The sequence below is a fragment of the Chinchilla lanigera genome, unplaced genomic scaffold, assembly GCF_000276665.1.
Source record: "Chinchilla lanigera isolate Chin_1 unplaced genomic scaffold, ChiLan1.0 scaffold00002, whole genome shotgun sequence".
Lineage (NCBI taxonomy): Eukaryota > Metazoa > Chordata > Mammalia > Rodentia > Chinchillidae > Chinchilla > Chinchilla lanigera.
This window is the reverse complement of record NW_004955403.1, coordinates 46,336,391-46,406,317: the sequence shown is the minus strand read 5'-3', so window position 1 is coordinate 46,406,317 and position 69,927 is coordinate 46,336,391. Positions and strand designations below refer to the sequence as shown.

The window sequence follows — 69,927 nt, the reverse complement described above, 5'->3', positions numbered from 1 at the left end:
AAAAAAAAAAAAAAAAAGAAACGCTACTTGTTATTCCTACCTCTTTTTGTGTCTCACTTCAAAAGTTTATCCCCCTGACCTCTCTGCTCCCTGCTTCTGTTCCCGCCTCTTTTTGATACAGAGTCTCAATCTAGCTTGGCTTTGAACTCATATGTAGCTAGCCAAGGCTGGTCTCTAGCTCCAGATCCTCCTGCCTCAGCCTCCCCAGTGCTGGGATTATAGGCATGCTGGGTGATGCCCAGCCCCCAACTCCACTTCTGCACACAAGTTCACTGGGACTTCTCAGGTGTGGTTCTTTCTTTGTTGTGGTCAGCCCGGCCCCCAGGAACTGTATCTATCAGTCTCTGGAGCAGAAGGCACTTTCTGGTCTGCAAGCTGTTGTGCCCCTAGGACGGGCAGATTGGTTTACAGCTCTGCGCCGCGCCCTCTTCCCGGTTAACCCCAAATGTTCTCTCCTGTAGTCATCATCGTGGTCATCCTCCCTCTCACTTATTCACACAGAGTCTGGTGCAGTCAACTTCTTGAAGTCATCTTCATCCTGAGTCATACCGTGGTGACAGCGCCAGACCCCACCCATCATACCCTCCATCCTCCTCCTTACGTCTCTCCTGCTGAAGCGCAGTTCACGTACTGTGCACGCCTGTTCCCCCATCTTGGCCTTGGCCCCTGAGGTCTGGTGGGTGTGGCAGGTAGAGGAGGGGTTGTTGTTACTCTGCTCCCTGTGAGCGCAGCTACGCCACATACTGGTGAGCCATGGGTCCTGAACCTTGCTTCAGCTACTGCCTGGGCCCGCTGGGGCTGCCAGGCTGCCTGCCACTGCGATGTCCTCCCAGACCAGCCACCCCGCAGCCCTTCAAGGGGAAGGGCTGCCAGACTGTTTCATCTGGAGTTGGTTTCAGTAGTTTGTGTCTTTCTATAAATCTGTCCACTTTTACTGAAGTTGCCAGATTTGTGGCTCTGTGGAGGTTCATGGTAGTCTCTCCTGTGAAGTCAGTAGTGATAACTTTTCTCTTATTTCAGGTTCTAATCATTTGCAACCCCTCCCCGCCACGTCAAACAGCCATTGTCAGTTTGTTGCTCTGTTCAAAGAACAAGTTTTTGGTCTTTTTACTTTTCCTGGGTGTTCTACTCTTTCTTTCTTGCCTGCTTTCTCTTTAGTTTCCTCTTATTTTTCCAGGACCTTAAGTAGAATACGAGGTTACCAGGATGTACGTTGTGAGTGAAAAATGCACCCTGGATTTCAAAGATCTAGTGTTAAAAAAGCTAATAAAAGGAAGCCAGGCATGGTGGTGCAGGCCTATAGTCTCAGCCCCCTGCTGGGCAGAAGCAGTTTAACCAGACCCTGTCTCAAATAGAAAATAAAATAAAATAAAATAAAAAGGGCTGGGAACGTAGCTCAGTGTGAAGATCCTGGATCTAACCCCCAGTGTCACAAAAATTAATTAAAAGTAATAAATGAGTTAAAGATGTATAATTAATTAATTTAAAAAAAATACTTAAAGGGTTGGGGATATAGTGCAATGCTAAGACTCTGGGTTTTATTCCTGGTACATATATGTTTTATATTGATTGCATGTTGACAAAATAATATTTTAGATATTTTTGGCCCAAAAGTGCATTGTTAATCTGGCTGTAAAGCCGGGTGTGGTGGCGCACACCTGCGACCTCAGCAGTCAGGCGGCTGAGGCCCTTGGCCAGCCTGGAATACACAGCAAGACCTTGTCTCAGAGCCGGGCATGGTGGTGCATGCCTGTAATCCCAGCACTTGGGAGGCTGAGGCAGGAGGGTTGTCGTGAGTTCCAGACCAGCCTGGGCTACAAAGTGAGCTCAAGGCCAGCCTGAACTGCATAGCGAGAGCTTGCCTCAAAAAAAGACAAAAAAAAAAAAAAAAGACCTTGTCTCAGAAAAGCCAAAGATTTTATTTAGCCTTATTCTTTTCATCCTGGGTACTATGCATTTGAGTTTCAGGCATGTATTATCTTTCTATGGTGGTGGGGGGTGGGGTGGGCGCTAAGGGGCATGGAGGACGTGAGCCTATTTGTGAGCCTGTTTGTATTCCATGGATGGCCAAAAGAGCCTCCCCTTCCCCCGCCAGCGCTGGGAAGTTTGTGAAGATTTGCTCACCAGCTTTTCCCTCCCTCAGGGTCCTACTTGTCACAGAACAGTAGGAGGTGCGAAGAATGTGAAGATGGGGTAGACTACACGAGCTACCCGAATCAGCTCCCGTCATGCATCTCCTGCAGGGCCTGTGCCCAAGGTACCCGGCAAGGGGGCCCTGGGGTGGGCGTGGGGAAGATGAGGTGGGAACGTAGCTGATGGGGACTCAGGAACCTCCAACCCAGCCCAGCTTGTCTTCATCCTAACACCCTGTTCATGATTCTTTGATTCAGGCCACTTTTTAGGGAAGTCATTGAACCCATCATTCGAGAAGGGTGGGAGGCTGATCTGCCCCTGTGGTGGGGCCAATCCAGTGCTCTCAGATTTGCTCGATGGCCCATAGAGACTGGTCTTTGAGCTTGCTGATGGCTCCCCCTGGGCGGGTGGTGAGTCACTGGGGCTGGCTGCGAAGGGACACTCCCTGGAGGCTGCCTTGGGCCCAAGGTGACTGAGCAGGGGACCCCGGCTGCAGGGAGGGGAGGGGCTGTGGAGACCAGGGCACCGCGAACTGCACCTTGAAGGGTGGACACAAGCATTCAGTGGGCAGAGGGAAGAACATCTCAGCAGGGGCTCCAGGGTGAAGGAGTAAAGCGCCCTCCTCCTGCAGGAGCTGTGCCTGATTCAGCTCCGGCTGTGGCACCAGTCTCCTGCTCGCTTCTAAGGGGTGTGAACTCGCTGACAGCTTTCCTTTCACCACATGCAGCGGTCTGGTTTGCATTTGACTGAGATTCCTGTGATGGGAGAGGGAAGAGTGGAGGGGGAAGGAAGCAGCGAGGCAGATAGAGGGGGCTGGTACCAGCCTGAGGAGGACAGAACAAGCAACCCTGAGCATCCCCTATGTCTCAGCAGCAGGGGACATACGTGTCCTGACCTCACACAGACTGTTTGCTTTCCCCATGAGTCAGACCCACTCTGGCCTTAGACCTCTCCTTCCAGAACTTTCTGCAAAAAGCCCAACTCACATTCATCTCTCCCTCCAAAGCAGTGAGGGCTGCAGCATAAGAAAAAGGAGTGGCTGGGCGGAGAAGACTGGCATCTGTTCTCGGCCAGGCGCCACTCCTTCACAGGTGTGGAGCTCTCTCAGTCTTCACGTCCCCAGCCCCTCTCTCCTCTCCCACAGATCCAGGCTTTGCAGAGGTCAGTGACAGTGACAGGAAAGCTACTGGGGTAACCAGGGCAACTCATCGCCAAAAACTTTTTCTTTGTCTCCAGACGAGTATCAAAGATATCCATGCAACAGAACCAACAATGCTGTTTGCTACTGTAAGGAAGGCACTTTCCGGGAAGAAGGGTCCCCTGAATTCTGCCGGAAGTGCCGGACCAGGTAAGACACAGAAACTGAGGCTCCCAGTGGCCCAACGGAACCCACAGAAGGCCCAAGTTTCCTTGTATCCCTTTCTCTTTCTTGATCCCACAGATCTCCCACCGCCAGTGGGGTCTTTGAGCCCGTGATAGCCCTTCCTGGTCCATCTGCCCAGTCCATCTGCATGGTCCCCTTCTCTCCCGCCCTTTCATTTCCCCTTGGCCAGGGAGCTTGTTCAGTGCAGACTCCACGACATGATTTAGTTCCCTTTGAAAACAGAAAAGTGAGTGGAATATGGCCAGGTTTATGTTCACTGATATACCATGTCAGTAATAAAATGTAATTTTTTTAGTCCTTTATTGTGCTTAGACAAAAGTATCTATACCCCCACAAAACCTACAGAAGGCATAAAAACACCAGAGCTACCTCAGCTAGCCTCACCTCAGACCCCTGATCCCTCTGTACTTAGAAGACCCCAAAGATTGCGCTAAAAGACTTTTAGAGCTGATAAACAACTAGCAAATTAGCTGGATATAAAATCAACATGAAAATCAATGGCTTTTCTATGTACCATAATGTCTAGCTGAGAAAGAAATCAGAAAGCAATTCCATTCACAATAGCTTCAAAAACTAATAAAATGCCTAGGGATCATTCTAACCAAAGAGGCAAAAGACCTCTAGTAAGAAAATTTCGGAACGCTAAAAGAAATTGAAGAAGACCCTGGAGGATGGAAAGACCTCCCATGCTCATGGATTGGCAGAATTAATCCTGTTAAAGCTCCAGCCCAACGTGATCTACAGATTCAGTGTGATCACCATCAAAATAGCAATGGGGAAGTAGAACAAAAAATCCTAAAATTCCAGTGGCTTTTGTTCCTGGTGGTCAGACCTCAAGTTTGTTGGACTGTAACCACGAAAGATGCTGCAGAATCTGCTGGCTCTCCAACCTCTTGCTCAGAGAACCATCAGCACTGCTTCACGCAGGCATTCTGAAAATAAAGTTCCACAGAAACAAAAGTTCTTTCAGGAGGACAGTGGAATTCCAGTGCATCTGAAGGGTGGGGTAGCTGATGCCCTCTTGTATAGAGCCACTGTGATTGTTACAGTGGGCAGAACTGCGTATGCCGTATATCAGTTGGCTATGACATCATTTCCCAAGAAGCCGGAATGACCTTGGTCAAACCAGCAGTCACGGGGTTCGGTTCATCAGCTCTCTGGACCAGTATGATAAATAACTGAGCTCTTTGGGGATCAATATTTATTGACTTGTACTAACTGCCACCAATAAAGCAGTCTTTACCATTAAAAAAAAATTGTACAATTCACTTGGAAACACAAAAGACCCAGAGTAGCTAATAGAATCCTAAGCAATAGGAGCAAGACTGGAGATATCATAATATCAAATTATAACACAAAGCCATAGTAACAAAAACAGCATCATATTAGCACCAAAATAGACACACAGACTACCAGTCTGACCCTAGTCAAAATGGCTAGCATCAAGAATACACTAAAAATAATAAAATAATAATAAATGCTGGTAAATGTCAGGGATGTAAATTGTACAGCCACTATGGAAATCGGTATGGACACTTCTCAAAACACAGAAAATAGAGTTATGATTTGATCCAGCTGTATCACTGCTGGGTATATACCCAAAGGAATTAAAATCACATCACAGGAATGCCTGCATACCCGAAGCAACACAATTTACCGTAGGCAAGATATGAACCAAGCTAGGTGCCCTTTAGCAGATGAATGGATATATACAATGGAGTATTATTAAACCATAAAACAGAACAAAATTCTGTCATTTGCAAAAAAAAAAAAAAAACATAGATGGATCTGGAGATCATCATGTTGAGTAAAATAAGCGAGACTCAGACAAATATAGCTTGTCCTCCCTAGTATGTGGGATCTAAAAAAGATGGCAGATAAGCAGAAGGGAGATTATTATTAGACAAGAGAAAGGGGAGAAGGAGGAACAGGAGAGGATGTAAAAGTATGTGACAGGTGACATGAGTGTGATCAAAATACGTTATACCATTGACCACCCCCCCCAAAAAAGAGCTACATGACAAACTAGAAGGGAAAGTCCGGGAGGGGGTGGGGAGGGGAGGGGCGGGGGACGATTGCAGTCAGGCACATGTACACAGCTGCCGGGATGAAACTCATTAACTTGTATAGCCAATATGCACTAATAAGAAATGGGGGAAATCCTTGAAGGACACAAACTAGGGAAAAAATACGTTGTGTTGCTATTGGAGGCTTCAGGCGCCAGGCCAGTAGTTAATCTATTCCTCTCCAACTCCTGGTGTTTGCTATGATTGAGAGGAAGGCTAGACTGGGAGGATGAGAGATTAGTTGTTCTGAAGGTTGGCAGTGGCCACACAGGCTCCAGCCCTGCCCCTGAGTCCCGGGCATGGCCAGCGCGCACCTGCAGAGGAGGTGCACAGCGTGGGGAGCGGCGGGGGGCTCAGGGCCTTTCCCAGACTTAGGGTGAGTTTGGCAGACACTTGGAGGCATGAGGAGCCTGTCTTCCCCCGGCACCTTCTCAGGCCTTTGGGCGGGAGGGGTGGCTCCCTCTTGTGCCCCATGTGGCCTACCTTCCCTCATGGAAGCCCACCATTTCCTCCCTGTGTGTACCCAGCTGCCCGGATGGGAAGGTGATGGCAAGTCCCTGTACCCCCTGGAGTGACCTCAAGTGTGTGGACGAAGAGTCAGGTACCAAGGCCACTGAGAAAGCCCCAGCTCCTGGAAGGCCAGTGACCAGCAGTCCAAGGACTCCCGCCTCTCCTTGTCCTTCCATAGACTCGACTCTCCCCACAGCAGTGACCGTCACCATAGCTTTCCTGACGTTGGTTTTGGCTGTGCTTGTTTGGAAGTGTGGATGGTGGAGAAGACTTCCTGACTGTAGGAACATCCTTTCAAGTAAGGGGTGGCCCCTCCCCGTGCTGCTCTGTTCCCACACGGAAATGCCCCCAACGCCTGTGTCCTCTCACCCTGCCTTTTATTGTTTCCCTGTAAATATCCTGCCATCTTCCACCTCCCTGGCACCTCCCTGTCAGTCTCTCTCTCTCTCTTTTCGTTCTTTTAAAAATAAGTTCTCGTTGTGTAGCTCAGGTGTCCTTGAACTTACCATGTAGTCCAGGCTGGCCTAGAACTCAAGGCCATCCTCCTGCCTCAGCCTTTTTGAGTTCTGGGATTACAGGTGTGCACCACATGCTGATTTAGGCATGGTCAGAGCAGGGCCTTTCAAAGATTGGGCATCTGCTTAATTTTGTCCCTCTGTGCCTCCTCCTAAGGGTTGCCTGGCATTCAGGCTCTTGTCCGGTGTCTGAAGTCCAGGCCTCCCAGGGAAGAGTTGCTGCGTGAAGCCCCTACCTCCTCATCGGAGAGACCCTGTTCTCTTCCAGGCTCTGGACAAGACTCCGAGCACATGAGTGGAGTGAGTTGACCCTTCCCGGGCCTGGGGGATGGGGGCTCAGGAACCGCCTCCAGCCACTGCACAGCCTGGAGAGGACCGTGTCCATTTGTCCTGTGCTGCTCTCCCGGCTCTCTGTAAAGCAGCCTGAGGCTCTGGGCCAACCGGCAGGGTGGTGACCCCACCTGGGCATGACACCAGGATCGCAGTGCCAGCAGCAGATTGTGGGGGGAGCCATGCTGGCCTGGGGGAGGCACACTGGAAGGCCTTGGGGACCCTTTAGGGAGTGCTGGGCGTGGACTTCTGAGGGGCCTCTTTGCCTTCCCAAGATCCTCATCAAGCCCTCAGGGCCCCCGAGAAGGTCTGAAGCTCAGGACAATGACCACAATGAGGCGCTCAGCGAGACAGTCTCACCGCCTTCCCCGATCTCGGAGCCCGAAAGACAACAATATAAAGAAGTAGCAGGTGTCAGCGAACAGTGCCCAGGGGAGGCGGACTGTCTGTTGGTGAGTAGTGGCGGTGTTGGGTTCTAGGCAGAGGGAAGGACTGAACATCAACCCTCCTGGCGCAGGGGAAGTGGGACAGAGAGACAAGGGGCTGACTAGGGCAGCGCTGCACGGGGCTCCATGTGGTGACAGAGCCACTCTGTGGAACTGTCACTTCTGATCTCTGTCCTGCTCGTGCTGGGTCCCTCCCCCGACCCTGGAGCAGTGCAGGCACAGAGGTGTTTGCCGCTGAGTGAACAAGGGCTGAGCTTTGTCACGGGGCTTAGTGAGCTCTTCTTCCTAACATCAGGCGTTTGAAATCCACCCTAAGATGATTATCACGTTGACATGTTTGAAAATAAGCCTTTGTTCGGCTGTTTGTGTTTGGAGGAAGTAGAATTTCTAAGTCAGTGCATAGAAACGCCGTTCACTACACACACACACAAGCATACACACGCACACTCATTTTGATCTGATGTTGAACACTTTTGTTGTTGTTGTTTGCTATTTAGGAAAACACTAACTGTTTCAAAGGCGCGTTGTTTGGTTGTGGCTATTATTGCAAATATGATTGGCGCGTCTGTTGCTGAGATCTGTGTGAGAAGACAGGTTCTCCTGCCCGTGCATCTTGTCCCATACCGATAGCAGATTCCTAGTTTCTTGACTTTCATTGGCTAGAGAAGTTTTCACTGTTAGTGAAATCGGTAGACACATTTAGTTTTCATGGCTCATCAGCTTCAGAAAGATCTTTCCTCAAACTAAAATGAACTCCTCTAGGTTTTTTGCAGAATTCGTTGTTGCGTGTAACTCTGTAATCTGAGGGGAGTTTGTTTTGTGATGTGGTATGAGGTGAGGGCTCCCTGAATTATTCTAAGTCACCATCTGGTTCTTTCTAATCACATTTACACACTGAGTCTCTTATTTCCTTCTAATTTTGACCCCTCTGTAATCACAAAGCGAGGGTTCACCTAGTTTTTATTTAACACAAAGAAAATAAAAACAGAAAGGAAACATTACAAATGCCACTAACCCCTCCAGTGTGATTAAGTGATTTGACATTTTTAGGAAGAGGTTAATACATATTCAAAGTGAGAAATTTAAACAGTATAAAAAGGGGGTTCAAGTAAATAATAAGAACATCGTTTTCTGCTCACCAGCTCCAGCATAACTACAACAGATCATTTCTTGTGATTCTTTCTCTAAATCTTTTTTTTTTTTGACACTGCTAAGGATTGAACCCAGGGCTTTACGCGTGCTAGACAAACGCTCTGCTACTGAGCTATATCATCTGTCCTTTCTCTGTCTTAATGAATAAGTATATCTACATATCTACATATTTTATTTACATAAAAGACATTTTGTTATACATAATCCTTTGCTATACAATGAAACTTTCCAATCTGGTTTTAAAAAATAGAGCGAATACTGATACCTTAGTTTTTTAAAACTTATACTTTCACCCAGACAAAAACTAGAATTCATTTCTTATTTTCTCCATGTCCAAAATACTAGTTGAAATTTTTATTGAATTGACCTTAAGTATAAAAGTAATCTAAGAATTGACATCTTGTTAATAGTCAGCATTTATCACCAAAGATAGCGTTTCAAGCCAAGTATTTTATTACAACTAAATTAAGATTTCCCCACAAATGAGTGATTCTGATTTCTTGACTACTGTTTCCTTTGTACTACAGTGTTTTATTAATGCTTTATAAATTGGATCCTTTATAAATTTGATCCTCTTTTAAGTACATTTTCTAATTTATTGTTGCTACTACATTTTTATTTTATTTTATTTTATTTTATTTTTCTTTTGAGACAAGGTTTCACTGTACAGTTCAGGCTAGCCTTGAACTCACTTTGTAACCCAGCCTGGCTGCGAATTCACAGTGATCCTCTTGCCTCTGCCTCCCGAGTGCTAGGATTACAGGCATGTGCCACACACCCGGCGCTACTACATTTTAAAACATTCACCCAGAGTTTATCCACTTTTCTTATTGTTTAAACATTAGGATTAAAGTGCATAAACATAACTAAAACAATGGCTCCTTTTCCTGCCGTGTTCCAAGAATCCTGTTTCCTGTTTCTGCTGCTCCTCCAGCTGCACAGAATTCTCAGAACAGTGCTGGAACATGCTAGAGGGGCTGGGGAGGTCATCACGGTACAGCTCCTGCCTACCACGTGGGAAGCCCTGGGCTCATCCCTTGCACTGCAGAAAATAAACAAACAAGCAGCAGAAAGCAGGGATTTTGGTCTTGATCGGACCTTGTAGGGAAGGCCTTTTGTGTGTCACCGTTGTGACTGACAGCATTTTGTCCATACAGACATCCTCTTCCTTATAAGTATATCTTTATATTCTTGGCTGTCTTAAAAAATCAGATTTAGTGGTTAGTTTTACGCAAAGTCTTCTTGGCCTCCATGGTGACTGTCGATATTTTCGTTTTCTTATTTGGTTTTGTTTTTTTGTGGTTTTTTGTTGTTGTTGTTTGTTGTTGTTGTTGTTGTTTTTCCGGTACTGGGAATTGAACTCACGACCTTGCGCTTGCCAGGCAGGCGCTGTGCCGCTGAGCTAAATCCCCAGCCCCTAGTTTTCTTATTTGGACTATTGACATGAGACATTATGACTGATTAAAACACTTCACACTCTTGAAACAAACCTTCCCTTTGGATTTCGCAAAGTGACGCCTTATACAGTCTTCTGCGGAGTTTCATAAAAAGCTGATGCTGCGGCTCAGTGGTAAAGCTCATGCCTACCATGTGTGAGGCCCTAGGTTCCATCCCCAGCACCGCTGGAAAAAAAGGGAAAAAAAGCCCGCGAGGCGACTGCCCCCTGCTGGGAATAGGTGGGAATGCTCCATCTGACTGGAGCGAGATTATACAGATGAGCACTTAAGGTATTACAGCCGCTGGCAGGAAGTTTATCCCCATGGAGATTCTAGAGGAGAAGTGAGGTCCCCTGGTCTCAAGGCTGGTGAGTGTCAGGATCGGGTGCCCTGACTCTGACCAGGACATCTTTACTGTTTGTAGCAGCGACCTGCAGAAGCAGGGAGGTCACCGGTGAGAAGGAAGCGGCTAGTCCCAGTGAAGGATGTTGAGCCCATCACGGGTAAGTGTTTTGTGTGAGGCTATAAAACAGGAGTCTGGGGAATGGGAACAACATCCTAGCTGCTGTCCCCAGAGCAGATAGGGCTCCACGAGGGCAGTCCCTGCTGGATGCAGCGGATCCTGAGTTCTCATCACTAGACTTTCGTAAGTCCCCTTCTCCCCGCTTTTTTGCCCCCACTGGGGTGCACCCCAGCTCCTCGCACCGTACCTTTCTGCCCTCCCCCTCTCCCACCCTCTCCCTGTCCTCTTGCAGTGCAGCCTCCTCCAGGGTCTCGCAGGGGCTACACCATCGGATCACCACCCACTGTCCCCAGGAGGCTGCCCAGCACCTGACCCTTGGCCAGGCCCAGTTCCATGAGCTGTAGTGTACATCACAAAGCAGACTTCAAAGACTTAATGCAAAAAAGGGCAGAAACCTTCTCATGGATAAGTTTTTGAATGTTGATTACATGCTGCAATGATAAAATTTCATACAGGCTAGAATGAAGTAAAATGCCTTGCCAAGATGAATATCACTTGTTTCCTATTATATTGAGTGAGGCTCACTGAGCTGGGCATGGTGGTACACACTTGTAATCCCAGGATTTAGGAGGCTGAGCCAGGAGGACTGGAAGTTCAAGGAAAAAAAAAAAAAAATGGAAGGGACAGAGAGGGAAAAAAAAAGAACATCAGCTCGTGTTTCCATCCCGGCAGTGTGCCAAGCCTTCTCACATGTATCGTTTGCTCCACCGTGGCTTGTGATTCAAGTGCGGTTGCTCCTACAGGTTCGGTTGGCACTCTGAGTTCATTTGCTCCATCCAGTTCTGCCCCGGCGGTGGTGAATAGTTCAGTGCAAGCTGGGTGGCAACTAGAGATCCTCCACTTCTAGGTGCTGTGCTCTGCACAGACGTGCCCCCTCTGGGCTCTACTCCTAATGTGCACAGCCTATGTAACTTTCAAGCTCTGAGATCCCCTTGTGCCCATTGCCTGTGCCCCTTTGTGCCCATACCCCCCATTGCCTTCCTTCTCATAATGTTAGTGCACCCTCACCAGGTGGGTCATCAGCCTCACCCAGGGCAGGATCCTTTGTGGACTCTGCCTTCCCCAGTGTGCTGGGCCCAGGTGAGGGCCGGGCATTGCGATGAAAGCAGGTTGTGATGTTGAAGCAGCAGTTTTATGGACATAGGAGGGAGCTTGTTAGTTTCTACTCTTGGGTTCTGGACCTGATTTAGGATCCTCTGTCCTGTGTGAAGTGCTCTGAGCTCAACCATCCCCGTGTTTCTCTCTCCTAGCACTAAGGAAGATCCTCAATTACGCTACAGAAGTTGTGCATTTTAACACCTGGGACCCATTCATGAGGGAGCTGGGCCTCACACCCAATGAGATACACGTAGCAAGAAGTTGCAACCCAAAGGAGCCACTGTATGAAATGCTCCAGAAATGGCTCAGTAAAACAGGACACAGTGCGTCCATCAACACACTGCTGGATGCCTTGGAAAAAGTGGGAGACAAACTTGCCAGAGAAAAGATTGAAAACCATGCAGTGAAGTCCGGGAATTTCATCTATCAAGAGCATGAAGCAGACTCTGTTGAGTCATTGGAGTAAAGGGACATTTTTAGATTATACAGTTTGTGACTATGAATGCTACTTGAATAGGTTCAAAATGTACAGTAGTTTACTAAAGCACAGATATAGATGTGTCTGTGGATGACCGACATGTAAGCCAGTAAACTGAGGATATCTGGGAAAATCCAATCCAAATGTGGGTGCACCAACCAATAGGCTGGTAGCCCAAGTAAAATAGAAAATGAAAAAAGAAGGAAGTGTGAAGCTCCCGTCTTAATCATTGCTTTCATACATCAGTTGTGAGTGTCTTCACCTTTCCAGCACAGACTTGCACTGATGACTCTACAGTGAGCTTCCAGCCTTCGACCTTGGACTGGTGCTGCTTCTTGAGCCTGTGTGGTCAGAGGCTTCCATCTTCTTGGGCTGGTTCTGCCCACTGCTTGCAGCTTACCTCAGCAGATGTCCTGTGTTCCTGGCATTACTACTGCACCTTTGGTTTCACTCTCTCACAGCTTTATGCATTGCCTCATATAAGTTCCTGTCAGGGACAATAACTCTGTCACATATGTGAGCTTGGTCTCCTAGGACTTCTTCCTCAATATGAGTGGAAGCCTGCATGACCCCATAACTTTGCATTCTGCATGCCCGAGAAACCAGCACCATGTGGATGATGCAATGGTCAACTGCCAGCTTGAGTAGTAGTTGAGTCCCACTGGACCATGACCTCAGTGTCATGACAGCTAAACAATTTTAAATTTTTGTTTTGTTTTGTAGTTCAGGCTGACCTTGAATACAGGCTGGCGTCAGACTTCTGGCAGTCCTCTTGCCTCAGCCTCTCAAGTGCTGGGATTACAGGCATGCAGCCCCACATTTTGGTTTTGCCTTCTTTTTATTGCAAATATTTTCAGCAACTATCTCTTCCTTGCCCTAGCTTCACAGGAGCTTCTTTCTGGCAAAACTGAAAACTTTTCAAATCACTTAGGCCTATGTTTTTCTCCTAATTCTCACTCTAGATCTGACTAAAAGCAGCTAACAGTAACAATGCCACAACCTCCACATGGGGCTGCCTTGAAATTTCCTCCACCAGGTTAATTAGTCCACTACCCTAATCTCAGTCTCCTGCAGAGGGACATGGGCAAAATGTAGATAAATTTTATGCCAGAGTATAACACACATGACCTGTAGTCTTAACTGCTGATGGGGTCCTTATTCCCAACTGAAATCTCCTGAGCTTGGCCTTTGCTGTTCACATTCCTATCAGCATTCTGGTCTTCTGAACTCCAGCTAGAATCACATCAATCTCTGTTTACAGCATTCTAAGGCTTCTCTAGCTAGCATCTCCAAACCTTTCAAAATTCCTCCCACAAACCAGTTCTGAAGGCTCCTGAACCACATGACCCTACTCTTGGTACCAGCAGTGACCCTACTCTTGGTACTAATTTTCTGTATTAGTTGTTTTCTCATCACTGAGACAAAATTCCTGGCACCTGGAATTTAAAGGAGAAGTTTATTTGGGCTTATAGTATCTGTGAGGTCAGTCCATGGTCAGCTGGCTCCAAGGCACAAACCACATGGCAGAATGGCATGGCAGAAGAAAGCTGCTTACTGCATGGAAACAAAGAAGCAGACAGAGAAGGGATGAAAATATACCCTTCCAAGTTTTGCTTGCGGTGACCCACCTTGTATCAGTTAAAGTTCACTAGAGGAACAGATTCAATATAAAAATATGTATGTGATAAAGAATTTATCACAGGCCCACACAGCCACCTGTGGAGTCAGGGATGGAAGAATGCAAAAGGGCATTCCATTGTGTGTTAAAGAGCAGGAAGATCTGGTGGAAAGGTGAAGTCCTGGAGCTGACACAGAGTCTGGTCTGAGTCCATGTAAAAAAGCCCCAGGGTCTGTGCTGGAAGGCTGGAAGCCTGAAGGAACTAGAAACGAACATCCAAAGGTGATGGTGAAGACAGTAAGTCCTCTGGAGGAACAAAAATGAGCCTTTTTTCCCTTTCCCTGTCCCTTTCCCAGGGCGGGTCTTCCCTTTTACTTTGCAGCTTACAGGTCAGTGGTTCATACACATCCACAACTGTGCTCCACTAACTCCTGGGTGTTTTTTAATCTATTCAAGTTGACATTGCAAGTGTCTGCCATACGCCACTTCTGATGAGATCACTTCTAAAAACATGAGAGTTTGTGGGGGTGGGTGGGGTTTGTAACGTTTAAACTTTGTGTATTTATTATGCGTATACTGTTTCTATGTAATCTTTGTATGTGTGTGTGTGTGTGTGTGTGTGTGTATGTGTGTCTTTTTGAGAGAGGGTCTCGCTAAGAAGTTCAGGCTGGCCTTGAGCCAGCCTTTGTAGCCCAGGCTGGTCTCAAACTCACAATGATCCTTCTGCCTCAGCCTCTGAGTGCTGGGATTACAGGTGAGCAGTACCACGCCTGGCTACAATCTTACGACTTTTGTATTTTGGTTTTATTTTTTTGACAACCATAATTATTACAATACACTTGGTAATATGATTCCTAAATTGTTTACATTTATTACTGAGGTGGACATATCATTCATAGAATGAGAAATCCGTAAGAGAGGAAGAGCAAAAATGTCCCTTCTGTTTAGGCTCCAGTTCTCACTCATATCTCCGTCCCTGACACCTACCATGGTCTTGGAGAAGGAATAAATGGTGTCTATGAATGTGACACATTGGCCTACTTAAGACAAGATGGTACCTCTCACTTCTGGTGAATCTAAGCCTCCAGAGGTGTGTTCAGGGGTGCAGACTCTCTATATGAGGACCATAGCCCTCAGTAAGCATCTGACTACTTTATATAGGACTCTTAATTGTTAAATGCTGTGACAATGAGATAGGATGGCTGACTCATTTGGGTTTTATCCTGTGCAGCTTCTGTTCAGTTTTTATTTATTATTATTTTGGGAAATTGGACTGTGCTACATCCCAAGCCTTTAAAAAAATGTTATACATTGAGACAGGGGCTTACTAAGTCACTAAGTGGCCAAGGCTAGGTTCAAACTTGTGATCCTCCAGTCTCAGCCTCCCAGAGTGCTCGGATTACAGATGTGTGCTTTTATTTTTGAGACAGGGACTATGTAACCCCAGGTTAAGCTTGAGTTTACTGTGATCCTCCTGCCTCAGCCTCCCAAGTGTTGGGGTTACAGATGTGCGAAATCATGGGTAGCTCTATTCTCATACTCATTATTCAGCCATCTTTCCATCAAAACTTTCTCCACAGTACCCCAGTCAAGGAAGGACAATTTCATGGAGGTGGCAGTTCCCAGGCTCTGTAGTCTATTTCCTCGCCCACCTCCGGGCATTCTACGTTGTCTTGTTCCAGAGCTGGCTAACTGGACCAAAGCTACATACACACTCTGGATGAACTGCCCATGGGGCATGCCCGTCCTCCTCCCGCTGCTGCCTGGGGTTCCCCCATGTTCCTGGCAGCTGCAGGGTGTTCCTGCTGGCAGGCCATTGTCTGCTGCTCCTTGGGGTGTTGGTCCCTACTCTTAGAGGGAGCTCTGCGGCTCTCTCATCCCTTTTCCAGAGGTCTAACCAAGTGCTACCCTTGTCAGTGTTGGACAGAAGTGTCCTTTCAGTGGCAGCACGTGCACACAGGCTCCTTTGGGTTCTGTATGAGGCTCGGCGATGGACGTGTGCGGTAGTTTCACTCCTGCCGTGTATCTATCAGAACTGTATTGGCAGTATCAAATAAATAACGCAACAAAATTTTGGTTTGGTACAAAATACATGTGTATTTATGAATTTATGACCAAATTAAATATGAAACCTTATATAAAAAGAGGTGTGGGTTTTTGTTTTTTGGCCCCGTCCTCCGGTTCTCCTCTGAAACAGCGGAGTGCCAGGAGTCTGGGGAGTGTTTCTTGCTGTGTCATCCACCCCTCCCTCCCTCCCTCCCTGGTGCCTGGGGCGTGTCCTGCACCAGGTGTTTCCTGTTTCTGCCTCCTGCACGCCAGAGCACCAGTCCCTAGGGACCGGAACTCACACCTCCTCCCTACCCCGCGCTGGCCTGCCTCCCCCACAGCCCCTGGGGTACAGACTGGTTCTAGCAGAGCTGTGGGGCAGGGCGGTGGGTCCCTGAGGAGTGTGTGGGCCTGCCTCGTGGGGATACTGTGGCGCTCTCCTCTGGGCCTCAGCTCTCACCACCAGCCTGTCCACCCTCATCAGTAGCCCTGGGTGCCGAGCCCTGCAGGCTCCTGGGAGACCAATTCCTCCTCCTTGGCTCTTTAGGACCTACAGTTCCTGGGAGGCCCCGTGTGCCCTCAGCTTCGTCCCCTTCTTGGAGGGAAGGGGCTGCCCTGGTCTGCATGCTTCCTTCTCAAAGGCAATGAATGGGGCACAGCCTTGCCTTGGAAGCCAGGGCAGAGCTCAGCTGCAGGAAATTTGATCTCCAGCAGAGGGCAGCATGTAACTGCCTTCCCAGCCAAAGGTCCCAGCCCAGAGAACAGGGGTTCACCCAGAGCTCCAGGTCTGGATACCACCCATTCATTGCAGAGTCAGCTGTTTCTGGGCCGCCTGTCCCAGAGTTAATCAGCCATCCCTGGTGCCTAGCCAGTCCTTTTTCCTAAAGCATCTCTCAGGGCTCTGAACCGGCACTGTCTCCTGACCGTGCCTCGCTTCTGCAGGACTCCATCCCAGAGATCTAAGAAGGGTGAGGGGTGGTGAAGAGTGGGTCAGGATTAGGAAACGGGGAAAAGGTCAGCTGAGGCACAGCTTTTACCCCATGGGCAAAGCTACTATTTAATCCTGCAATCTCATCCTTCTCTGTGGACTAAACTGCTGCATTCTCTTTCTCCTTCCCTTTATGGTAAACCAGGTCTAGACGGGCTGTCTTTGATCCTTCATTACAGGAGACTCCTGTTCTCCAGCTCTGTCCAGGCACCTTCAAGATGGACAGCGCTGCTCGAGCCCTTAGACCAAAGCCCTCCCTCCAACCCCACAGCTTGTCCCCAGCAAGCTGCAGGCCAGGAGCTGGGCTTCCCTGAGGGGCAGCCAGCAAGGCCAGGGCATCCTCAGCCACAGAGGCGTCAGGTCCTTCCCTGCAAGGGCTCAGAGTAGACAATGCAGCCTAACCTCTTGTCTCCTCATCCCGGAGCCTTCGGTTTGGCTTTATAAAAATGTAGGCTCTACAGGGTCTTTTTCTGATCTTCATTCTTTGGGGAGATCGCGTGTTTCTGTTGGTGACCTTCTTTTGAGTTTGGTTTTCATCCCTCTGTTGTTTTTTCACTAATTTTGCCCCGCCCCATAAAAAGCAGTGCTACCCAGGGGCAGAGCAAGCCCCTCCCACCGCAGAGGAGCGAGGCATTGCTTTGCACAAACCGCACCCTTCCTCCTTCTCCCCCGCCCCAGCTGCTGCCTCTGGCTCCCACCTCCAAATGTGAGGCATGCAGGAGCGGGAGAGCAGTTTCTCACTGCCACGAGAGGCCCCACCTCCAGGCCTGGAGCTCAGAACCACCTCTGCCACCTGCCCTCAGGCCTGCATTGGCTGCAGCCCTGGAGGGACACTGGCAGGACAAAAACCTTTACACGAGTGGCCTTTTGCAGCTGTGCCCCAGGACACAGACATCTTGAGTTGGGCTCTGAAAGCTTAATTTCTACCCTGACTTCTCCCGTGAGGATCTGAGTGTGTTCCACGTAGCAACGCCCACGAAACGTTTGCCACCCTGAAGCCCACGGATGGAAAGGCGTGGCTGACAGGCAGGGCCCTCGCTGTCTGGGACAGGGGCTGCCTCCCTGGCCAGAGCAGGGATAGACACACAAACACACCCTCCTGCAGGGAGCTGTTTCCCTCGAACGCTCGTGTCCTCAAGCCCAGAGAGAAGACGCAGGAGCCCTTTCTCTTCCTGCCCCCAGCCGGGACCCTGCCCTGCCCGGAACCAGGGGCCCTGCGGCTGACCCTGTTCTGAGGAAGGCCAGCTCCTAAGCCGTGCTGGCTGGTGACATCAGCTCTGCCCTTAGGGTCCTGGTTAGGTGGGTCCCCTTGTCCCTGTTGGGTGGAGGGGGTGATGCTGAAGAGTGCAGGGACAAGGGCAAACGGGGACGACAGCAGCAGGGTTGGGAGAGGGTGGCAGCATCTCAGACCACGGCCGAGGAGGAGGACGGGGACGCCGAGCTGGCTGCGGAGGAGGACGGGGAGGAGGGGCTGTTCCAGAACAGCCAGCGCCGCTTGGGCTGCCGCTTCAGGTGCAGGTAGTCCTCCTTCTCGCGCTCCTTGCGCGCGCGCTGGTAGTGGTCCTCCTCCTTCAGGTACCAGACGGGCGGCCAGCGGTGCTTCTCGAAGTACTCCTGGTTTTCTGAAGCAGAAGGCATGGAGATCGGTTAGGAGGAGGGCGAAGGGACAGAAGACTACGGGTAGGGGAGACGCCTAAGCACACAGTCCCAGCCCGAGGCAGGTTCTGGGCCAGCACCAAGCACACTGACACCAGGGTCCAGGACAGGAGGGCCCAGTAGGGGAGAGGCGCTTCCAGGAGATATGGAGAAGACAGCACACGTGTTGCTGCTCCCAACCTACGCCCTCCGTTAGCGCATCCTAAATGGAAGTATCACCAGGAGAAAATGCATTGACTCTACCCAGCCCGCCCAGCACTCTCTTGGAGCAGCACAGCACACTGCACTGTCCTCCCGGCTGCAGGCTGAGTTGCTGCCACGGCCCAGTGTCATCACCTAGAAGGGACAGGACCGCAGGGTAGCCCAGGAAACTACGCTCTGAAGGTGTTTCTCAAACCCTCACTGGAGAAGTCGGTCAGAGTTTGATCCTATTCAAAAATCCAAGTAGACTTTCTACAGAATACATAACTGCACCACAGTCATGCAAACGATGTAAATCAAGTGGAGCCTGGGGGCGCATGCCTGTAATCCCAGCACTTGGGAAGCTGAGGCAGGAGGATCACAGCAGGTTCGGGGCCAGCCTGGACTATACAGTGAATTCGAGACCAGCCTAAGTTTCATAACAAGGCCTTGTCTCAAACAAAACAAAAAGTAAGTCAGGGACCTGATGCTGGGAATACAACAGGCTGGGGCCAAGAAAGAGGGAGAAGGAACAACACAAGGCTAGGGATGAGCGTGAAGCTCCTGCTGGCCAGAGCCCAGGTGCTGAGGGAATCGAGAGGCAGCGCCGCTGCCACAGGACCCTGGTCAGAGATGGCGGGTGGAACCAGGGAGCGATGTCATTGGGCCTGGGCTTTAGGAAGAACGCGCTAGAAGGGCCGTAACACGCAGAGAGGAGAGCACCGGGCTGGGAGAGCTGGAAAGGTGCAGCAGCCACCCTGAGCTGGGAGGGATCGCAGCAGAGGAGGGAACCCCGTGAGGACACCGAGTGGCAGAGCCTTTGGGGGAGCCAGCGACACCTCTCCCTGCAGCCAGTGCAGCTCATGTTGGGCTCCAGGACCTGAGAAATTAATTCAGCAGAGACGGAATTGCAGGTGACTGTACAGGGTACCTACCCAGACCTGAGTGGTCTCTGCTGTGGGAAACCAAGTTTCTGGGTCATGAACAGCATGTTAAAGACTCATATGCTTTTCTATATGTGTACTGGATTGCAGTACCAAGGGTCTTTCTCATTGTGATGCCCTGTCCCGGAGGGTCTGAAAACTACCAACTCTCATCAATGCCCTGAGAAACAAGCCTAGAGGCAGAGTGAACTGCCCAAGGTCCCCAGCTTCCCAGCCCTACAGACAGCACTTTTCCTGGGGTTCCCCCCCCAATATGGGCCCCCACCCAAGGCCAAGTGAGGCCCAAGGATCATTGGTCCCTGGGTTAAAAGTCCCAGCTGTAGACTCAAGCTGAGGCCCCTTGAGCCCAAGGCAGGAGCCGCAGGTGCTGCTGGGGCTGGCATCAGGGGACGTGGCCTCACCTGGGGACATGGCCTTCATGTCTCGGGGGAACTTGCGGCACACGTTGTTGTAGTTGGTACAGATGTGGTGGAGACACCAGTCGGCCAACTGGTACGCACAGTGGAACTGGGGACAGAACAGAAGCGCGTCTGTCCTGAGACCCCTGGGCTCAAAGAGACTGTGCAGACGCAGTCCCCTTCGGAGCTGTGGGAGCACCCCACAGTCACACGGCCCAGCCCCAAAGGTGAGCCCACCCAGGACTGAGGAGGACCATGCTTAACTTGGGCTCCTGGGCACTGCCACTAGGCCCTGTGTCACCTTGCTTCAGCCTTGCTGAGGCGGTGACACAAAAGATATCCACGGCCTGAAGGGTGGCCTCCTGCTGCACCCGCCCTCTTAGCTTTTATCCTACATGACTTCCTTCTCCTCCCCAGCAGGAAGATGCAGGCGTCTCAGCTTAGGGAGCTGGCCCTCCTAGGAGTGTCCCCAGCTGTGCTCCGATGTCAAATACCAACCTTCAGGGGCTCGATTCTGCACTGAGACGGGCTCTCCAAGTTAGGGAGTCTGACACTGTAGGAGGCCTTCCTGCCTACAACCTCCCAGCCTCCCTACACACGGCCAGTGGGCGGGAAGATGAGCCTGCAGGCAGGCAGAGTGCTGTAGATTCCTTCCCTGCCCTGATACCTGAGCCAGCTCCAGGAACACGAGGACATCTCCGTCGATGTCCACCATCATCTGGGTTGCTTCCATCAGCCCGGTCACCGTGTACTGTTCTGTGACACACAGAGCCAGCCATCAATGCAAGAACCGCGGGCACCTGTACTAGTTACACCCACAGCAGGGGCCCCCTGCAGGGTGGAGAGAGACGAGGACAGGGGCAAGTCCCAACAGGCCAGGAGAGGCCACAGGTGACTCGGGGAAGCTCCAGTGTGAGGGATGGGGGCGGGGGGGGGATGAGGCAGGACCTTAGTGAGTTGGGGACGCGGGGTGGGATGTGAAGGAGGATGCTAACTTCACTAAGAGGATATTCTAACCACATCTGTCCCACCACAGTCCGATATATACAGGGTCAAAAGTCCCCAAGAGAATTAGCCATGGACACAGACGGGAGAGGTACGAAGCCTCATGTTCCCTGAAGACAACACAGAAGGCTGAGGACTGTGAGTTAGAGCTGTCGAGTTAAACCCAGCTGCATTCATTTAAACTTTGCAACGAACTTGCATTTTATATTAAAACTTTCATGCTGAGGAAGAAAACACCCTCGGTCATGAATCTTAATGAGAAGTGTCAGTACTATAAACTCATGAGGGATTTTATCTTTAGAGACAAACATATTTCCCAACTCCGTCCACAGAAAAGATCCAGAAACAATAATCACCCCGTGAGCAATGAGCATTCCCAGTACACAGAAATCCCGTGTCCATTTCCAACTAGGGTAAGCCCGGGGCTCTCAGAGAAATGGCCAATGCCAAGTGGTGGAGCAGGTGTGTCCAACCTTTGGAAACCGCAGGCCAAGCGTGTCCCTGAACAACTAGCAGTGCAGCCCTGCGCAATCATAAACGTTAATGTTATTAGGCGATTTTCTTGCAATGCTTTCATGACTGAGTGCATGAGGCTCCTGCACGGGTTGTGTAGGCAACAAGAGAAGGCTGGATAGGGAAGGGCATGACTGGTGCCAACTCTGCCACCTGTGCCCCCACGGTGGCATTGAAACCCGGCATGTCAGATCTTACTGGTGCTTGTGCAGCTTGGCGACTAAAATGCAGGGACTTGGGGCTGGGGATTTAGCTCAGTGGCACAGCGCCTGCCTGGCAAGTGCAAGGTCGTGAGTTCAATTCCTGGTACCAGAAAAAAAATAAAAATAAAAAAAAAATAAAAAAAATAAAGTAAAATGCAGGGACTATATTTTTTTAAAACATAGTTTAAAACACAGAAAATAAGGGAAGTTTGTTGCTTACATACATTAATTGTATCATATATTTTATATGTGGCCAAAGATAATTCCTGTTTGGCCCACACAAGCCACAAGCCAAAAGGTTAGACACACATGTCTTAAAGCATGAAATATACAAGAGGAACCAAGACCATCCCATCCCTCCAGATAGCAAGGGAGCCCTGAGACTCCGGAGCCAGTGCAGAGGCTCCTATCACGTAAACGTACAATGTTTGAACTTCAAAAAAGATAACTGTACTTCACTGAAACCAATCAAGTATGTCCAAATCTAAGAGTTCATAATAATATTATTAAAATGCAAACACAAGCTGGGCATGGTGGTGTACACCTGTGCTCCAGCACTCAGGAGGCTAAGGCAGGAGGATCACTGTGAGTTCAAGGCCAGCCTGAATTACACAGTGAGATCTTGTCTCAAAAACAAAAACAAAAGATATTTGGTCACTTCTGAAACAATAGTTTCAGAAATAAAAGTATATTAAATACTGGTAAATAAAAGGAGAGAATCAAGTATTCACCTGCCTTTCCTACATGACCTGTATCATTATGTAACAAATAGCAGGTGAGGGTAAGTTTCTCTCTTTTGAGAAGTCTTCCAACAGATTAATGAAGAAGGACTGGCTGAACTGGAATATTACCATTTTGTAACACCTTAGTAAGTTGATGGATCCAGACAATGACACTCAATGTCCACTAAAATCACAAAAAGAGAGAAGAAAACAGACAGTCTTTGCCCCTTAATGAAGTGAGAAATAACCTGTGACGCAGTCTTACAAAAAAACTGATAAAGCATGGTGACACATGCCTATAACCCCAGCACTCAGGAGGCTGAGGCAGGGGGATTACTGCAAGCTCAAGGCCAATCTGGACTACATAGCAAGATGCTGTCTAAAAAAAAAAAAAAAATTGTGCATCTGATATAGCCTCTAGAGCCAAATTTCCAGTTTACTACATTCAACTACACTATGAAACTGCAATCTGCAAAAATCTAGATCATGAAAAACTCTACTGGAGGAAAAGACCAGTGTTTTGTTTTTGTTTCACCAAATACATTTCAGGGAGAAAACTTTTTATTGGACAAGGTAGCCATAGATTCAAGAAATCTAAAAGATATATAAAAAGCCAATCCATTCTGTGAGTGTTTAAGGTTGCACAGTTGGATGATAAAGCAAGAAGGGAGGGTGAGACAGTGAGCTGGCAGGAAGTGCTCTAAGAAAAAAGGGCTGAGCAGTGTGGGTCCTTCCAGCTGGGAAAGAGGGCTCTGATGTGGGACGAGTGGTAGTGACTTCTGGTGTGGCCAGCTAGCTTCCTGCTCCTGACACACATCAGGCTTGGAAAAATGTTTTGTTTTATACTAATCCACTAAGCTGAACATGTTTCCTGTAGTTTTATGTATTTCTATTTATATTTAACAACAAACAACGAAGTTTTAAATATGAATGAATAACTTCACGGGAAGTAGATCTCACAAAGCTCAAAATTTCACCAGAGTTGAGAAATACGCATCACTCCTGAAGAATCCTTTACAAGGTACATGTACACATTTTTGTATACACTGGCTAGTGTGAATGCACCATTTCCAGAGAAAACTTATGCAACATGTGTGCAACATTATTTTTCTTTTTAAATTAAATGAATGAATGAATGAATGAATGCATGCATGAATGAATTTTTCAGAATACCTGGGATGGAACCCAGGGCCTCACAGATGCTAGGCAGGCACCCTACCACTAAGCTGCACCTCCAGCCTCCAGCATTATTAAAATGGCTACCATGTGAAATTACATAGGAGAGCTTAAACAAAGGATTTGACTCACTTCCAATTGCCTGCCCTGATGAAATGAATGTTTAGAGAAATTCCTCTGCATATTTTATTTTTCCTTGGGATCATTTCTTGATAGTCTTTTAAAAGTAAAATTACTCCATCTTAGGATTTGAAATTTTACGTGATCTGGGGAGACCACACCAGTTTTCCTAGGCGAAACTGTTACAGCCATAATCTTGAGATGCTTCTCTTACTCCCTGCCTTAAAGTCCCTTTTGACCCCAGCTGGGATCCCTGGACTCCCACAGAAGGCTCATCTCTTCATATTTTGGTTCTGAACAATGATTTCTGCCTTCTTCCTGTGACCATGCTCTGCCTTACAATTCCTTTATCAACCTGAGATTGCTGTCTTCCCTCATGTCTTCATGCCAGTCTTGGTCCTCTGTCCAGGGACCCAGCAATTCTGATACTTGGTCCTTGTCTAAACCCCAACTCCTTATCTGAGGATTTTCTCTCTGCCTCTCCCAAGCCTGGCCAGAAATGCTAACCTTGACCTCACCATCAGCACCAGTAGCAATACCAACAACACAAACATCAATTCCAACATCAGCAGAAGCCATCTGGCTGCCTGGGTCTCCAGCCTGATTCCCTTCACCCGAAGAACACTATTTCTCTCCCTCAGACCCTTGGACCTGAATTGCCCTGCTGACCACCCTTCTTTCCCCACCCCTGAGACATCCCAGAGCTTCCAGCTATCACAGCCCTTTCACAGAGTCAGGAGTGGAGGGTCAATGTTTGTTTTCTGTTTCTGCAAGAAGAGAAGGTGGTGACAAAGGTAGAGAAGAAAGAAAGGGAAGTGTGAAGCAGACAAGAAGACTCACAGGGTAGAAATGTGGAATGGTGATCTAGTCTGTGTTGACGTCGAGGGCCTGCCTGAGTGAAGCCAAGCCAAGACGCAATGTGCCATTGCCTGCCGGGGACCACTTTGTGGGCTGAGGTGACCTGTGCAGAGCCTCTCCGCGGCACGGACCAAACACCCTCCTCACCTACATCCTCACCCAGAAAACTACGTGTCAGTGGACTTCATTCTAGGAGCACTTCATCCCTTGGGGTGCTGTCTGTTCCCAGGAGAGAGGGGACAGGTGACACATAATCACTGCCCCGGCAGGCTCTCCCTGACTGCGCCCGGGGAGCGCCCTGAGCACTCCAGTTAGTTACCTGTGAGGGCAACCAAGTGCGGCAGGCAGAGGCGGTTGGCCAGGATGATGAGCTTCATGTCGTCCAGGTCGGGGCTGGAGGTGAACATGCCCGTGTAGAGGTACTCCAGCACCGCCCTCATGCAGCTCTTGCTCGTGTAGGGAAGCACCACCTGGGTGGGGAGAAGCAGGCCGGGCGCCATGAGGCTCAGCTTAGGGAAAGAGTACCTCAGGTCCAGGATCTGTGCTGGGCTTGTATCTGCTCAGGGACCCCCAAAGGCCCAGCCCCCAAAGTGACGCCTGGTGCTGAGCCTCACTTTGTGGACAGCACCCAGAAACAAGGCACAAGACTCTTTTAAAGGGACCTGGATTCTTTGCGGCATCTTGAAGCTGCTCTGGCTTCCAGGTGCTCTAAAGAGCCATTTACATCACTTACCAACACCCCCTCTCCAACCCCGCCACCACTACCCCCACCTCAAGCCTGCAGGGAGCAGTTGCAGTGGGACACAGAAGGAGCAAAGGGAACGCCAGCTGGCTTCTCTCTGGCTGCTCAAAGCTGCTGCTCTGGGCCTCTGGGATCTCTCTGAAGCAGTGCTGCAACCAAAACTGCTTTCTCATCAGATGTGAGTTTCTCTGGGCGTGCGGGGAGTTGGCCAGAGCTTTAAAGCTGGTGTCGCTGGTACTGAGAAGTGCCCGGGGCTGGCAGGCCCCTGGGGCTGCAGAGAATCCCAGTCCACCCTTTGTAAATCCAAATCCTACTCCCACGTCAGAGACCACTCCACACCTCAAGCCTTCCACTTGGCCTTCCCTAAGGACTTGCTTCCCAGAAATCTCAGGAAGGTCATCTTCCGGATAGCGGGAAATGACACTGTATTGCTCTTGGCTCAGCTTTTCATTCAAGTACTGGGTGATCCTTCACTAACAGACAGGTACTTGGCAGAAGCCAAAGACCTAGTCCCTGCTCTCAAAAGCAATGACAGACCAGTGGGAGAAACTTCAAGGGGACACCCAGAACTTTCCTCATCTGAGCAAAGTAGAACTGTAACTACAAGGCATAGTGGTGGGCAATTAATGTTCCAAGATTCAGAGATGAAGGTGAACGCCAAGGGCTGCAGCCTGGGCTACTGTGCATGGCTGGGAGGATGGGAAAGAAAGAACATTTCTAAGCAAACAGTGATGAGCCCTTCGAGCTCTGAGCTTCTGGTCTAGCGTTCTGAGGAAGTGGCAGCACAGGGAAGCGGAGGTGAGCTGGCCGGGTACTACTTAGAGGGCAAGGTGACTGCACTCAGTATGCCCTTTTCTATTCCGAGTTTTGATGCTTTGACTCTAGAGCCTTCATGGCCCATTGAAATGGTCCAGGCTGGCCAATCCCAGGCCTGCTTGCTGGGCCTGCTCTTCCCCTTCCCACAGACACTCTCCAGCTCCTGGCCGACCCTGGCACTTCCCGGTGTGGCACCCATGATGCACACGCTCCCTTCCTCGGGATCTGTAACAGCACAGCTTTTCAGTGGTGAGCGTCTCCAGATGCTGGCCTCACCAGAGCTCAGTAATAATAAAACCTGTCTTTGAAAACAGTGGTGGATTCAACTTGGGACACAATTGTTTTTTTCCAGTTGTGTCACAAGTCTCAGGGAGGCAACAAGGTGTTACGTAAAGAGCCAAGGAATCAGCAATCCTGAGACCCAGTCCTAATCTCTCCTTTCTGCTCACAGGTCACCATCTGTCAGGGCTTCCCTTCCCTATGTACGAAGTGGGAATGCCACACTGTGAGAGTCACATACGAAAGTCCTTCCCAAACTACCAAGTTCAGCAGTAACTGTAATTCCCCCTCCTGGAATATGGTCAATTCCCTGGCTCTAGGAACCATCTTATACATTTCTATCAGGCCCGTCACTCTGTCCCTTTCCCGTGACCCCTTCCCATGCTCCGCCTCACCTCCCTGGTGGAACTTTCCACAAACGGCCCCCCAAACATGGCAGCCATCCAGTCACAACTGGAAATCAACAGGGGCTTGTGGGCGCTGATGGTACCATCATCCAGGATGAAGGTCACGTCTGTGTGGGAGGAGAAGAGGCACCGCATGAGCTTCTGTGAGCATGAGGAGGATCAACCCCAAGGGCGACATGGAGCCCTGACTACCCAGCTTTCTTCTGAGGCCACAGCTGCGTAGCATGACCAAGCTCTCTTCTCAAGGAGCAGGCGGTCCTAGCTCCAGGATGTCAAAGCTAAAACCTGCTTGGAATGCTAATGGGACCAGCCCACGTCCTTAAGAAAGCTATCTGGAGACAATCCCTGACCTTCTAAGCATGCCCCATACCTGAGAAGGTGCCCTTCGCCAAGCACTCCTTAACCCGGTTGGTGCGGCGGACGTGGAAGGCCTTGGTGATCTCCTGGTTCATGAAGGCCTCGTTGTTGAGAATGTTGGCCACCATCATGCGCAGATCGAAGACTTCCAGCAGCTCGGCAATGTGGGCGATGTGCATGAGGTCCCGCTCATTCTCACCCAGTTCGCCTGTGTACAGGTACTTGAGAACAGCCCGGAAGGGCCCTGGCTGGATGGAGTTATCCATCTTCACCACCACCATCAGCCGGGATTTGTAGGTCAGAGGATCCTCTGCCATCTCTTCCTGGATGCTGACAAAAGCTCGGCTCCAGGAAGACAGCACACGACCCCTGCCTGGCAGGTACCCTGTTCCACTGCCCCGCAAGATCCCGTCACTGGTTGAGGCTCGGAGACCAGCAGGACCGGAGCCTCCCACCTCATCCACGCTCTCACATACATCGAAGCTGGCTGCCCGTAGCAGGAAGTCCCGCCCGTGGTGGTGGTGGTGATGGTGGTGGTGTTGATCGGGGTGGCCCCGGTGGTCCTCTGGGCGGGGTCCCCCTGGCCCCGAGGGGCCTCCCAGCTCCCCCTCACTCAGGTCCATGAGGAACAGGTCGTAGAACTTGGAGGAGGAGGTGGAGAGGTAGATTTTGTGGGCAAAGATACGCACCCGCTCCTGCAGCACCAGGATGACGTCCGCACAGAGCGGGTCCTCCAGGAGGTGGGCGGGGCATTCCTCACTGCTGGAGGGGGGGTCGGGCACCACGATGATGGGGGGCGGGGGCTTGGGGGGCAAGAAGGGTGCCTGGAGCAGAGGCCGCTGCACATTGCGGAGGTGAGACTTCCAGAACTGTAGGTGGCGCCGGGAGATGAGCGCAGCCCGGATGGCATTGTCAAAGACGTCCTTGATGCCAAACTGGGCCACCACGCTGGTCTCATAGTAGGGGATGCCCAGTTCCTTGGCCACCTCCCGACCTTTTTCCGGGGGAAGGATCTCATTGGGCTTGATGGGCCTGGAGAGTTCAAGGAAGGAAACCAAACTTGTGTTGGTGGTGGAGGGAGCGTGCGCATCCTTCCCCAGGCTGGGGGCCTCTGCTCATGATCATCAGTGCTGGCCCCTCTCCTGCCCTGCTCTCTCTCCTCTGTGTGGCCAAGTTCCTATAAGGTCCCTCAGGTCCTCCTCCAAACCTTCATCTTCCAGGAAGCCTTCCCTACTTCACTACCCATGCCAGACCTCAGTGCTCCTCATGCCCCAGTTCAAAACCGTGATAGCGCCACCTCCCTTTCTGCAATTAGCATGGAAGGGCTCACATTGGTATTAACCTGCTCATATACGGCTAACCCTCAGTGTTCCCGGGGGACTGGTTCCAGGACCTCACCCGGATACCAAAACCCATGGAATCTCAAGTCTCTGACTTACAATGTTATAGTATATATGTAACCTGTACACATCCTCCCCTAGACTTGAAATCATCTCTGGATTGCTTATAATACTTAATACGATGTAAATGCTATGTAAAGGGTTTTATGATGCCTTGTCTAGGACATAACAACAAGGAAAAAAGTCTACACATGTTCAGTACAGATTCAGTATATGTGCTGCCGAAGCGAGCATAATCAGTACAGGTTCAGTTTTTAAAAAATATTTTCCATTCACAGCCAAACCTCTGGATACAGAAGGTCAACTGTATTAGCTCCAAAAAAATTGTAAGACCTTTTGATGTAAATCCCACCTGCCCCTCCGTCTTTCTGCACAGTGCCTAGGCACAGCACTGTTTGCCCCGTAGGTGTGCGACAGACACGTATGTGAATGGATGGGTGAACAAGCATGCCTGTTGGCTCGGATGTAAGCTCACTCTAAGTGGAGGGAAAGATGTAAGCCTCAGTGGGGTTCCCTCAGGGCTGAGCAGGGAGCTATGGTGACCTGCCCTCCTTGGTGCCCACCCCTCTCCCCAGCCCCCAGTACCCCTACCTGGCCAAGGGCCGCCTTGCTCTGTTGACGGCCTCCAGGTCAGCATAGCGCAGGTCCAGCTGGCAGCCCACCAGGATGACAGGCGCTCGGGGGCAGAAGTGCTTGATTTCTGGGTACCACATGGTCTTGACATGGTGGAGGGAATTGGGGTTGGCAATGGAGAAGCACAGAACCACCACATCCGATCTGGGGGTGGGAGAGAGAAGTCGTGGGCAGAGAAAGCTGGGGGGAAGTGACCTGTCCCTGCAACGAGGGCACATGCATGCGCACCCCTACCCCTGCACTGCAGGCCCAAACCTAGCTTATGAACCTGTTCCCCCACCTCCTACACATTACATAACAATAGTACCTCTATAATTTATGTAGCATTTTAGCACTTAAAGACTCGTGGGGCCGCATGACTATCTTGCTAATTCAAAATTACCATTTCTACCATCTCATCGTGAGAAAAGTCAGCTCAGGGTTTGGACGTGGCAGAGTTGGGACTCAAACCAGGCCTCTGGACCCTACGCCCAGGCTCCCCCATCCTTCCCTGCCCCAAAGGCATCTGCTGTGCTGTTTTCCTCCACACTTTCCTCTAGGTCTGAAGGGTACAGAGTTGCTTGGTCCCTGGAGGGAATAGAAAAACCCGCCCACATGCCTCCTTACAGGCAGCCCAGGCTTCCCCTACCTCCCATAAGCAAAGCGGCGATCTTTGTGGTGGTCTCCAAAGGTGTCCCAGAGGCGCAGGGAGACACTGACATCATCTACCACGTCTCGGGAGCGTTCCAGCACCTGGGTGGGGGTGGCAACAAGGGTGGCAGCCCTTGGGTTAGGTGCCAGCTCACCCCCAAGGTCTCACAGCAACACAGGGGAGGGGGGTGAAGGGACAAAGTGGCATCTCCTACTATGTACCTTGCACAACACACTCATCCGCATGAAATCTCTGCAGAATCAGTAACAGTGTGGCCTCAAAGCCCAGCAGAATCAGGAGAGACACAAAGAAGGTACAGCCGGGATCCTATCCTTGTTTCCAGCTTTCCTTGCAATCACATATTGACATGATCTTTCGCCATTGGATCTTTTCCTGTCTCTGCTTTCACCTTTCCTAAGCTGCAGCTCAGAGGACTCCCCAAGACTTAGGGATGTGACTGCACAAGACGCAGTACCCAGCCTAATCGGGGTCTGCCAGGCGCCAGTCCAACTATTCGAAACACAAACGGTCGAAGACAATGCCTCAGTCGTGGGCTCCCCTCAACCTGTCTCCATGGGCTCCTTACGCTTCAGCTGCCCCCTCTTGGGCGCCTGGGGGAGGCAGCGAGCTCTGGGGCCCCGTGAGCTCTAGAGACACTAAGCCACGGCTAGGAAGAAGCCTCAGAGGCATGGCGTGGTCCCCTGCCGAGTGGTCTTGCGGCCTTACCTCTTGGCACACACGATACTGGTCGATGGCCCACACTGTGGGCACATGGGTGGCGAGCAGCTGGTACTGGGTGAGGGTGGCATTGCAGGCCCGGGCACAGATGAGCCTGGTCTTGCCCACAGCGTTGTCCCCCACCACCACGCACTTGATGGTCTCTACGTTTGGTCTTTCATAATCCATGTCAGAATCCATTAATTGGGACCTGTGGGGCAGGAGGGCAGTGGTCAGGACAGCTTGGCATGCCAGCTCCCCGAGACCAGGGTCAGGGCAGGCAGCTCCGGTCAGCTGCGGCTGGCCCCTCGTCGAGCATTGGCACTAAAGGAGAGAAGCGCGGGCGACTTTCGGGACAGGGGCTCTGCAGGGTCCTGAGGAAACATCCCATTCAGGCTGAGAGTGGCAACGCCACCAGATGGACCACTTGTTTCCCTCTGGTCCGGCCTGTCCTCCTGCTGGGCTTCCGGATGGAGGAGGCCTGCGAGCGATCCCAAGGCAGAGCCTGCCCTGCGCCTGTCCTGTCCCAGCCGCCCCAGAAAGAGGAGCATGTGCTTGGGAGCTCACTCATCCTCTGCTCTCCTCCTCCTCCTCCTCCCAGGGCTGTGACAGCAGCAGAACAAACAGCTGAGAGAAGCAGAGTTGGGGCCAGGTCCCCACCCCTTCCCAGCATGCCCCAGGGCAGGCCCACTTTAAAATTTAATGGACTTGTCAGGGCTGAGTGGCAGCTCTCCTGGCCTCCCCCTTTGCCCTGGCCCTCTCTGGTGGTGCATTTCCATGCCCCAGGCTCTTATCCATCCTCCAAGCCTAGCCCTCTTTGTGGAGATGGGAGAGGTTTTCTGCCAGCCTGTATGGGCTGGAGAGGCTTCTGGATGCACCTGCCCAGCCTGCAGGCCTCCCTCCTCTACGCTGGGCCTGTCACGTTGCCCATGTGTCTTGTTCAGCTAAAGGCCTGCCTGAGACGGGGGTAGGGTAACCATGGCTTACGCCTGTCTCCTACCTGGGCTGCTCCTCCTCAGCTTCCTCCTGCATGCAGCCCCTGAGAAAGCGAGATTTTCCCTCATCTGTACTTCCCATTCCTGGTAAGACCCAGCACTAGGCACTCTCAGGAGAAGCTCACTCTGCTGTCTCCATGGAGTGCAGGCTTCAGGAGAAGCAGTGTCAAAACTTGCAGTGTCAAATGCTTGCCTCAGTTTCCTCCAGTGTTGGGCAGAGAGGAAGCAGCTTGTTCACCCCCAGTGAGGGATGGCTCAAATGAACAAACAGAAGGCCCTTCTGCCGTCAAAATGTCAAGTCAGAGTCTAAAAAGCTGTTACCAGGAGGCTCAAGGGGGCTTAGGCTGGCAGCCTCTCAGCTGGAATCCACCCTCCTCGAAGGGTTGAGGGGACGCTGAAGGGAACTGGTTTCTGCAGGGTCATCGGTCGGCCACTGCTCACATTCCCCATGTGCAGAGAAGGGGCTAGAACGACCCAGAGGAATCCTTCCTCAGCCAAGGCTCAGAGGTGCCCAGGCACCTCATAGCTGAGCCATCCAGCCCCAGAGCCAGGCCAGCAGCAGCAGCAGAGACGCTCCACTCCTGCGGGCTGTAACTGGATGCCAACATGCAGGAATGCAGAACCGAAATACCCAAGTAACAATGGCAACTGGGATTTGCCCGAGTGGATGCAGCTCAGCAACCTAAGCGAAAAGGGCAGCAAGGACTTTTCAGTGAGGCAGCTCCTCCTCCTCCTCCTCCTCCTCCTCCTCCTCGGAACTGCACAGTATCTGGATCCTTAAACAACAAAGGTCTCCATGCAGCTCCCTCCTGTCTACATCCTACTTCTCTTCCCATTAGGCCACCGTTCTTCCCCCGACTGGCGTCCTCCTCCTTCTTCTCTCTCCTGAGCTAAGGACCAGGAAGCCCACTTTGACAGTTCCTGGGGGATGTTTGAGAATCACTGTGAGGAGGCGTGTGGGTGTGGTTTCTGTTTCATGGATAAATAACAAAACACAGATAGAATCCCAAGTGCAAAGTACACACAGCTGCAAGATAGAAATGCAAACCCCCTGGCCACAGAACTTCTTTCTGGAGTTTAGGTTCTAGCAGCATGTAGCTCTGGAGGTAGTGCGGGTGGGTAGGGGGAGAAAAGAAGGGGTCAGGGCCTCAGTTCTTCAATCCAGGAGCATCCTGGTAGCGGGGATGATACCAGGACACCAGCAGAGTAGGGCTGGTCCGAGTTCAGCCACTTTGTGATTAACACACTCCAGCACACCTTACGTTGTGTCACCTCTAGGGTTAAGTAGAGGACAGCCAACCAACAAGTAGAACAGTGACAAATACTGGGCCATGAGTTTAGACACCAGACTTGCTGCATGTTCACCAAGCTGAACACCCCTTCCCCATGTGCTCCACGGCTGCCCCTCTGACTTTCCCCAGTGTGTCCGTCAACCATCTCCCTGTACTTAATATCTTCACCCATTCCACCCCTGTCCCAACTGCCTGACTGGCAAATGTCATCCGCCTACCATGGAAAAGGCAAATCACTACACTTTGGTGGGCATCAGTCTTCCCCTCTGGAAAATGGGTATGAGAGCACTGGAAGACAGTCTCATGGCTCGCCATTAACTTGTGCCAAGAGAGCCAGGGTGAAAGGAGGTACTTGTCTTCTTATGTAATGTGATATTATATAATGCCAGATTGTATATCTATATGTGTAATGATATCTCCCTTTAAGATACAGACTGGCCCAATTAAGCCAGCAGATCTCTTAGTCTAATCAGGCCTGTCTTAAATGAGATTCTTGTCCTGGAGCTAGTGTGCCAAGAGTAATGCAATTTCTGCTTTGGATAGTTCTACTTTTCTGGACCATTGCTGGTGCAAATGGTACAGCCCACTCAGTGAGCATCTCAACTTCCCTTTCCCTCTGGCGTCCTCTCCTTCAGTGACTCTAGACTTTTCCTCCCCATTGCCTCATCCTTACTCCTGCAAAGCCTCCCAGCTACCTTCCAGAAACTAATATTCCCTTGTACACTCCCCTGGGATTCACAACTCTCAACCCACTCCTCTCCCACATAATCCCAAAGTCCCAGCATGTGCTCCCCTCAACCCTTGCAGCGTGACCACTGGGGCCATCTCCCAAAACAGCTTCCTGCCCAACTGCTCTCCCTGCTCTTCCTCCGCTGCAGGCGGGACTTGAAGGTGTGCTCAGATTAGCTACAAACCTCCTGGGCTCCCATTCCCCCCCACACACACCCCTACACACACTCTCTGCAGAGCTCAGAAGAGGCCCCCTTTCCCTCCCACAGCTGATAGGAGGCTTGTTCATCAGTGGCTGCCCTAGTCTGGTTGTCAAGGAAACAACAGAATCTCCCTGGGAGCCGGGCTTGTCTCCTAGCAACCAAATCCCACATCCTGCATCTTACAAAACGTGAAAGGGAGGAAAATCCTGAAAATGAAAGTAAAAATCTAGAAGATGGATAGGGAGAATCGGAGGAGACGAGCAGAGGGTGGATTTGGAATTAAAGGAGCTCGCACTGGGGTCGCTGACATTTGTAATACCTGCGAAGGCGTAAAGATGGATCCTCAATTCGACCCAATGGGCAGTAAGGCCCAAAGAGATCTTGAATGGTCATATTAGCAAAACTGCAAGCCTAAACACAGGATGAACCTTCTCAAGCCTAAGATGTCGAAATTTTTACAAGCAACACTAGCGGTTTTCACCAGTACTTTACCAGAACTCAGTTGCACAGACTGCAATGGAGTTGAACTCTGAGACACCTTTACAACAGCAAGCAAAACGCCCAAATTCCACCAGCATTTAAAAAAAAAAAAAAATTTGCACCCCAACCTCTTTTTTAGCCCCCGCCACACTGTTCTGCACACACAAAAGGGAAAGGAAAAAAAAAGAGAGAAGACGAGAGAGAAAAAGAAAAAAGGAAAGGGGGAGGGGCACAACACGCTACGGCATTCAAGTCATCTCCCTTTCCCTGGAAATACAGCAGCGGAGGTTAGCCCCTCGCCCCCTCAGACGCCAGCAGCGAAGCCAGAGCCCTGCTGGAGGACAAGGGGCGCGGGCAGGGCCGGGAGGGCGCGCGCAGGAGGCAGACGGAGGGCGAGGCGGCGCGTTTGCACAGGTTGCTTGCAACCAGGGCAAAACAGAAAACAGTCATTTACTTACACCACTACATGTGACGGGGTAATTGCTAGTGTACGGAACACATCTCTTCCTGCTAAGCACGTTCATTTTAGTGAGATGTCTGGGGTCACTCCACGCGGGCAAGTTAGGACGACGCCGGCCTCCCTCGCCGGCCGCTGTGGGCTCCAGGTCCGGCCCTGTTCGCGATGATCAGAAACTCTGGCAGATCAGCCCAGGCCGGACGGCGCTGCACTGCAGACACTGCCTCTTCCGGATCAGCATCTCCCCGCGCCCGGGGCGCCCAATGTCATGGAGGCGGGGGCGCGGGCTGGGCTGCGCGCGGCCGCCCCGACCTCCGGCTGCGGGGCCGGGCCAGGCCGGGCTCCGGCTGAGGCTGCGGGCGCGCGGGAGTGCAAGGAGCCGGGCGAGGCCCGCGGCGCCGGCACTGTCTGAAGACGTCTGCCTAGCGCTGCAGAGCCGGGCGCCGCTAGCGACCTCCTTTTTTCATTCACAAAAAGGGAAAGGAAAAAAAAAAGAGAGAAGACGAGAGAGAAAAAAGGGGGGAGGAAAAAAAATCGCACCCAGGAACCGCTGCCGTAACAGGGACCGCCCACCGCGGCGCACTGTTGGTGGAAAGGGGCGGGGGCGGGGAAAGAAGGTGATTGGGCTGCGGAAGCCCCGCCCCTTTCCCCGCCCTCCTGCCCCGCCCCTGACGCCAATGCCCTCCCCCGGGAGTCGCCCGAGGGTTTCGGCTCTTCCCTGGTGCGGGCTTTTCGGCTCTCCACCTGGCCATGCGCCTCGCTGGACTCTTGCGGGGTTATCTTTTTCTCCAGGAGTTGGAGAAGGAACTCACAGGCATCCTAGCGCGCCAAGGAAGGCTTGCGAGTTGGAAAGAAAGGGAGCTTTTTTCTGTCTTTCCCCTTAAAACCCAGGCCTCCACCACTTGCCCAGCAGAAGACAACAGCGCTTCACGCAAATCCTCTGCGACCCAGGGACTTTTCCCTGCACTTGAGCGCCTTCCTCCATCACCCCTGTAGCTTCTGCCTGTGCCTCTGACTGCCCTGACCCTTAGGGACTTCGGGGTGGGTACCTGTCACACCTGTCTCCCACCAGGAGCTTCTTTAGCGGTTCTCGCCCCACCTGATCAACTACAAGGAATTCATGGACAACTTCTGGCCCCCGATAGGAATGCACCAAACTAGCCACAGAAGCGGACCCGAGTCCCCTTTGGGCACTGTCTCCATCTACCCCTCTGTAAAATAGAGTGTTTCTAATCGCATCTGTCAAATGAATGAGTGATCTCAGAATGAAGCTTCAGGATGAGGCTGGTTTTGTTATGATATCTGGATGACCAGCAGTGGTGCTAGTTAGCTCCTAGTTTTATCCGTCTTAGTGATTGCCAGGGCCTGCATGTCTCCCACCTCGATCCCCTCCGTGAAACTTCCGGCTGTGCTGAGAGTGCAAATCCACTTTAACAGCAGTTTATGCAAAATATGAGTAGGGAGACAAACTTACTACCAAAAAAGCCAACTAAAAATCGCTCTATTGTCTGAAAGATGCCTCTCTTCTGTTAAATCATATGATTGGAGGTTGCCCAGCAAGACGCTTGTGATACACGTGCATTCTGGCCTACTCGGAGGGCAGCAGGAACTTGACTGTTGCAGGGTGCTTGCAACCTTCCGAATCTACTCAAAGCTGCAAAAGAGACTGGCAGTGACTGCAGGTGCCACTTCACACTTCTGGGTAGGACTCACCCTCCATAAAACAGAAAGTACTAGTTCACATACATATTTAGGAAGGAAATTTTGGCATAGAAGAGTCCCACGCACTTCTCTGTGTCCAAGAGTGATTGAACTAATAAAAACCTTGTACGTGATCACTCGAAGTTTCCTGGCATGCTGGGCCAAAGCACTCGTATCCTGCTCCCTCCACCCGGCTCCAGAGAGCCACCGGAGCCTTGGGTGCCTGTTGGTGCTGCCTTTCACATGTCCTGGTAGCATCTCTAGCCCCAGTGCATTGCAAGGTAGGAAAGCAGAACTCCTCTCTGCCCCAAGTCATGTGACATAGGGAGGGGCGGGGTTTGCTACCCAGCCTGTAAACATGGAGCCCATGCCCTTTCTCCCTTAGGAAAAAGGGCTCAACCAGGAAGCTCAACCAGACTGTCAGAATCCCAAGGTATGGATCTGGGGATAGGTCTTGGACTACTGTGTGTGTCAAATGAGGTTGCACACCTACTCACTCTACTCACACTCAGCGCACTGGCCTGGCGGAGCAGGTGCCTTGCTGAGGAGATGGCCTCGATTCCCAGCTCCGCCCTGCACAATCTCCTCTTTCAGCTGTTCTTCAGCGTCCTCTGCCACCTCACCTCTCAGGCATTCCCAGTACAATCCTTACTCAGTCCTCCCGTCACGGTTCTGGCCTCCACAGAAACCAACACCCCTGTCCTCCTCAGGCTCCCAATCCTTGCCAAGGTCCCCACTCAGAGTTTGACCCTGGCTGTCTGCAGCCTCTGCACACCTTTTCCTTGGGCAGCACCCAGGGTTCCCTCACTCCCAGCACCAGCTCCCAGCTTTTGGTGGAGGATTCTAGACACCATCAAGCCCGAGCCCTGGCTGATACCAGGCCCTTCTCCCCAAACCTCGATTCCATCCTCCAGCTGTTCTAAACAGCCTCACACCAGCTGCAGGCCAAGGACCTGCTATTACACTGCTTCATCCTGGCTCAACCCTCCGATGCTGTATCTTGGGAAACACAGCCTTACCCAGGCCGGGCTCCCTCAGCAGCAGGCAAGGAGTTGTCGGTGGTCCCCCCACCCCCCTTCTTCAGCGCTCAGCAGCAGCAGCAGCAGCAGCAGCACTGTCACAACCCCCGCTCCCTCACCTGAGCCTGCCCACCCCTGGCTGGAAGTCTGCTTTTCTGGCTCAGGTTACTTCTCAAGGCCAGCAGTGCTGGGAAGGTTTCCCAGAAAGCCTCCTGAACTCTCTCTGCCTCCTCTTTTCTCCGGTCACACAAGCACACCAACCCTCTCTGCCCATCTGCGGCAGCTGGGAGCCACTGGTGTGCTTCTGAGATAGTTTCAGAACAGCCACTAACTGCCATGTCTCTGGCTAGCTGAGCTTCCGCGCCGCCTTTCCTACTTCCCACGGGCTGGGCAATGCCCTGTGCATGGCCTGGCTTTCTTGGCTGTCACTGGAGGGGTTCCTGGCAGTGCTGAGGCAGATTGGGTTCCAGAGTCTCCTGCTCCCACTCCAGCATCACCACAGCCTGTGACTCCCCCTTCCCCAGTGACGTAAGCCTTTGAACCTGTCCCCCAAAGTCACCTTCTCTGTCCCTCCGCACAGCCACCCTCCTCCAGGCCAGCATGTGGCTGTCACTTTTCTGACACTGGGCAGATGCCCGCCTGTGAGTGGGAGGCTTAGTATGGGGAGAAACGCCTCCACCCTGTTCTGAGGAGGTGCATGGCGCAGGCTCCTGACCAGTCCCACCACTGTCCTGCCCTCTTCCTGTGGCGCTGGGGTTCCCTCTTCCTATGCAGACCCCCGCTTCCTGTCCTTCCTCCAGTCTGGACCTTCCATTCACTCCACAAGCAGCTCTGGCTCTCCGCAGAGCTCTGTAGACTGTGAACCAGGCTTTCCCCACATCCCTCTGCCAGGACTTCCGTTCCTCCAAAAGCCCATCCCACAAGCCTGGTGACAAGGGCCTGCTCCTCCACAGGAGGGTGCATCCCCACTCTGCCCTGGGCTCAAAGTTCAGAACCAACTATCAAGCAAGATGCAAGGCCTCTCTCTGCAGGGTGAAGGAGCAGGAAAGCCTAGAGGCTCTCAGCCTCAGTCCAGGAGATGGGGCACCACCAGTTCCCCACAAAGACGTGGGACCCTTCAGGGCCTCTGCCCAAGCAGTTCCCTCTGCAAGAACACTCCTCCTCTTCCCACCCCCTTCATAAGATTTAAGGATAGTGCTAACTCATCCTTAAATCTCTGCCTAGATATCACTGCCTCTGGGAAGCCTTCGGCAAACACCCCCTGTTAAACCTAGGTTCCATTTTCTTCCTCTGTGCTCCCCTAGATACCAGTTACACTGCTCTCTGATTGAGCCTTTCCCTCACAGTACTGAGACCTCCTTGAGGGATTGCATAATGTTTATGTAAAAGCCTGTAACCTAGTACTTCAACAAGCACATAATAGATGCTCAATAAATGCTTGACAGGTGAATGAATGTTTGGGGAGAAGAAGTTAGGGAGGGAGGGAGACCACACAACAAAGTGGCTACTCACATGTTGCTCACTGAGGTCTTCCATGGGCTGTACCAGCCTCGTCTTCGGGCTTCCATGGCTCTGTATGGGGAAGAGGACAGGCCAAGGGAAGACAGAGGGGAGAAAATAAGTGAGCACTTTGTGAGTGACCCCAAAATCAGACAGGCCAAAGGGAGGGCTTTGCTCAGGACAAAAGTGTGGCTTCTGCTGTCCAAGCTCAGAGGGCTGAGACTTCAGCCTGCGGGACAACAGGGACCACACAGCCAGTCAGGGGAGACAGAAACTGGGGCCATGCCCCTCCCTAGGCAGTTCTGAACTGGTTGCATAATTTGGATGACAGTTGTCACGAGGAGGCTTGAATTCTGTCCCCATGGAGCTGTGTGACACTGGACAAGTTCTTTTCCTTTCTGGGCTCAATTTCTCATGGCCAAGGGTCAGTTCGTGTGACCTTCAAGGCTCATTCCAGCACTGACATCTAAGGTAGGCGCCTAGCATGGAAGGCCTGGATTGGCTGTCCTTTTCATTGGAGCAGCCTCTGATCCAAATTGGTCCCAGCCAAATATCTGCCAATGGTTGCAAGTGAATGGGCAGGTATTCCAGGGGAAGGGCATGCGATTAGACACAAGGTGAGAAACAGGGAGAGAATCTAATTCTGCAGTCATCCCCACCTTCAGCTTCCTTAAATGGTCAGTTGCCATCTTGGGTCCAGTTCAGCCAAAGGAAGGTCTAGAATGTCAAGGGAAATAGGGAATGACACAGCAGGGCTTGGAGAGGCCAGCTGGATACCTCCGGATGCAGTTGGTTCTGTGTTGTTAACAGGGGGTGGTTGACTCTGCAAGGACCTGCCCCCCAGGGGCAGGAGGAAGCCAGGTGTTGTGGTCAGAATTTGCAAGATTTAATACAGGACACATAATTTATAGGATTATTTTATAATAATCCCCCAAAAAGTCAAATGCAAAAGAGTATGTCCATGTGCTAGAAACCCGAAGAAGATCTGTCCATGTGCTAGAAACCCGAAGAATCCGGCTAACAGCCTGGATCCCACAGCAATATTCTCCACGAGTCCAGCTGGAGGCCTAGAGCCCACGACAATATCTCATGCAAGTCTGTATCAAGGTTCTGCACTGGGAAGGCCCCAAGGTCAGTAGTGGAAGTTAGAAAGTCTGTGCCAGAGGGTGAAGGATCTGGGACAGCAGGCTGTGGGATCTGCACTGGAGCCAGGAAGTGATGCTCAAGGTAAGGCCTAGAGCTCCCCGAAAGAGAACCGCAGGCATCCTCAGCAACAGTGAGCACCTGAGCTCCCTCGACGATGAGAACAGCTGAGTTCATATCAGGAAAACCAGCGTGACAAGCTTCTCCAGCAATAGCACGTCATCTTCCCACTCCAGTTCTCCTTTTATGTTGTTGGCAACAATCCTCAGGTGGGATTTCCACACCCTAAACCTTGCTGACTCTGTTCAGCTAGGTGTTCCAAATTGACCACTAGTTAATCCACCACACCAGAAGAAGAGGAAGCCCCCAAGAGTGAAAAGAAACAAAAACAGAGGCGCAACTATTGTTTTTCTTGGTGGTACCGATTGAAACTGGCTGTGTGACTTTGGGCCAGGAACTTAGTCTCTCTGGTGCCCCATTGGGAATAACAGTATCATGTTCCTGAAGAGACGATGGCTAGATGGCCTTCATACTGTCCCTTCCAGTACTGAATCCCTCTAACTCTTCCTTCCCTGCTCTATTGCTGCCCCTCATGTACCTATGCTCCCTGCCCTTGGTGGGTCCCATTCCCCTTTATGCCCGGGCCATCTGGTCCCCATGTGGACAGCAGACAGCGCAGAAGGTCTGGTGTGAGGTTAAGGGGTAGAATTCTGATCGTCTAACCCTGGACCAGCTGGGAGGATCCCATGTCTGAAGGTGAGGCCCAGGGGAACAGGCCAGGGAACACGAGTTACAGGTCAAGGCTGCCCGCCCCTTGCAGCAGGCCTGCAGCCACATTGTCCACTCACAGTCTCGTCTGGCCAGGCTACTGCCAGTCCCCAATGGCAGAGGGCTTGTAGATGCTGGGCCTATCCCCAGCACTCTCTACCCTGGCCTGCCCCTTGAGAATCCAAGGCTGGCTCAGGCCCCCAAGAAACATGTTCTGCAGCTCCAAAATGATTCTGTTTGGCAGAGAAATTTGAGCTTTTCTTGGCTTGTGTCTTTAAAGAGCTTCAAGTACCATCACTGATGCCACCATACAGAGCTTATCAAGAGAATACATGGTTCTTAGCCATGGTGTGGATCCAGCCCAAGTCTCCTGGGAGCTGAACTCCTCAGAACAAGTCCCAAAGCCATCATCAGGCAGGTCTGCAGCATTAAGGGGCTAGATGGTATTGCTCCTGCCCAGTCTTATACGCAGAGAAGACAGAAGAAGGGGCAAAAATGCAACCTTCCCAAGAATGCTTGGCATTCAGCAAGCTGCAGACCTCTGGATTAGGGCTGGCCCCATCTTCTGAACCCCACAGAGCTGAGTACAAGGCTTGGAGGAGGCTGATCGCCCCAAAATAGATTTGTGTTTTTCACAACTTTTTTCATGAAACATTGGCATCTCTTACAGCAAGGAAAAAAATAGCCTGAACTGTTAACAAATAAAGATTATAAAAAGCCCAAACTGTTCCCCATGGGTTTGCACGTGGCTGCAGTGTTTTGTTGGGAGGGAGGGGAGATAGGCGCCCAGGAGCCCCAGACTCTTCCTTGTGACCCACTTTCTCCCCTCAGTAAGAGTTCTGCCAGGATTCAGGGGTCGTGATCGATGTTCCAGATGGGGAAGTCTGTGTGGACCTTCAGGCAGGGTTCACTGTGTGTGTTCTCTGTTCTTGTTATAGATATGAAGGCATGGCGCAGAGTAGGGCATCTTAAAACAGGATCCCACAGCAGCAAGGCCAGTTTCAGTTAGGTCTCTCCACTGGGAGGCCAGGGTGAATGTAATAAACATTTGCAAGTCTTCACATTTTTGCCAGGGTCAGCTTAACCTGAACTTGAACCCCTGAGCACAGCCGGGCGTCAGGAACCAGCAGTGAGTTTGAGGTTCTGGCTGCTTTTGGCCCAGGTTACAGGGCTGTCAGGGCTCACCTGTGTCCGGAGTCTCCCTTGAAGAGTTGCAGGCCAGACTCTGAAGAGCTGTCTTGCACCGTTGGTCCCTAGGAGCCTTCTTGTACCTGTACCTCCCTCACTGCAAGAAAGAGAAGGGTGTCAATGGTCCTGGAGCTGTGTCAGGAAGGGGGTTCCCAGCCCTCAGGGTCCTCAGTAAAATGCGATGCTGCCCCGGGTGATGCTGAGGGATCTTTGGACCTGACCTTGGTAGTCAGGAGAACAGCACCCGCCCCCCCACAGCTCTACACAACTTCCTGTTCTCCAGTCTGGGGTCTGCCCAACAGCCACTTAACCCACCTTACAAGCTCCACTCTTTTTTCTTCTTTTTTCCTTCTCCTTTTCATTTGTCTTCCCCACCCCTTTTTGAGCTGAGATTTCGATAAACAAATGCACAAGGCTCTCACTTAGTTGACTTACAAGACAAGCAGGCTGGTGACCAGCAGGATACCAGGGACCGTAATACTGTAATGGGCACATCCAAGTCTAGATGGTCTGCAAGTGGGTGGGGTAGGGGAGGTGGACCAAAATTTCTTGAGACAGTGGTAAGGAAGTGATAGCTGCATCATCTCTGGCCTTTTCAGGACCTGACAGTTATCTCCAGGGCTTGCATCAGCCAGCAGACAGCCAGTTCCATCACCACTCGGTTACCCACGGAATCCCACCCCTTCCCAGGGCTATACTTTGTTTGTTTAGTTTTTTGTTTGTTTATTTATTTAGTTTTGAGACAGGGTCTCACTATGTAGCCCAGGCTGGACTTGAACTCATCTTGTAGCCCAGACTGGTCTCAAACTCACAATCCTCCTGCCTTAGCCTCCCCAGGGTTGAGATTATAGACATGCACCACCATGCTCAGCTAAAAAGGGAGGAAAAGCTGGGCAAAGAATGTTGATAGTCCACTCTGCTTTGTCACAGCCAAAGTATACTCTGCAGAGCATGGTCATGCTTAGTTTAGTGTCCCCAGACACCCAGAACAAGGCACACAGTAAGATGGGAAGAAGGCAAAGAGACAAGCCACAGAGGGGATTGACACAGGGACCTGGGGTACCAGAGAGGGGGAAGGGAGGCCTCTGGTGCTCAGAGCTGGAAACTTTCCATGGAGTAGGCAGGATGGGTTCCAGATGGCCAGGGTGCAGTGCCTGGGCTGCCCATAGAAGCATCTGGGGCTCGTCACATGCTCTGCAACGTTGCCTGCCAGTCACCTGACCTTGCTCCCAACCTACCCTCTTCTTCTTCTGGGGGAACCAGCAGAAATTCTCTGGGAGCCTGAGCTGTGGTTGGAAGCCTGGGGTTGGAGGCAGCCGGGAGCGTCGCCCTAAGTGGCAGCTGCACTGCCACCCTCACAGCAGAGGCTGGTAGGGGTCACTCTGCTTCACAGATGGAGAACAAAGGGCCAGTGAGCTGGCACTAGGAACAGAGTCAGGCCTCAAGCCCAGCTGTCCTGAGCACAGGCTGCCCCCAGGCCTGAGGGGTGGCGGCCTTGGGGCAGGGGCTGGGTAAGGGAACTAACAGCCCCGCCGGGCCAAAGGCGCATAACACACCCGTGTAACCCAGGTCCCATCCGCTACCTTGGCTTTCACTCTTCTCTGAAAATAATGAGGCTTAATCATCCCTTCCTGCATTTATCTTTCCTTTCTTTCATTCATCAAATGCATGTTATGCTCCTGCTGGTGCCAGCCACTGTGCTAGAGACTGAAGATTATAAATGGTGATGATGATGCCATTCATGTCATCCAGAGGCTTAAGTTTAATGAAAATAATTTATTCAGTGGTTACTGTATGCCCAGGGTCGTGCTCCCTGTACTACCTCATTTAAACTTCAAAACAGTCCTAGGGGAAGGGATATGATGAACGTCCCCACTTGGCAGAGGAAGAAATTGCAGCTTCCAGGGGTGCCTGACAGGGTGGCGAGGTAGGCAGGCAGCACAGAGAAATCCAGCAGGCAGTGGGATCAGAGCCTCCCAGAGGGGACCAGATGGCCAGAGCCCTCCACCTCCTGCCCTCACACATTATTCTTCATTGATCTTACGATAACCTAATTGCCCTTGAAGATGAACTCACAGAGGCCCAGAGCAGAAAACAGCCTGGACAAAGTCCAAGAGTTAGGTTGTGGTCGTGCGGGGTGCAGGCTTGATCTCCGGCCTTTAGTCACCTGTAGGAGGCTGGCAGTTCCATGGATCTGCACTGCTTTTTGAAATTCTGACAGTGCGATGTTACAGTACAATATTATCTTCTACCTGAGGGTCTGCCTGAGTTCCTTGGCAAGAGGGGGCCAGAAAGCAGAGAATGCACTGGCTCTGCTGGCCTCGGGGACCTCCTCCAGGACGCTCTACCCTGGGGTGGACCTGACCATGCCTGCCCCACAGGAAGCCAGGAATGTGAGAATGTTTTCCTGCAGTAAGGCAAGAGGCTTGTAGCTCAGGGACTGATCAGTCTTGGGGAGAGAGGGGCGAGTTAGAAAACTCCTTAACTTAGCAAGTGGGTGGCATATGCCTATAATCCAGGCATTCTGGGACGCCAAGACAGAGCACCCCAAGTTCAAGCCTAGCCTAGGCAACTTAGTGAGACCTTGTCTCAAAATAAAAATAAACAAGAGCTGAGGATGTAGCTCAGTGCAAAGGCCCTGGTCTAATCCTCATTCACTCCATCACCACAAAAAAAAAACCACAAAACAACGACAACAAAAAAACACTTTAATCTAGAGACTGAGACCAAAGTAACTGTAAAGATGGTCAGTAAGATTTTTAAATAGTCACTTTAGAGAGCCCCTTTCAGCCAGCCTGACTTTGAGCAAGGCCTGTGCCCTTCTCCACCTTGGCCCATGCCTAGAGCTGCCCACCTGTCAGCCTCATCCCCTTGTCGGAGATAGCTCTATCTTTTGGGGACATTCTCAGGCCCCAAGAAGTCTTGACCTCACCTTTGTTCCTTTCTAAAGCCAAAGAAGTCCCATCCACAGCTATTGATTTGAAAAGATGTCACATGGGCCTAAGGGCAGGAGCTGCCATTATCCTGGAAGGCATTCCCACAGCAAGACTGAACTCTCCTGTTCAGATGCGGTGGGGAGCTCCTTGAGGGGAGAGGGCTATTTCCTGAGGGGCCAGGAGGGTCCCAGGAGCCACAGGTGCAGGACATCCAGAAGTCTGGGGATACTAGCGGAGTTAGGGCTTCCTGGGCTACAGATCAGGTACAGGCAAGGGTTTTTCAGACATAGAGTAGCTGTGGGAACCAAGGTGACCCAATATCACAAGCTGTTGCTGGGCTCCGTCTTGGCCAGTGCACCTTTGGTGGAGAAGAATTCAGTGCGTAAAGAGAAGGGAGAGATGATGTCTGCTTGGTCCTCCTGAACTTTCCCTTCTGGCCCGGCCAGGTTCACATAAAGGGAGCAGAATCCAGGCTCCAATGGCACATGGCCACTGTAGCTACCCTCACCCCACGTTCCCAGGGCTGCGGAAGCACTCTGCCTCCTGCCCTGAGCCAAGATGCTGCACGAGGCTGCTGGATCCAGTCAAAGGGCTCCTGGCCACCCGCTCCTTGTTCTGACTTCACACTTCTGAGCTGCAAATTGTACAGGATGCCATGTGTAATGGAGAGCAGACAGGTAAAGCGGCCAGGGCCCACGGGTCATGGACTTACCTGCTGTCTTTCTCCTAGGACTCAGCTGGCCTGTCACTATTTCTTGTTTGGAGGCAGAGGAAGCTTCCTGGGCCAGGTCCTTGGGAAGGGAGGATCAGCAGGCGGACTGAAGGCTGGAAGCCACAGTGTGGCCTATGGGGAACCAGGTGAGTACCCTGGTTCCTGTATCCAGGGGTGTGACCAGAGGCCAGGCCTCCTGGACTGTGCAGAGCCCAGAGAAAACCACCTGTCCCCATCAGGGACTAGGTGAGCCTTCCGGTGCCTGGCCCCACCCTTGCCCCCAGGCTCCTATCCAGACTTCAGCCTGGCCCATCCTCCTGGGTCCCTGGTGACTCACGCTGCTTTGGAATTTCACTCTCTGGTGCTTCTGACGCAAGTCCTAAGAGTGTGGCTCTGAGCCAGGGAACAGCGTTGCTGCTCCAGCCCCTTTGGTGATTACTTTTGGCCACTTTTGGTGATTACTTTTGGCCACCTGAGCTGGAGCCCACAGAGGTTAGGGTGAGGGGAGGCCTCAGACCAGAGAGGTGGGAATGGAGGGGCTTGGTTCCTGTCAGGCTCACCGGAAACAGTGCCAGGAAAGCGTGAGCTTGGAGTGGCCAGCCAGAAACTGCAAGAAGGTGTGAAATACCGACTGGCCTCTGTGCTTCTTGCGATGGACTTTTGGGCCTCAGTTTACCTTTTTGTGAGCTATAAAAGTTTGAGGATGGCTGCTTCCAGCTGTTCATCCCCAGACCCCCTCACCCTGGGCCCACCTACAGGAACCTCATCAGTGAAATGGGACCAAGGCTTCCTGCCCTTCCAATACTTACCTCTAGGTCTCTGCTGTTTGCTTCCAAGGACAGCAGAGGCCCCTAGGGTCCGTGTCTCCCCTATTTCCACTCCTTTGGGAGACGACTGCCCTCCTGCTCCCCACTTGACTATCCTTGGCCTCCCACCTCCCCCTGGCTCCCCAGGCCCGAGGGCCCCTGCCCTGCCAGCTCCTTCTGTTATAGGCAGCTGAGTTAGATAGAAATATTATAGGCAATCAGACAGGGCCAGGCCTTCAAAGGAGCCAGTATGGAAGATAAGATACCTTACAAATGGAGAGGTGGTACTTGATTTGGGCCAGATCTCAAGACTAAAGATTAAACAAACACACCCTCTTACCTGCCTAGGGATGGACATCAGGGATTGATATTCTAGATCACCCTGAAGAGTCCCTGACCCAACCCCTTACAGGAAAAGCCCCTGTTCTGTATTCATGCCTGCTTGCTACTTGACTTGCTTCCCCATTTGATCCCGGTTTAATCAGTTTTACCTGAACAATTCTTATTGGCTGACCATAGTTTCGTCCATTTTCCCCTTACCTTGGACCCACCTCACCTCGTGGTTTTGCTCTGTAGAAGTCCCTAGAAAAGACAGAGTCTTGGGTAACCCACGCGGGCCCCCCATCTCTCCCTCTCTTGGACGGAAGCTTTCTTTTCTTTCCCTCAATAAATATATTCTGCTCTTAACCCCTGTTGTTCCTAAAGTTCATTCTTCAAACTTAGAGAACATGAACTCGTCCCAGATATCGTTCAGGTTGGGAGTTTTATTTTCCGGTATCACTTCGAGCAGCGGTCTGTGCTGCCAGCAAGCCTGGCCTAGGCGCACCCGTGGGGTAGGGTTCTGAGTGGACTCTAGAAACGAAGCTCTCTCTCCATGGTGGAGCTCCAGGAAGTGACTCCAAGGAGAAGGAGCTCTGGCCAGATCAGGGAAGGACTGCTTGATCCTCCACCTGCGGCCTGCAGCCTTGGCCGCCTCCTGCCTCAGAGCCGCCCCCGGGGCTGGCTCGCTTAGGAAGAGCGGAGTGAGGGGCAAGAACGGGTAAGCGATGACTTCTCACTCTCACAGGACTGAATTAGTTATCACCAGAACGAGTTGTTAGAAAGCAAGTCTACCCTTTGTGGTTGTCCGAGACGTACCTGTAATCCCAGCACTTTGGGAGGCTGAGACAGGATCACAAGTTTGAGCCCAGCTCGGGCAATTTAGTGAGACCGTCTCCAAATAAAAGATAAAAAGCTGGGGATGTAGCTCAGTGTGAAGGTGCTAGGTTCAATTCCCAGTACTACTCAAAAAGCAAGCAAGCAAGCAAGCAAGCAAGAAAGATCACCGTTCATGTTTTGTCTTCTCTGGATATACTCACTGCCCCTTTCCACCATGAGTTTAAATCACAAGAGACCTCACCAAAGGCTGAAAGATACCAGCGCCATGCTGTGAACTTCCCAGCCTCCAGAACCATGAGCCAAAACAAACCTCTTTTCTTTTTAAATTACCTAGTCCCCAGCATTTTGTTATAGCAACAGAAGGACTAAGATAGGCTCTATACCAGTGACTATAAAAGGGAAAATTAAAAAAAAAATCAAAACATCTTTAATGAGACAACAATACATCATGGTCATGTGGGTTTAAGACCATGGATTCTCAAGCCAGACTGAGTTCCTATCAAAGGTGTCCTGCTTACAGGTATTAGAGCCACCTCATGTTTTCATTAACATTTATTTTCTAGTGCAGGGGATTGAACCTAAGGCCTTGGGCACACGAAGCACCAGCTCTACCATTGAGCTATACTCCCAGTCCATCATTCATATGGCTAAATGATGGAATATATGGTACATAAAAATGTTATACACATCTACACTATAAAACATAAGGATCCAGACAATTGTAAAGCTCTAATTCATCTTAAAAGTATAACATGCCCAATATTCTGTGTGATAGAAGCTACACTTATGTAACCCCATTTCCACCTCTGAAATTTCATTTCATTTCTTCGATAATAAAATATTTTGTATCATGTTATGTGGACACCCCTAAATAACAGACTATTTAGACTTGCTTGTTTTCAAGTCTTGAGAAACTAGATTACACTGTGCATCCACCATCTCACTGGACTGGCTTTTTTCACTCAGCCTTATGTTACTAAAATATGGGCATCTTGAATTATGCAGCTTTTGTGCCTTCTTTTTCCACTGCATTATATAATTCCATGACGACAGCATGGGATCCTGTGGTGTAGTTTTTTGCTGTACTGAAAACTGCTTCTTTGAATGTTCTTGTGCTTGCCTTCAAGTTTACATGGTCAAGCCTTCCTCACTGGGTAAAAACAGTACCCAGAACTGGAGTTATTGGATAATGGGGGGTGTGCGTGCTTAGCTGTAAAGATAATGCCACAGAGGTTTCCAGAGTGGTGGTACCATCAGCAGTTCAGAAGAGTTCCAGTTGCTCCACATTCGTATTCCAACATGATATTTCCGGTGTGGACTCTGACCTCTCTCTTGGTACATCTGGTATCTCAGTAATATTCTGTGTTTTTCTGATTACCTAGAAGGCTGAGCAGCTATCTTCCTACATTTTGGTGCCCATTAATAGCCTTTGTTCATTTTGAGGACTCTATCATCAGTAATTTGTAGGAGTTACTTATATATTCTAGAACTAATCTTTTTTTTTTTAGCATGACAAATGTTGACAGATTTGACACCTGAAATCTCGGTACTTGGAAGGCTGAGGAAGGAGGATCACTGTGAGTTTGAGGACAGCCTAGGGTCCATAGTAAGTTCAAGGCCAGCCTGAAAAATATAGTGAGACCCTGTCTCAAAAAATAATCAATTAATTCATTTAGATATAGCAGTCTAAAATATATCATTGGTATAACATTATTTATCTAGTATTATATTAATTTTTTATTTTTTCCTGATTCTACAAGTTTATAAAGCTTAAAACATAGGAAAGAGACAAACAGTAGTGCTTCCTGTGACTGTGAAAGTCATATGTTCCCTCAATATTCTTTTTTTTTTCCGGTACCGGGAATTGAACTCACGACCTTGTGCTTGCCAGGCAGGCGCTGTGCCGCTGAGCTAAATCCCCAGCACCCCCTAACATTCTTAATGGTCATGTAGGATCAGAGCTCTCCACTGATGCAAAGATTGCTGATCATGGTCATCACTGCCACCAGTTCAAGACTTCCCAGCCCTGTCCTTTGTCCAGAAGAAACTGTCGTACATCCCTTGCAATAAGCAGATCATGAGGGGACCCTCTGCACCCCAACACAATTCCACAGAGGCCTGCTCAGATTCCAGGGGACAGTTACAGGGTTGAAGGTTGAATATTGCATGGAATAGCTCAAAGCAGGCAACAAAGGTCATTTCACTGATAAAACTCCGTACCTGTGCTTCCTCTGCTCACTCAACATCTTTTTCCTCCCTTAATGTAGAAAATGAAAATATAGCCAGGTGTGGTAGCAACTGCGTATAATTCCAGCACTGGGGAGGCTGAAGCAGGAGGATAGATGAGAGTTCAAGGCCAGCCTGGGCTACCCAGTGAGTTGAAGGCCAGCCTAAACTACAGAGAGAGACCCTGTCTCAAAAATAAATAAATAGGACTAGAGCTCTCCTGAAAGGCACTCTCAGGAGCTTGTTTGTCCCTTCACTAGGTGAGGGCTCAACAAGAAGGTGCCATCATGAGAAACAGGCCCTCACCCGAAACCGTGTCAGCTGGTGCCTTCCTCCTGGACTTCACAGCCAACAGCGCTGTACGCAGACAGTTTCCGGTGTCTGTCGATGACCCAGGCTGAGGCGTGTTGTTCAAGAGTGCTAATCAGTGCGTAAGGGAGACTCGAAGGTGGGTGGCAAAGGGAGATGGGCAGAGCCCCACAGCAGACGGGAAGGCCAGGTGATAAAGAGGGAAATTCTTCAGCCAGCACTGCCCTCTGTGCTGCCCATGGCCTTCCCTGGCCTGTGCGTGGGACAGAAGTGGTGGGCCCAGGCAGTAGCCTCTGAGTCTTCCTGTGCTGGAGCTGGAGCTGTGGCGTCCTCAGTGGTCACTCTCTCCGATGACAGTCACCACCAACCGCTGCTTTACACAGAGGGTGCTCTGGGATCACAGTGGGAGGCTGGGCGCCAGAGGTGAGGAAGAGCAGGCCCAGGCCAGTGACACCTTGGCAGAGAGGGGGCCCCAGGCCTCTGCAGCTGGGGCTCAGATAACTGGGTCCGGAGCCCCAGAGACTGCGCTCCATCGGGGCTCGCTCATGGGTTACAGGAGGGCTCTATGGTGCAGTCTGCAGCCCTGCACAGGCACGAGGAGAGAGAGGTGGGTGGACCCACCTGCCTTCCCTCCCCTCTCAGCCTCCAGGCACCAAGGCAACAGAGGGGACTGACGCTGCCTGCAAATTCCCGGCAGGGAGCTGGTGGCTCATTCAAGGGACTGCTCGCTGATTCAGCTCTGCAAAGCAGCCCAGTTGAAGTCTCGAGGGCCCTGCCCTAGTGAGAGAGTTCCAGGGCTCCCAGGAGGGCGGAGGGGTAGGAGATCGCTTACTAGGGCTCAGGAGGGTCCCCCACGGGAACAAGGGAGGACAGCTCCCCCAGGTTCACCTGAGCGCAAGTTCTCCGAGCTGCTGACACAATTCAGCCTAGGTTTAAAAATAATCGTCGCTGCAGAGTTAAGGGCCCACTGCACTTGTACCAGGCTGCGTCCACTCCAGCCGTGCAGTGTTTATGGTGCGAGCTGTGGCTGCAGGCGCGGTGCCAGGTACCGGTGATTCTTTTTGCCACAGAAACTGTGATTGCAACAAACAAACACGCAAACAAAAAATTTGACCGGACAAGCAGATCTGTTAGGTGTTGTGGAGTAGAATTCTAGAAAATAGATTTATAAATCTCAGAAAAATCAACAAGAGGTTTAAAACTGGGAACGCTGAAGTTGTGAACAAATTCCTTTGCTTTAATCTCTACAAGCAGATAACGTATCAGGCTGGAAATGGATTGTAGCCCTGAGCAATTTGGTGTTTTCTTTTGATTGGCTGTGGCTAAAAGAGAAAGTTAAATATAGAGGATTGAAGCAAACTAAAAAATATTGGTTTTGGGTCACAGTGATGGGATTGGGCAAACTTCACTGTAATCAAGTTGAAAGACCAAGTTACAATTCTGTACTTCTAAAGTATTTGGGACACCACACGAAGCTGCTAGCAGATTAAGTTCTGTGGAATTTAGAGCTCTGATTTTAAATATCCACAGAGTTTGTTTTGTAGAAAAACTTGGTATTGGACATTAGCTCAAAATTTCACTTTGAAGATAGCTAAGATAACAACCAAAATTGTCCTGATTAAATGAACTGACCCTTCTGTTTTTCAAAATTAGTAAGGAATTTGGTGATTAGATGCATTCTTCTTTCTCCTCACACTGGTAAGATAAATACATGGGTTTTTCACTGTTTGTCCTCATAAATATTCTAATGTAATAATCGAGCATTTCAAATCTGAAGGATTTGAATGCACTAGTAAGTTATTTTCAGCAAATAAAATAGGCAAAAAAATGCAATTATAGTTTATTAAAAAGGAAAAATATGAATACATTAAAAATCACTTTTCCTCAATAATAAAAAGTGAAAATTATACTAACTTTTCACCTGTCAAATCAGTGAAAAATTTAAATTTAATTAAATACATTTATTTTTTTAGAGCTGGGGATTGAACCCAGGGCCTTCATACTGAGTTACATGCTCAGACCTTTTAATTTTACTTCATTTTTAAAAAAATTTTGGATCAAGATCTTGTTAAATTGCTAAATTGCCCTGGCTTGGCTTGAACTTGTGATCCTCCTGCCTCAGCCTCCCAGAATGTTAGGATTACAGACCTATACCACTGTACCTGCTAAGAAATTTTAAAATGATAACACTCAACTCCCTTTGGTTAAGGAAAGTATACATTTTCATCTGGAAAATAGTTAGATGATATATGTAGAGACCTACTCAGAATCTCAGAATTGGTATAAAGATTATTTAAGTCTTTAGCCAGTCCATGAACGAGCTACTTCTTTTGTTGGCTTCCATGTCTACACAAATAAATCTCTTTTCCTCTTATCAATCTGTTTTTTGTCAGTTTAATTCACAAGCCTCAGGAACTGCACCTAACAGCACAGAGGAAGAGTTTTTTCCCTTCCCCTCCGTACATTATGTTAAGAGGCTCTAAAATATTCCTACACTTTGATCCAAGAAAATTCTAATAACAAGACCTAAGGAACAAATCCAAGGTCTGGAAGAGATTTAGGCACAGGCAACTCACCCTGGGGAGACGGGGGTGAAGAGTAGTACCTTAGGATAGGGAAAGATTTATTTATTTATATATTTATTTATTTGGTCTTTTTGAGACAGCGTCTCACTATGCAGTTCAGGCTGGCCTTGAGCTCACTTTGTAGCCCAGGCTGGTCTCAAACTCACAACAATCCTCCTGCCTCAGCCTCCCTAGTGCTGGGATTACAGGCATGCACCACCACATCTGGCAGAAAAGCTTTACGTATGTGATGATACCTGAAAGATGGACAGTGTGCACATGTGTGCAGCATGAGCGTGTACACACACGCATGCAGGCGACCTGATTATTTCTCACTACCCCCTCAACTATTAAAGAAAAATTCAGACACAAGAAGCAGGGTAGATTTTAGGTATCTTCCCCACAGTTAGACATCATATTACAGCGGATACATACACACCCATGCTTATAACAGCACAACGCATGATATCTAAATTATGGGAGCCGCTTACAGGCTCATCAACAGATGAATGGATCAAGAACGTGTGGTATTTACACACGGTGGAGTACTACTCAGCCATAAAGGATGACAAATTTGAGTCATTTGTAGGCAGATGGATGGACCTTGAGACTATATCAATAGGAGAACTAAATCAGACACAGAAGGTTAAATATGGCATGGTTTATCCAATGTGACAGACCCACAGTATAAGTAACTTAAGGAGCAAAATAAAAGAGAGATGGCAGGAAAAAAGGAGGTAAACTGTGAGGATGGGAAGGAGATCTGAGGAAGAGAGGTACAGAGGGCTACAAATGGCCCACATGAGACATGCATACATATACCAGTTTCTCAGGATGAATGTGTGCCACTGCTTTAAGGCAACGACAAAGTCAACTTGAACACAAGCACTGCAGGGTGGGACGGTCCCTGTGATAACCTAGGTGGCTGCTGAGTAACTAGGAGCAGGTGTCCCCTACATCAGATATATGCTGGACAGAGAAATGGTGCCCGTCCTGAGTGGGGTGATGCAGGATTTCACCATGCTACTCAGAACAACAGGAAAAAGCTTAAAACTTATGAGCTGTTTGTTTCCGGAATTTTCTGCTTAATGTTTTTGGACCACAGTCTACCCATGGTAATGGGGACTTCAAAAAGCAGATCTGCAGACCAAGAGGGCAACTGTGCTTTGCCCTCCTCCACCTCTAGCTGTGTCCTACCAGGAGGCTCTTCCCCTCTCGCCTCAGGTCTGCCTCCCTAGAAGTCAAGTTCCAGTGCTTTTGGTCTCCTCCCACTTCTGCATTTAGCTTAAGCGCACTGTCCCCTCTCCCTGGCCACCTCAACCTGTCACTGTGCCGTAGGAAACTCACTCCCTGTAACAATGACCAGAGAGGGAGTCACCTCCCCATCTCCTCCACCAGGCAAGGTGGTTCATTTGGCAGCAGGCCAGGCTGGGCGTCTCACGGCCAGCACCACACCAAAGCCTAGCCCCAGGGCCCCCAGTCTTCTCTGGCAGGTGTAAAGGTGCAGGAGGAGTGGACGCTCGGAAAGTCCCAGCCCACAGCAGCGTCCTGGGTGGCAGGGCCCGTTTGGGCATGGAGAGGGCAGCCAAGGCCATGCTGGGAGTTCTGAAGGTGGCATCTGTGGGACAGCTGGACACCCGGGCTGACTCTCAGGAGAGAGGATACCCGGGATGTGGGTTTTGGGGTCAGCAGCCTGGGGAAAGATGTTAAGACCCTGGGAAGGGATATGGCTACCTCCAGGGAGACAACAGAAAGAGGCCCAAGGGACAGCAGCCAGACACCACCATCAAAGAGGCGGAAGAGGGTACTGAGCCAGGTGACCGTTCCACACCTTGTCATTGTACCTATAGGCCCTCAAAGTTGTGGCAGGGGCAGGGACGCTCCCGGAAGCACTTTCTCTCCCCCTGCTGGTCATGGGCTTTAACGGTGAGCTAGGAAAGGGGATTCCCAGGGGACAGGCCAGGGGCCGGTGCCCGATGAAACTGCTGACTTCCTTTCACGGGCTCTGACCTCAACCTGGCCGGGCCACGTAGCTTCTAGGCCTTGAGGAAATGGATGTTCCTCCCTGTCCTGTGCAGCGGTCACGCTGCTATTGCCTTTCAGAGGGGCAGGAGAATCAGACTTGCAGAATAGGTTGGAGGTCTGGGTCCGCCCTACTGAAAAGGAGGCCGCCCAAGGGTGGGGCTTTCTGGGGTCGCTGGGTGCCCTGGTGAAAGAGGCCCGGGCTACTCGGTCTCTGCGCCAGAGCTCTCACCCCCGGCTCACCCTAATGTCTCACCCTTGACACTAAAAAAGGCACAAGGAGCCAGCAGGCCACCCTGCACCCGCACCTCGCCTCTGCCTTGTGACTGTGCTTAATATAGGTCAAATGAAAACAGCTCCCAAAATAGCCCTTCTCTGAGAGGCAGCTGCGGTTGTGAAACGCTCCACAGAAAGGGAAAAGGTGTGGGTGACAGGGGAGCCTAGTTCTCCTCAGGTGTTACATAACCCAGGCTGCGAAATCAGGGCCAAGTAACTGTTGGGGGGGCCCTGCCTCTGCCCTGGCTTTCCCTCTCCACCCCCTCTAAGGCTGGGGTCAGCCTCGCCTCACATGCAAGGACAGAGCAGGTCCCTGTTTGATGCAAGGTCACCCCAAAGCAACGCTCCAGGGAGCCTGTCATGCATGCCTAAGTGGTCACATGACTCCTCCCCCCAGAGCCAGCTGGGAGCCTGGGAAGGGGTCAGGTGACTCCCCGGAAGGGCTGGTGCCCGGGGTGGGTTCAGGGAGCTGGGGAGCTGATGAGGCAGAGGCTCTTGTCTGCAGGGCCAGAGGCAGGGCCACTGCAGGAGGCAGCTGTGACTGCTTCCTCCCTTCTCCTCTGCCTGCATGGGCCTTTCTGTGCCCACCATTCATTTCTCCACCTCAGGGCTCACTTTATCGGGCTGCCCTGGCCAGGCCCCGCTGGTCACTGCAGGTGCAGTGGTGGAGAAGACTCCTTTTGCCCTCAGGGTCTCAGAGCCTAGAAGGTGGGACACGTGGAGCCGCCCTAGGGGCCTGAGGGGCACTATCTTGATGTTCTTTTCTGAGATAGAATCTCACATATAGCCCAGGCTTAGAGTGATCCTCCTGCCTCAGTCTCCCAAGTGCTGGTGTTATAGGTGTGCATTGCCACACCCAGCCCCCAGCGCTTGATCTTAATCTTGATGAGTGCAGTCACAGGATCAAGAGGAAGTTGATAAAGAAGTGACTCGGGAGAGAGGACAGGAAGGAAGAGAAGGCACCAGGCAGGTCAGGGAAGGGCTTGAGGCTGTAGTAGTCTCCTTCAGAGGAAAGGTCACACGTGCAAAGACCTGGAGGCGGACAGAGAGCCTGCCTCCAAGAAAAGCTGCAACTGTTGCAGAACAGCTGGTGGACAGAGATGCAATGGCAGGGCAGGAAGCCGGGGGTAGTGGCACACGGCTGCAATCCCAGCACCCAGGAGGAGGATTGCCATGAGACCCAGGCCAGCCTGAATTACAAAGCAAGACCATGTCACAACCCCCACCCCCCAAAGAAAGAGAAAAGAAAGAAAGAAAAAAGAAACTCACAGTCAAGTATGGGAATGGTGGAGTTAACTGATGCCACACCTGGAAGGGCCTTACAAAGAAGAGTACACTTCAGCCTGCACGCTGCAGACCGGCTGGAGTGGCTAGCAGCAGCGTAGGGTCCTGTAGGCCCAGTTGATCAGGAAGGCTGGGTGTGGAGCTAAGCCCTGGGGCGGGGGAGAGGGGCCGCTGGATGCTATTGTTACCAGGTTCTGGGCTGCTGGGAACTCCTTCTAGAGAGTCTTTCTAGGTTCTTCTTGTCCTGAACAAAAATTATACAAAACAAATGCAAATGGTAGCAGGCTTTTCTTATTTTTTTTTTTTTTTTTTTTTTTGAGACAGAGTCTTGCCATGTAGTTCAGGTTGACTTTGAACTCACTATATAGCCAAGGCTGGCTTTGAACTCTGGGCAATCCTCCTGCCTCAGCCTCCAGAGTGCTGGGATTAGAGGCATACGTCACCACGCCTGGGTACATTTATTAAAGATAGGAAAGGAAAATTGCTTTGCACAGTGAGTATGGGCCAACTTAAAGTAGAAAAAGAAGTATATTCTGCAGGGTGAGAACAGACCACTGTGGAAAAGCACAGAGTGCCTAAGAGTTTAATTAATGGTGGCCATCTTTCATATCTCCCAGTCCTCAAACTCGTGTTAGATCTAGGCCATCCTATCAAAAACCTGCTTGATTTCTTTCGAGAAGAATTGAAGATTGCACTTTCTGATTGGTTCCAGGTACAGAACTTGGGCATGTCTCCTGGATCTCTTGATTGACAGATCACAACCACTTGCCTAGTCAGTTAGCCTTGCCCAAATTGCCTGCCTCAGTCCCAAGAGAGTAAGGCCCTCTTGACTTGCTATTCCTTCCTTTAAAGTATATTAAAAATTGGCTTGGTGACTGCATCTGGTATAAAGATGAGTATAGTCCACCTTGCATTATTTATATTTTTGTTATAATTTTAAAAGAAAGAGAAACATTTTTTGAATCCCCTAAAAGTATGTAAGCCCTCTGCACAGTGCTTAGAACTGAGATAAGAGATAAGGTGTGGATTAGGCTGCTGAGAAGAGGGGCATGGTGGGATCCCAGGATCTACACAGCAGGGGCTTTCAAGACCCCATATGTAGACATTCTTGTGGGTTCCTGCGAGATATGTATGGCATAAAAGGACACAGATGAGATGAAAAGCTCACTACCATGGCTTCCCTCACAGCCCCCCACCCTGTGTTCCCCAGGATATACTCTTTTCCTCTGCCCAAGTTCACTCTGCAAAGCCATTCTCTCTCATCCTTCACTTTTACTTTTTCAAATAAACTTTGTCACCATTTTTGCTTGTCTCATTCAGTTCTTTGTTCAAGACAAAAAGAAGCTGGAAATCAAGAGGCAAGCACCCAAGACTGGGTCACATTTATTTATTACCTAAAAATAGTGAGCTATTTTTAGAAGGAGACTACTCAGTACCAGAACCTCAACAGGACCTGGTCTTTGACTGAATGGGAAGGACGTAGAGGGAACATTAAGGGTAACCTGCACTTGGGTTCTGGGTCAGTGATGGGCCCTTTAACTCGAGGTCACAGGAGGAGGAGCAGGCTCAGAGGAGGTGGGACCACTTGTTTCACACAAGTTCAATGCGGAAGGGCCTGAGGACTACCCATGTGGGAAAGTCAGATGACAGCTGGACAGACGGACAGGAGTTTAGACACAGACATGCAACTCACCACCATGATGGGGGTGGCTGCAGCCATCCTGGTAGAGAGTGGGAAGATGAGAGTTCAGTGAAAGAACCCAGGGGGACCATGATATTTAAAGTCAGGCAGAGGAATTAAACCCAGCTGGAGAGAGATTAGCCAGGAGGTGGAGGAAACTGGAAAAGTGTTTGGTCAACCAAAGGGCTTGAGCATGCCAAGGGGGAGTGGCTACCATGTCAGCTGCACAAAGTCCAAGATGGGGCAGCAAATGAGACTCTGCCCTGAGCAGCCAGCAGAGAGGTGGTATTGCCCTTGAGCACGAGGTGTGGAAGCCAATTTGGGGACATGGAGATGGGAGTAAAGGTTCCTCTTCCCAGAGGTTTTATTACTGGATGGAGGGTCCAGTGGGGCATCTTCCCAGGTTCTTGGTGTCCTAAATCAAGAACTGGACAAGACACATGGAAAAGGCAGCAAAAAAATGTATATTTATTGAAAGCAGAAAAGAAGTACTCTCTTCAGAGTGTACTTCTTCCCTTTTTTGTGAAAAAGCTCAAAGTGGCTTCAAGGATATAGGAAGGGGGCCTTTTGCATCCCAAATTCCCAGATCATCTTCCATTTATGCAAATAAGGCAGCACTGGGACAGTCATCCTATCAAATTCTCACTTGGCATTAAGTCATGTGGAAACTGTGCTATTGAAAAGCCAACATGGCTTCCTGCCATATGTAAATGAAGGATCAGGAACACTGTCTTTTGATTGGTTGTACCACATGCAAATGAAGCACTGAAGAGAGAGTCTTCTGATTGGTTCTGTGAACACCACCAGATTTAAATGAGGGATTGAAAGTAGCACTTTTGCAATTGGCTCTGTGGACTGTGATCATGTCACCATGTTGGGAGTGTCTCTCTCTGGGAGTGTCCCTTACACTGTTGCCCTGTGTTGGTTGTGAGGAGAGAGATAGGGAGGTGGTTAGTGGGACTGTGGGGGCACAAGAGAATCTCTTATGCAGGTTCCCTGGGAAACAGAGGCTGGGATAGGGGGTCCTGGGGAGAACTCTCTGAGTTGGGGGGAAGGCCAGGTGGAGCCAGTGGAGGAGCTGACCTGGGCCGCAGTGATGAGGAGGCCTCTGCAGAGCTCTTTGGGGCTTGGATGGCCCTTCAGAGCTGTTCCCCGATCAGGGCAAGTGCTGCTGGGCCTTCACCCCATGTTGGATCACGCCTTTCTGTTTCTGTATTTTTTTCTGCTTTGATGTGGGGGCCTTGCTGATTCGGGAGAGACGGCCCTGCATAGGATTGGCTAATTCTTAGAGACAGCACGTGACTCCCTAGTAAGCGCAGCTTTCACATTTAAGGCAACCAATTCAAAGCCTATGCCTCCCAATCACCTCCTTGACTGGGCTTAGCCCTCTATTGACCTTCCCTAATCATTGCAAGGACAGGTGCCAAACAGTGAGAATGTGCCCACACCCAGAGCCTATTGCATTTCCAGTGGAAATCATACTAAAGTGTCTGGGTCACATCCCTGCCCTCTCCCCCCACGACTCCCTCTGCCTGCGCCCGGGCTTCTTCCTCCCCTGTGGCCCTGGGTGGCATGTCTCTTATACTGGATCTCCTTTTTCTTTTTGTTCCTTCTGAAGACTGAATCTCAAGATTCATGCTGCCACTGAGCAACACTCCCAATGCCTCCTCTTTCTTAGGCTCTGTGAGGGGAAGCCTCCTTTTACGATGGTCATTCTGTATGTGTGTGCCATACCATGCCCAGTTAAGAGAAATCCCGGGCACCCTTAAAGGGTCCCATCAGAAATCGCTCATTGGGTGTGGCCTGGCCATTTCCACAAGGGGCTGGACTGTGACTGGTCAGCAACCTACCCAGCTGGCTCTGGAAGCTTGAATCTTCCTTCCGGAAGGGGGCGCCAGAGTGAGCATTCTAGCACCCACGGTAGAAAGAGCTTTTCCAGATGGAAGGATCTTGGTAAGTGCTGGCAGGAAGAAGCAGGATGAAAGGGAGGAATTAAAGATACACAGAAGGGAAAGAAAGAACTGATGTGCTGAGTGAGGGTGTGGGAGAGAGGCTGGAAGCCTAAGAAGAGGGAAAAAGCTTGGACTCAGGGAAGAATGAGTTCTCCATGATGTTGGAAGGGAGGTGGAGAAATTCAGGTAGTTCTTATTCATAGCTTCTATTTTTTTCCATAAGATACAAAGGATAAAAGAGAGATGGACATCTGGACGTGGTTGCATACCCATGTAGTCCCAGCACTTGAGAGGCTGAAGCAGGAGAATTTCCATGAATTCAAAGCCAGCCTGGGCTAATAATAAATTCAAGACCAGCTTAGAATACATAGTGAGCACCTGTTTCAGAAAAACAGATTAGCTGAAGGTGGGGAATGTTTGTAAATACGGGAGAATGAGAGGATGAGAAGGCACTAGAAAATTATAAATCAAGCTGCAACATTAAAGACAAGAAGTTAATGGCTGTCACACCTTAGTGGCAATCAGCTGTGAAGCTGTGTGTTTTCTCAGCAGCCTGGGCCCAGCTAAGATGGCTTCTTTAGCAGCTAGAGGTCTGTCAGGCCTGTGGGAAAAGGTAAAGATAGTGCTGAGCTGGTGGCTGAGGAGTCTATGTTGGAAGAAAGGAAGTGATGGAAGGAGAAAGCAGGATCTGAGGTTGGTGGGTTGGATGAGGTGGAGAATCAGTTATGCGGGGAAGAAGTGAATGCATGGAAGAGGAGGAAGGAGGGAGCTGGAAAGCCCCCAGAGCATGAAGAGGGGAATGAGAATAGAGGGTGTTGGGTCCTGGGGGCTGGGCAAGGGACCTCAGAAGTCACTTACAATGACTACACCTGCAGAGAGACGTTCCCAACCCCCTTCTCTATGTGTACTTCACTTATTTTATTTTTTGAGACACAGTCTCACTATGTAGTTCAGGCTGACCCTGAGCTCACTGCATAGCCCAGACTGATCTCAAACTCTCAGCAATCCACCTGCCTCAGCCTCCTGAGTGCTGGGATTACAGGTATGCACCCCTACCTGATTTTATTTCACTTATTTAACTCATGTGTTTGCCTCATAACTATCTGGCATTATAAGGTCTATAGGAATTGTGCTCTTTTTTCCCTTCGGGTACTATAGATTGAACCCAGGTCTTGCATATGCCAGGCAAATGCTCTACCACTGAGTCACAACCCCAGCCTTGTTTACTTTTTTATTCAGACAGGGTCTTGCAAAGTTGCCCAGGCTGGCCTTGAACTTGCTATCCTTCTGCATCAGCTTCCCCAGTAGCTGGGAGTACAGTCATGCAGCACCATACCTGGCATATGTTTCTTCTTTAAAAGGGATTTTAGAGCAAAACAAACTTGAGAAACCATAATATAATTTTGCACAGTTCAAAGAATCTGCAGATCAATATAGCTGAGTTGGAGATGTCCACGCACATGAAGGACCTGTGGCCACCCCTGGAGATTCTTCCTGTCTTTTCTCTCTCCTTTGCATCTTCTATACGTTGTTCTCTCTCCCAATCCATTTACTTCACATTGTCTGATTTATGATAGCAAACAAACACAAAAACAGAATTGGGGGTGTTGGTGCAGATGTTCAGTTATGAACTTGGGTAGGGTCTTCTCCAGCAGCAACGAGGCTGGCGAGCCTATGTCCCGGAGCCGGCCCTCCAGGTGACTTGCTGATGAGATGCTGCTCTCCATAGGGGTACTTATGCTTTCAGCTACACAAGTCTACACCATCTTGACTGTCCAGCTCTTTGCATTGTTAAACTTACTACCTGTAGGAGCAGACATTTTAGCATATAACTTTGAAAATGCATCTCAGACATTTAATGATCTTCCAGCAAAATTTGGTTATAGACCTCCAGCTGAAGGTTTAAAGGACTCTTACTAGGTGCTCTGCCGGATCATAAACTATATCCAGGCTTGTGTGAGCTCCAGGTTTTAAATACACAGAGAGTGGGATACAAAGCAGCCATTGTTCACAATGTTGATTCCGAAGACCTCATGGGATCCAATGACACTGATGTGTTAAAGAACACTGACATTCCATCTGTCTTTACTGGTGAATCATCAGCTAATTCCCTGAAAGGCAAATTCACATATGAAAAAGGGGGCCACATTATCTTAGTTCCAGAATTTAGTCTTCCTCTAGAATAGTATCTAATTCTCTTGCTCATTATAGCGGGCATCTGTCTCATCCTAATAGCCATTTTTATGATCACAAAATTTGTCCAGGACAGACATAGAGCTAGAAGAAATAGACTTGGTAAAGATCAATTTAAGAAACTCCCTGTACATAAATTCAAGAAAGGAGATGAGTACAATGTATGTGCATTTGTTTGGATGAATATGAGGAAGGAGACAAACTCAGAATCCTTCCCTGTTCCCATGCTTATCACTGCAACTGTGTAGACCCCTGGCTAATTAAAACCAAGAAAACCTGTCCGGTCTGCAAGCAAAAGGTTGTTCCTTCTCAAGGTGATTCCAACTCTGACACAGACAGTAGTCAAGAAGAAAACGAAGTGTCAGAACACACCCCTTTGCTTAGGCCTTTAGCCTCTGCAGTACCCAGTCATTTGGGGCTCTGTCAGAGTCCCACTCGCCTCAGAATGTGACAGAATCTTCAGACTTCGAGGACGATGACCACGAGGATGCTGACAGCAGTGAGGCAGAGGATGAAGTGAATGAACAGTGTTGTGGTCCAGTTGTAGCCTAATGGTGAGCGGGACTGCAACACAACAAATACCGTGTGACCCATTAGGTGATGGGTTGACTTCCCTTTGAAACATTTATTTAGGTCTGTAATTTGATTTTTTGCTCCTTTTAGAGATTTCTGTAGAAATAACTTGTTTTTTAGTGTTCTAGTTTAATCAGGTTACCCAAACAGGCTCTTCTCTGGTCCTTATCTGCAGGACTATACTTCATTTTACTAATAAGTAATAACAGACTGGTGTTGTAACTCAGGCACCAAGGATAAAACATAGCTAAAACATTTTTTTAAATCTCAATATAGCTTGCGATGAAGACTTAGATCACAGCATGAAAATGTTTTGTGTTTCACACACGAAATCAGTGCCATGGTCATCTAGCGTAAGCTAAAGCCAGCGCTCACACCTTGCTAAAGAATGAGTTGGAGTACCTTCTGCTGTTTCTCCAAGTTGCCTTCATTAGTGAGAAGCAACAAGGTATTTTACCATTTCTCCCCTCCTATCAGCACCACACAGAAAACTCAAAGCTATCTTTTTCATTTCTATTTCCAAGCAGTCATATCCTGATATGAAAGGTCTGTAACTAGTACAGATTTCAAAAGAGTTTTAATACTACAGTGTTATGTATAACTATGGTCCAACAGGTAATGTCTTTGGACTTTCAAGATTTCAGTATCCTTCAGTTTTATGTTGGGATCAAAGCAAAAAAGATAATCCTGCATAAAAATACCAAAATTCAGCAACTGTTACTACTTAGATCATATACCTCTTAATAAAGAACATCTTATGCTAATTAGCCCTGCTAACCTATGTACAGAGAAACTGTTCAAGTATTAGATTTGAAACTAAATGCTTAACAGACTAATGTATTGAAATGATGTATTATGAAAAGGTAAGTTATATTAAACACCATTGTAACTATGTAGAAATTAAAGAAACGTATAATCAAATGACTAAGAATTTTTGTATGGCCTTATATGAGGGGAGTTTGAATGTTAATAAAGCTTTTCCACTTTAAACAAAACAAAACAGAACTGTGACTCCCTGCTCCCCCCAAATAACTGCTCAGAGGTCCACTACCCAAAAGCAACTGCTATAAATATTTTGACTTTATTTTCCCAACCAGGATCTTTATTTCTTCTTCTTCCTTTTTTTTTGAGACAGGGTCTTGCTATGTAGTCCAGGCTGGCCTTGAGCTGGTTATGTAGACCACGCTGGCCTCAAACTCATGGTGATCCTCCTGCCTCAGGCTCCTGAGTGCTGGGATTACAGGTGTGGCCTCCACACCTGGCTGTTTCTTCTCAGGTCCATGACCAAGCATAATTTTTTAAATTTGGTGGCTAGGGGCTTATCAAGCTGAAATTCATTACCTTGTAGGTCTGGAGACTAAAAATCCAAGGTCAAGTTGTTGACAGGTTCATTTCCTGCTGGCTTGCACAAGGGCACTTTCTCCCTGCTGCGGTCACATGGCCACTCTGAGCACACATCCCTGGCGTCTCCTCCTTGTGGGAATCTTTATTCTATTCTCTTAACATTTATTGTATTTCACTTAACACGAAGGCAACAACTATCTAAAGTACAACACTGCTGTACTTTTGCAATGCAGTGATACCACTGCCTGATGTTCATTTTAGAAAAGGGGCATCGTTTTGAGATCTTATCTCATGACCCACTCTTCTTGCTAACTTTGTATTGTCCTATGCCACGTCACCTTTGTGCTCTCTGGGTCTGCTCCCCCTTGTCTGCCTGCCAGCTGTCCCTGGAGGCCGGCCCAGGAGCACACTTGTCTTGCATGTTCGGGCCTGGTCAAGAGGAACCCTGCAGAGAGAAGACAGAGCGGGGTGAGGACGGAGGACTTGTCTCAAGCAGCCTCCTGTGGGGTCACCTTGTGCCACCTCCAGTCACCTCCTAAATGTCACCTTGGGAAGATCTTTTTTCCAGGCCTTTGGATGAGGGGTTGGCATCTACAAGGAACAATGTGGCTTCCTTTTTCCCTGAGGAGGAGACAGAAGGGAAGAGGAGCAGCGCAGTAACTTCCCAGCTCAGTGGCCAAGCAGTGCTGACTATCGGAGGTGATCATACATCTGAAGCCCGGGGCAGGGGTGTGTTTAAAGGGCAATGCACAATGATATTTAAGCAGAAACAGGATATCTGTACAATCTCAAAGTATTTCCTCCCAAATATTTAATAATGGGAAGAGAAAAATAGTAAGCCAACCTACAGACTCCTGGCAGACAGCACCCTGACCACGTGTACAACGTCACAGTGATACCCGCATCATGACACTGGGCCCAGTGCTCTGCAAAGAGTTCATTTCCCCTGTGGCATTCTCTCTGGGGATGCTCAGCCTCCTTTGAATCATGGGAAAGGCTTCCATGAAGCATCTGACCTGTATGCTAGCGAAGTGTCAAGGTCATTGTTAGGGTTTGTACTGAGATATCATCCAAGAGCCTCTCTAGCTCCTAAGTGAGGTTTTTAGAAGATGATTGGCTTATAGGGCGGGTAGCTGACTTGCTGTGAGGAGGTGTGGCCTATGTGGCCTGGATTCAAAGAGGTGGGTCATAGGGGGCATGGCCTGGAAGGGTGGGGCTCCCTCCCCATATCCTCCCTTAATTCACTGCTTCCTGTGCTCCACGCTGTGGGCAGCTCTCCTCTGCCAGGCCCCTCTGCCGTGCAGGAGCCAGCCACCTGTGGCCTGAACCTCTACAAACTGTGAGACAAAGTAACCTTTCCTCCTGGAAGATGTGGGTGTCAGGTATTGCATCCCAGAGCCGAGAAAGTGATTAAGATAGTTATGTAAGACAAAGCAAACCTCAGGAACTCTTACAGACTTCAGCTACTAAGGACAATGAATATGATGTAGATCGTGGATTAGATCCTGGAACAGAAAAGGGCATTAGTGGAAAACCTTGTGAAATACCAATAAATTCTGTGGTTTTATTAATAGTACAGGACCAAGGAAATTGTGCTATGGTTACATAAGGGGTTAGTTGTCATTAGGTGAAGCTGGGTGCCAGGTATACGGGACATTCTCTGTACTCTTTTTATAGCTTCTCACCACTGGTTCACAGGTGTGGGTGGAGGAGCTTACCAAAGTGAACACCAGCAGGGCCCCTGAGTCCTTCCTTGGTGTCTGTCCCCACTTGTTGTTTTTTTTGTTTGTTTGTTTCTGATACAGGGTCTCACTATGCAGTTCAAACTGGCCTTGAGCTCACTTTGTAGCCCAGGCTGGTCTTGACCTCGCAATGATCCTCCTGCCTCAGCTGCCCGAGTGCTGGGATTACAGGCCACCATGCCAGGCTCCCCACTTGGAGTTGTACACTCATCTGTGATTAGCAGTTGACTCCCGATTCAGTCCTTGAGCAGGAAGCTCCGGGAGCTGGCATCCTTCTAGCTCCTCAGTACCCAGCACAGTGTAGACACTAAAGACTGGGTGAATGAATGAATGAATATTGGTTTCCATAACAGAAGCAGAGCTGGTCCCTGCTATTGAGAATCTTGAACCAGCACAATCGTTAGAGTCTGTGGGCTGGTCTCAGGTCCTGGGAAACCAGGCATGGAGCCAGCGTAGGGATAAACTTGGTTTAGGGAGAGTCCCTGGGGCCACAGTTGTCCCACTAGGTTCCTTTGAAAGGTCTGGGCTCCTGGTGCTCTTCTGAGGGGCACTGAGGGTGACAAAAATGTGACAAAGCACTAAGCAAACACAAAATGCTCAAGCTAGCAGCTATCATTCGCTTACAACAGTTCTTCTCACAGAGGCTGTCACAGCGCATCCAGTGTACACACATTTTGACCGTTTTTTCAGCAGTACACACGACGGCTCTCTGGTTAAGAAAATGCAAGCCAGTGCCTATTCTCATGTGTGTCTTCAGTATCCAAAGGGAAGTTTTCAACCTTGTGCTAATAGCATCACTGACAGGGGAGGTCTGGCATGCAGGCTCCTGACCAGAGTGAAAGGCAGGGACTCTCCAGGAGCCCCCACCAGCCAGCCAGTCCCTCGGTAAATATTTCCTGAGTGCTCACAATGTACACTGCTTGATGCCAAAATGCAATTAGGAGATAAAATCTTCTTTGGTCTGTGTATTAGCTTTCTTCTAACTGGGGAAAAATAACCACTACCTACAACTTCAAGGAAGGGAGATCTAACTTGGCTCATGGTTTTGGGGTTTCGGGCATAGCTGGCTGGCTCCAAGGCAGAAACAGCATGGTGGAGGCACCTGGCAGAGGACAGCTGCTCAGCGCATGGCAGCCAGGAAGGAGAGAGGGAAGGGAGGAGCCAGCGGCACAAATGCACCCTTCCAGGTCACACCCCAGTGAGTTGCCTCTTCCTCACACCCCATTTAGATGTGAACTCAGCAGTGGTGAATCTGCTGATGCCCCACGATCCAATCCCCTTCCGAAAGCCCCACATCTAAATCTAGTGAGACTTTCAGGGGAACATTCTAGGTTTCAACCACAGCAGTCTGTTTTAAATCCATTTCCTGATTTCAAAAGGAGGAACAAACCACATGGCCACCCACAGAGATATGCTATGAATTATCTCAACAGGCTGTGTTATAATATCGTGAAGTGATACAAAAAATATGGTATTCCCATCAGAACCAAACAGGCCAAAAGGCAAGCTGCAATATTGTCTCCCATCTTAGATGGAGAGAAACAAGAGCAGCTCAATCTAGAGAGCTCACATCCTCACCAATCCGCGCACAGCTGGCAGAGAGGGGCTGGCATCCTGCCTCAGCCCCGTGTTCTGACACAGTCACCTGCGAGCGGACTGGTGGGTGGGACATCTGGCTCTCCTACAGGGGAGAAGATCCTTCAAAGGACCCCTGGGGAAGTCTCAGTATCATTTGTGTATAATCCAGAGCCTGGGGATTGTGCTCCTCTGGTAGGCAACTTGACGACCAAAGGGAGACAGTCTCACTGTCAAGAAGCATCTGCCTGAGCAGTTCAAGTGCCTCAGAAGGGTGTTCCCTCAGGGACCTCTACTAATATGAGTAGCTGCAACCACAAATATGTGGGTGGCCCGCGCATGAAAGCAGCACCCATGCAGGCAGAAAGTCAAACAGTGATGAGTGGTACAGGTTGGTTGTGTCCCTCAGGGTTCCCATGGCAACAGTTTTGGGAGATGAAGCTTGGGACTCAGGCATGCCCCGAAGGATTTGACGCACGAGTTCTAGCTCCCCTCAAAGAACAAAGAATGAGCTTGGAGTACAGAGCCCACAAGCCTCATTGCGAACACCTCCTCACTGTGAAATCTTCATCAGTTCTCGTTTCTCGAGTTTCCCTACTCTTTCGTCTATTCCTTTAGCATAGCTCCTATCACAGGCTGTCGTGTTTCACTGTGGGTTGAGCAAATGCCTGTCTTTCCCATTAAACTCCGGAGGCAAGGACTGTGCTGCATGTATCCTGGCACATGGCTGGGCCCCGTGGATGTTTACATGGAATTGGCAGCTACACCAATTGCAGAAGGGACCGGTGCATACCAGACCCAGTTGAGACCACTTTATTTTCTAATTGCTCACTGAGGTCACATAGCCTCAGAGGTTCGTGGCATCCAGCCTGCAGAGGACCCCAGGAACATGGGTCAACTGATGAGTAAGTGAATGAACACAGGGGACAGGGCGTACGCCAAAGTCCAAGGCCTTGGTGTCCTCTAGCCATTGCCATTTGGGTGAACTGTGAATCAAAGAGATAGAGCTCCCAGCAACAAAGGGGCATTTGTGTCCACTGTCTTTGGAGGGACCAGCCCAGGGTGCCTTCGTGTGGGGCGTGAGAACGCAGGCTTGGGATGGGGCAGATGTGGCTTGGGACCTGGGATCCTGAGATCCGGGTCTTCTGGTCATCATTAGCTGTGTGGCCTTGGTTGAAGTCTTCATCCCTATCAGGGTTCAGCTGTAGAGTAGGGGTGACAGTGCCCAGGCCTCGAGACCACAAGAGAAATACGTGGGATAGTGCCGGTTACCTGTGTTCACACACTTTGGTACCTGGTGAGTGCACAGCAAATGCACACTGTCGTGTCACTGTCACTGTCATCAGAACAGCCACAGGGACACAGGTGAGCAGGACAGCAGGGTCCTGGAGGCAGAGAGCAGAGGTGGAGACTGCCTGTCTCCAGCTTTTCCTTTCTGCACAGGGCTTAGGACACCGGAAGAGTGGCTGCGGCCCCTGAAGCCTGTTAGGAGAGCTGTTTGTCCCATTAAAGGCATTGCAGGAAAATGACAAGGCCTGAACTTTGCACAGCCAGATGACAGAGGCTGATGCTAGCAAATCAAGAGCCCCAAGGATCCTGGTGGCAGGGACTGTCAGGAAGGGAAGCCATTACTGAACTGTCACCCGTAGGTGACATCAGGGGCCACAATGTAGTTTTGATGTGTGTGTGTGTGTGTGTGTGTGTGTGTGTGTGTGGTGTTGAGGATGGAACCCAGGGCACCAGCCATGCTAGGGAAGTGCTTTTCCACTGAGCTGTACTTCCAGCCCTTATCCTGCAGGGTTTTTTGTTTTGTTTTTCAGTTCGGGTCTAACTGCATAGCCCAGATTGGCTTTGAACTCCTGATCCTCCTGCCTCAGCCTCCTCAGTGCTGGGAGTACAGGCTTGAGCCACCACGCCTGAACCGTCTTGCAGTTTTGGTGGTTACATGTCTTTCTGTTCTCATCAGATTTAGGATTTTTCCTGGCTCAAGGAGAGAAGACAGAACCCAACATATTATGTGGCAAACACTAGGATCCCACTTCACCTTCCTCGTCTGCCTGGTGACACCGTGACTGCCGGCCAGCATGCCCACTGCAAATACGACCAGAGTGTAAGCTAGCCTAGGGCCAGCAGCAATAGCTCCTGGATGAAGCTGTCATGTCTGAGCGTCTGTCCAACCCCAGAAATCAGAGACCCCTACACCTGGCTTGTTTGTCTGGTCTCCCTTCCTGGAGTCTCCCTGGACAGGAATGTCGGGCACAGCCTGAAGGATCTCTGTCCACCGTGACCATGTTAATCTCACAAAGCCCATGCTCAGCAGTGGGAAGTAGGAGTGGTGGCAGAAAGCCATAGGCAGGAGTCAGCTGCTATCTCAGCATTGGTCAGCTCCCCACCAGGCCTGTTTCCCCACCTTCCTGCAGGTCTTGGAGATGTGTGACACCAAGTGACAACGCCACAGGGGCAAGATGCTGCTCCTGAGATTTTCTCTTCCACCTCAGCCACTTGGTGCCTTATGCTCAGCCATCCAGCAGCTCCTTCCTGCTCCCAGCCCAGATGCTGTGTATCCTTCTTGGCCTCAGTGCCTTTGCATGCAATGCACCTTTTTCCTATTCCAGCACT

General features: G+C 50.2%; 2 protein-coding genes and 2 pseudogenes across 6 annotated transcripts in view; 3 read left to right on the top strand and 1 right to left on the bottom strand.

Moving 5' to 3' along the window:
* LOC102016969 (tumor necrosis factor receptor superfamily member 10B) overlaps window positions 1-12,273 on the top strand; it is a 40,094-nt gene extending 27,821 nt beyond the window's left edge. The window contains exons 3-10 of one of the 3 annotated variants that reach the window (XM_013513957.1): window positions 2,144-2,257; window positions 3,370-3,481; window positions 6,111-6,184; window positions 6,272-6,391; window positions 6,766-6,908; window positions 7,214-7,390; window positions 10,397-10,475; window positions 11,746-12,273. In XM_013513957.1, the coding sequence (XP_013369411.1) occupies window positions 2,144-2,257; window positions 3,370-3,481; window positions 6,111-6,184; window positions 6,272-6,391; window positions 6,766-6,908; window positions 7,214-7,390; window positions 10,397-10,475; window positions 11,746-12,059 (1,133 nt within the window). In that variant the 3' untranslated portion in view covers window positions 12,060-12,273. Of the gene's footprint in view, window positions 1-2,143; window positions 2,258-3,369; window positions 3,482-6,110; window positions 6,392-6,765; window positions 6,909-7,213; window positions 7,391-10,396; window positions 10,476-11,745 lie in introns of all 3 variants that reach the window. The other 2 variants (XM_013513955.1, XM_013513950.1) reach the window with 2 other exon arrangements.
* Window positions 3,488-4,773, top strand: LOC102016660 (annotated as a pseudogene).
* A 3,493-nt stretch (window positions 12,274-15,766) lies between the features above and the next one.
* On the bottom strand, window positions 15,767-38,928 carry Rhobtb2 (Rho-related BTB domain containing 2). 3 transcript variants are annotated; one of them, XM_005373692.2, is made up of 10 exons: window positions 38,869-38,928; window positions 30,490-30,691; window positions 29,761-29,864; window positions 29,091-29,276; window positions 27,113-28,131; window positions 26,731-26,849; window positions 24,818-24,968; window positions 20,569-20,657; window positions 19,905-20,010; window positions 15,767-18,345 (listed from the first exon to the last, which is right to left on the bottom strand). In XM_005373692.2, exons 1-10 carry the CDS (start codon window positions 38,922-38,924, stop codon window positions 18,128-18,130), a joined length of 2,250 nt encoding a protein of 749 aa, XP_005373749.1. In that variant the 5' UTR covers window positions 38,925-38,928; the 3' UTR covers window positions 15,767-18,127. The 3 variants fall into 3 exon arrangements, with proteins under 3 accessions (XP_005373749.1, XP_005373750.1, XP_013369398.1); XM_005373693.2 differs by lacking the exon at window positions 38,869-38,928 and adding an exon at window positions 34,638-35,198; XM_013513944.1 differs by lacking the exon at window positions 19,905-20,010 and having other exon boundaries at window positions 18,205-18,345.
* Window positions 38,929-61,169: 22,241 nt separating this feature from the next.
* LOC102015799 lies at window positions 61,170-62,663 on the top strand (annotated as a pseudogene).
* The last annotated feature ends 7,264 nt before the right edge of the window (window positions 62,664-69,927 follow it).

Bases quoted from the DNA above. Each gene is read 5' to 3' on its own strand.
- Rhobtb2 (XM_005373692.2), bottom strand. From the start codon at position 38,924: ATGGAAGCCCGAAGACGAGGCTGGTACAGCCCATGGAAGACCTCAGTG. The intron at 29,865-30,489 runs GTAAGGCCGCAA...ACCCCCACCCAG, and splicing joins AGTATCGTGTGTGCCAAGAG to GTGCTGGAACGCTCCCGAGA. The intron at 20,011-20,568 runs GTATCAGGGCAG...TTCTGTCCCCAG, and splicing joins TGTTCCTGGAGCTGGCTCAG to TTCCACTGTGCGTACCAGTT.